Source organism: Phoxinus phoxinus (genome assembly GCF_949152265.1).
Source record: "Phoxinus phoxinus genome assembly, chromosome: 8".
Taxonomy (NCBI): domain Eukaryota; kingdom Metazoa; phylum Chordata; class Actinopteri; order Cypriniformes; family Leuciscidae; genus Phoxinus; species Phoxinus phoxinus.
In genome coordinates this window covers 16,096,629-16,168,717 of record NC_136883.1, presented here as the reverse complement: position 1 = coordinate 16,168,717, position 72,089 = coordinate 16,096,629, and the positions used below count along the sequence as shown (strand labels likewise).

The window sequence follows — 72,089 nt, the reverse complement described above, 5'->3', positions numbered from 1 at the left end:
TTCACACGTAAGTTTAAAATATTCTAACTGACCCCCAGCGTGAGTTTTTCAAGGCGACCGTTATTTAGAACCTGTCACTTTATCGTTTCCATGGTGACGCGTCATTGCTTGTCACGTGACACAGCGCAAACACAACACAGCACTGAATGAATGATGATCTGCTTTTATGTAATTTTCTCTTTTTGATTCAAAATATTCAAAAATATGTTATATATAGCATGAAACACAGATATTCCGATTGTCAAATATGTGCATGTGGATGTGTTTGGTTGTTTAAACACTTTTATAACGATCGCGTTAGTTGAGCTGTATGCGCGATGGGCGGCGCCATGTTAGTTTGTGCTGGATTTACAACACGTCAATTCCTCCACTTCTCACGAAATACATGAAAGTAAGTGGCAGGTTAACTGGGAGAAGAATAGGGTAAAATGTAAAGCTACTTACACATTGTGTATCTGATATGAATAAAACATGTCGTCTTATTATAATGGAAATGATTATTATTGGCGCTTCCATAGACATCTGTGTGTATTTTACAAACTCAAATTCATTGGTTTGCTAGTACTTATGTGATTTGAAATGCCTGAAACCTAAAATAAACATTATGTGGTTGAAAACACTGAATAGTTGTGATATATGACAAGCGCGAGCACGTCCATCTCTGGCTCAGCGCCAGCCAACGCGCGAAAGCACATTTGAATTTAGCAGTTGATCACGTGATGCGCTGACCGTTCTAATCACACCGGTGTGATCGTACGCTCCAGGGACCAGCCAAGACTGATCACACCGGTGTGATCGTACGTGCGAAAGGGTTAATAGATTTATGGCGTTTTACCAACCCATCTGGCAGGGATTATTCTTTTTTCTCGGCAGTTCACAATTCTTATAGTAGAATTGATTATTTTCTAATTGACGCTCGACTAGTGCCATTCACAACTGATGTGAAATATCACACCATATCAATTTCAGATCACAGCCCATTAACATTAAATTTATTTGTGGAAGGTATGGACCCACCCAGTAGATCTTGGAGATTAAACCCTTAAAGGGGTGGTTCGGGATTTTGGACATCGGACTTCATTTTCAAGTTAGCCTAGTTGTTATTCATCAGTGGAGACAGTTTTCAATAATGTTCATCCAGTCCTTCCAGTTGCTTAGTTCGCCGATGCTAGGCTAGCGCGAGTCAACGGTATAAGCTAGCCTGCCATTAAAAACTGTTTTACCCACTCCACAGTACACCAAAAGCAAATAAATTATAACGCCAGACTGTCGATGTAAATGTCTGTTGAGAGAATAATGTTAGAAATCAAACTACCGGTTCTCTTACATCTCAATGATCGCATTACATTTACAGGAACTAGTTTCTCAGCAGCGGCGGAATTTTACTTTGCTCCGGTTAGTAGTACTGCGCCGAAAAGTAAACACAGAACAGAAGCGCGCACTACAGTCGGGACGTCTAGCTAGCTAGTAGCCATGAACAACGATATTGAAAAACATTTGATTGTAAACTAAGGAATTGGCAACATGGTGATTCGTTGTGCATTTCGAAATTGTAAAAATAAACCAAATAGATGGTCATGCAAAAAGTTTCCACAAATTTCCATTGAGAGATCCAGAAAGGAACCAACTGTGGCTTCTGTCTGCTGACAACAGGACACAGGCAGAGACTTTTACAGTTGCGAATTTGTAGTGATTATTTTAGACCAGACGACTTTGAAAAAACCCATAATCGAAACGTTTATAAGTCACTGACAAGGAATGCAGTTCCAGCCGTCTTTCATATGCACAACAGCAGATGAACAGGTAATAACTTTTGTTAGGCTACTATAGCTATCTATGAAGCTAGTCCTTTTCATAACTGATAGAATGACGATGACAGCGTTAGTGGAGATAACGTTACAGTTCAATTTCTGCCCCTTTAGCATCCATCTCGATTAGTTCTTCGTCTGTGTATTCCGGCTCATACATGTACGGTTCGTTGAATAAAACACATTCCTCGTCTCCAAAGTCTGAAACATTGGCATGGCTTCAAACGTGGCCATAGTCCTATGTTGATTTCTTAAGTGAAATATACTCTGCTTCTGTAGTGATGAGTGTCAGCGGCAGGTAAACACACTTGCGTCATGTGGAGACTCTCTCGGTTACCTAGGTAACTTAATATCACTCCGCCGCTGCTGTAGACTGTGCTAATAAATACAGGGAACAAAGTATAACTCTTGCAATGCAATGAAAGGGTAGTTTGATTTCTAACATTATTCTCTCAATAGACATTTACATCGACAGTCTGGCGTTATAATTTATTTGCTTTTGGTGTACTGTGGAGTGGGTAAAACAGTTTTTAATGGCAGGCTAGCTTATACCGTTGACTCGCGCTAGCCTAGCATCGGCGAACTAAGCAACTGGAAGGACTGGATGAACATTTTTGAAAACTGTCTCCACTGATGAATAACAACTAGGCTAACTTGAAAATGAGGTCCGATGTCCAAAATCCTGAACCACCCCTTTAATTATTGACAGACAAGGAGTTTTGTGAATTCATTGAAGCTCAAATAAAACTATATTTTGAAACTAATGATACCCCAGATGTCACTTCATGCACTTTATGGGAGGCTTTCAAAGCCTATCTGAGAGGATGTGTAATCTCATATGAAGCTGGCAAAAAGAAAAAAGAAGGAACTCAATGTAAACATCTTGAAGAACAGATACAACAATTGGATAGACAGAATGCTTTAAACCCCACTCCCGACTTACATAGAAAATAACTCATCTGAAATATCAACTCAATCAACTTCTCTCTAGGAAAATTACATCAGCTTTTTTATTCATTAAGCAAAAATACTTTGAATTTGGAGAGAAACCTCACAAATTATTAGCTCATCAACTCAAAAAAATAGAAGCCGATCGAGCTATTCACAAGATTAGAGATGACAGGGGACATATACTACTGAAGCCAAAGGAGATAAATAACCGTTTTTTACAGTTTTACTCTGACTTGTACACTTCAAAATGTAATGGTGATCCCAATAATATGAATACATTTCTAGACGAATGTAACTTATCAAGAATCTCTCCTGAAGACTCAGAAAGGCTTAATATAGATATTCACTTAACAGAAATACAAAAGGCAATAGCCGCGCTTAAAAGTGGAAAATCACCTGGCCCCGATGGCATCCCGGTTGAACTTTATAAAAAATTCAGTAATATTCTTAAACCATTTCTCCATAGAATGTATAACCAAGCCCAAATAGATGGCACCCTACCATCAACATTAACTCAGGCTACAATCACTGTTATTCATAAAAAAGGTAAAGATGATCTAAATGTAGGCTCATATCGTCCAATTTCTCTATTAAACATAGATTATAAAATATATGCAAAAATTCTGGCCAATAGATTAACTCCCCTAATGAATACAATAGTTCACAATGATCAAACTGGCTTTATATCAAATAGATCCTCAACTTCTAATTTACGACGATTGTTTGATATTCTATACACCGACAGGAAGATTCACAACGATCTAGCCATATTGACTCTTGACGCTGAAAAAGCGTTTGATCAGATAGAATGGGAATATCTGTTCGAAGTACTTAAACGACTTAATTTAGGTGAGAGGTTCATAAAATGGATAAGACTCTTATATACAAATCCTAAAGCACAAATCCATACAAATCGCAACTTATCTTCCTCATTTAATCTGTTCAGAGGAACACGGCAAGGGTGTCCCCCTGTCAGCACAAATTTTTGCTCTTGCTATTGAACCACTTGCACAAAGTATCCGTTTAGACCCTCAAATATATGGTTATCAGACTAAGTCTACAACAAATAAAATTTCGCTATATGCAGATGATATTTTGCTATACGTGACCAAACCTCTCCTCTCTATACCATCCATTCTTGAAAAATTTGAAATGTTTGGAAAATTTTCAGGATATCGGATAAATTGGACCAAGAGTTTACTAATGCCAGTTCATGACATCCCTCAAATAACGTTGGCAAAATTCCCCTTTAAGGTTACCACTGATAAATTCACATACTTGGGCATAGAAGTTACAAAGCAACTTTCCTCTCTCATGCAATCTAACTTTCCACCTTTATTGGAACAACTTAAAAACAAAATTCAGTTTTGGAAAACCTTGCCAATATCACTACTTGGAAGGATAAACGCCATCAAGATGATATTTCTACCACAAATACTATACTTGTTTCAAAATATTCCTGTTTTCTTAACAAAATCCTTTTTCAAGAAAATGTATTCAATTATTCAGCCCTTTTTGTGGGATTACAAGACTCCTAGAATTAACAAAAAACATTTAACCAAATCTAAAACGAACGGAGGTCTATCCCTTCCAAATTTTATGATGTATTATTGGGCGTGTGCTTTTAAAAGTATAAACTCCTTTAACATCACTTCTAACACGCTTCCCACTTGGTTAGCTATTGAAATGGATGACTGTGATCCGTATTTACCTGCAACCCTAGTACTTTCAGCAACGCCACTTGACAAATCAAAGGACATTCAAAACCCAATCATACATAATTTATTTCGTATATGGAAGCAAATCAAATCGCACTTTACCCACAAAACACTACCCCTTTCTTTACCAATTGCAAAAAATCCATCCTTTACCCCTTCTATTTTAGATCTGACGTTTTCTGATTGGAGGAAATTGGGATTATGTTGTATTCGTGACCTGTATACTGAAGGTAAATTTGCTTCCTTTGCACAGCTACAGACAAAGTTCAAACTACATAGCAATAATTTCTTTAGATACCTACAGGTCAGAGACTACATCCGAAAATGTATGCCAGGTTTCGAGACGCAACCACAATCTATGCTTGATGAATGCTTTACTATACCCCCATATAAAGATAAATTTATCTCTAATATATATAACAAACTACAAACAATATCTTCCCCCTCGTCCAACAAATATAAAGACAATTGGGAGAAGGACATAGGTATCCATATTCCTGATGACATCTGGGAAGAATCTCTGGAATACATACACTCCTGCTCCAATAATACGAGACATTGTCTTATACAGTTCAAAATTATACATAGGCTTCATTTTTCAAAAGTAAAGATCCACAGCATTTTCCAGAGTGCTTCATCAAACTGTGATAAATGTCAGTCCCTCAATGCAACACTTTTTCATGCTTTTTTTTCTTGCCCTAAAGTTGCCACTTATTGGTCCGATGTATTTGATGTACTGTCAAGAATTTTTAAGACTACATTGTCACCGGAACCATTGTTGATTATCCTTGGCACATCAGAGTTATTTAGAAAATTTACTTCAGACCAGCAGCGGTTCATTTCCTACTCTCTTATTACTGCAAAAAAGTTACTTCTAATGTCATGGAAAGGACCAGCGATACCCACTGACAAAATGTGGCTTCGGGACATGTCCAATACTTTACATTTGGAAAAAATTAGATATTTGTTAAAGGATAATCTCTCAAGTTTTTATAATATTTGGCAACCCTTCATAGACTTCCTACAATCAATATCCATATAAACACTTATTTTCTTTAATTTTGTATAAACGCTTATTTCACTTCTTGCTACAAAATTGTATTCTACTTCCGCTCTGTTCGTTCTTGTTTTTTGTCTGTTTTTTTATGTCTTGTTTTGGTTTATATGTACTTTTATACAAAAATATTTGAGCCTCTCTTATATTGTTGATTGAAATCTGTATAATATATATATATATGCTCAATAAAAAACTTTAAAATGAAAATAAAAAAATAATAATTTTAGTTTGTTTATTTAAAAAAATAGTTGCAACAGATGAATCTAATGTTGAAATAAAATTATTTTATGACAATATATTGTATGATCATTCAGATTGCCTGTGATGGATGTGACAGGTGGCACAACCAGTCGTGTGTTGGCAACCCACCAGCAGAGGCAGATTATTATTGCCCAGCTTGCACTACATAGACCAAGGTGAATTATAGTCCCAGATGTTTCCATTTCATGTTTAGGCTCTCTATCCTGCACATGCTCTCTGGCACAACTGTAAACTATCGCAATCAGTCTTCATGCTCTGCACTTGCGCTCATGTAAATTAGACCTGTTGCTCCTTTGCTATGATCTCTCTTCTATTTAAGGGGATAGTTCTCCCAAAAATGAAAATTCTGTCAGTAATTACTCACCCTCATGTTGTTCCAACCCCAGCCTGAGTGTGTTTATGTAGTATATCTGTACAGCACTTTTGTGTTGTACTTCATTTATCAACTTGGTTGTACAGATCCAGCTCTCAGATTTAATCAAAAATATCTTAATTTGTGTTCCGAAGATGGACGAAAGTCTTACGGGGTTTGAACAACATGAGGGTGAGTTACTGACAGAATTTTCATTTTTGGGTGAACTATCCCTTTAAGTCGCTGTTTTTCACCTCTTTGTCAGTTTATTGTTTAACCGTGCATGCTCGTTACAGACGCTCTACTTTGTGATTTTACCCATCTTGTCCAGTCTAGCCTAGTCCTTTCCTGTCTTGTGTGAGCTCTGCCCAGTGGTCCTGCTGCCTGCAAGACTGCTTCTCTGTGCTGCTGTGCATATCTCCCTAAGTGTCTCTCCATACACTCTGCCAGGTTGCTGCCATTCAAAATGGCCATTTTTGAGTTTCCTGGTCCTCCACATACACCAGCAAACTCCACACGCAAAGATGACACTTAAATACAGATTCAGTGTAGTGTTATACATCCCCTTTTATACTTTAATAAAGATGACACTAAAATACATCACCAGGATCACTGCAAAGATGACACTAAAATACATCACCAGGATCACTGCAGTGTCTTATGAATTCTCAAAATGTAATATACAGGGGGGGGGGAACCACTTTTCCTGGTCCTCCAGGTAAAACGGTTCCCCCTGTGTTCTCAGTGGAAGAGACAGATCTACGGCAGACAGTGTTTACACGCAAAGATGACACTAAGGCTGCGTTTACACTTGGCATTAACATGCGACCTGTTTCTGGATGTTGTCCACATACACATTGATAAGACGAGTGTAAACGCGCTTCTGATCGGAATGCTATCCGATCAGTGTGTCCAGTTTCGGAGGTAGTCGAGGACGCATTGTGATCGGATCTCAGTGTAATGTAAACGCAATCCAGTCATCGTGTCTGCATTCACAGGTGGACGTCATTTAAATCCCCGCCCAGTCTCCCCACGTGGCTGTCAGAAAATAATGGCCAGACGCAGTTTAGACAATAAATTAAATTTATTTGAACCTTACAATAAACGTCAATATTTAAAACAGTTTATTTAGACTTACATGATAGCTACTGTGTGTGTGTCATTTTTCATTTTAATTGTGCAACATCTGAACGAGACGATCGCCTGTACAATCACAGCTGTGAGGCATGATATCTTAATGAAGAGCGTGCGCTGCTTTGCCAGAGGAATAATAGGAATAAACTTTTTATTTTATTTTTACGTTTTAAATGTTGAATGTTTTTATTGTTTCAGCATGTTTATTAATCTCCCATTTCTGTTAATATAGTCATTGCATGCTATAACCTTAAACCCCGATGATCGATGATGTGACTTATATGGTTATTTTTGTATTATCAACTCTGGAAATATTCCTTCATTCAAAAAACGTAATTTGATCTAAGACTGGAGATTGCACAAGAAAGTAAAGTGAGTGAGTGAAAGCAATTGGGACATTGCTTTATTTGTATAATCTTTACTCTTATTGGTGTCGTGCTACAGACCTAATTTAAATATTATGCAGGAAACAGAAATCCGATCGGTTATCCAGATACAGAGGCTACTTAATATGAACAAATGTAAACGCACGGTGTCCTGATTGGCTAATGATCCGATCTGTTTGATCGGATCACGGTGATCGCATGTTAATGCCAAGTGTAAACGCAGCCTAAAATACATCACCAGGATCACTGCAGTGTGTTATGAATCCTCAAAATGTAATATACAGGGGGGGGGGGGAGAACCACTTTTTCTGGTGATACATGTAAATGACACATATAAAATTACAATATAGTGTTTTTATGTCTGCAGCAGCGAAACTAACAAAAACGACACACACACACACACACACACACATACTGGTTTTTGTGAATTACCAGGACACTGCAGCCCAAACAGGTGTGTTGGTGTATTAGGGGGACACCCCTTTCCACTTGCTGTACAGAGATGTGGTGAAGATCAAAAAATCTATTTTGACCCATACAACACAGATTTCACTTTAGAGTTTGTTTACACAAAACACAATCTATAATGTAACAACCTGAAAATATACACAATTATGAGGACAATTTATAATTTGATACACAAGCCCTACCTATGACACAAAACGTTATTATAAGGACTAAAGTGATTTCTGAGGACACTAGATATACAACACACAAAAGTGTCATTTGAGTGTATTAAAGGGACATACCTGATATATGAGGACTAATGGCTTAACACATACACAATAGTAAAGACTGTGTATTAAAGGGACATACCTGATATATGAGGACTAATGGCTTAACACATACACAATAGTAAAGACTGTGTATTAAAGGGACATATCTGATATATGAGGACTAATGGTTTAACACATACACAATAGTAAAGACTGTGTATTAAAGGGACATACCTGATATATGAGGACTAATGGCTTAACACATACACAATAGTAAAGACTGTGTATTAAAGGGACATATCTGATATATGAGGACTAATGGCTTAACACATACACAATAGTAAAGACTGTGTATTAAAGGGACATACCTGATATATAAGGACTAATGGTTTAACACATACACAATAGTAAAGACTGTGTATTAAAGGGACATACCTGATATATAAGGACTAATGGTTTAACACATACACAATAGTAAAGACTGTGTATTAAAGGGACATACCTGATATATGAGGACTAATGGCTTAACACATACACAATAGTACTGTGTATTAAAGGGACATACCTGATATATAAGGACTAATGGCTTAACACATACACAATAGTAAAGACTGTGTATTAAAGGGACATACCTGATATATGAGGACTAATGGCTTAACACATACACAATAGTAAAGACTGTGTATTAAAGGGACATATCTGATATATGAGGACTAATGGTTTAACACATACACAATAGTACTGTGTATTAAAGGGACATACCTGATATTTGAGGACCAATGATCAGACTCAGAACATGGTGCACGCATTGTGCAAGTATGTAAAATATTTTTGTATAGTGCTGTAAATATGCTACCTTACCTTTTATAGTGTGTATTCAAGGATGTACTATTTGGGAGTGACATAAGGGATTGTCTGTCTGTCTGTCTGTCTGTCTGTCTGTCTGTCTGTCTGTCTGTCTATCTATCTATACACATAATGTAAATCTAGCCGGTTGTTTGCAGAAAAACCCAGAGTGGGTGATCATATTTAAGCGAAGAAACAACATTCAAACAAGCGGTGCAGACATAACAGTATGCACATTCTGTGAACAAAGAGCAAAGTTTATTTTGTTCTTGTTTACAGCAAAATTACTGTAGTTGCCCTTAATATTTTACATCACAAGATCATTTTGTGTATCAAGAAACATCCTGTGTGTACTGTGTGTAATGAAAAAACAAACGCTCTTACTGTAAGTGTAAAGAGAACAACTTAAATATTTTAACTGTTCCTAAGCATAACAGCTAAACTAAACATTGCTGAAAGCATACTGAATCCATGAACAAACTTTAACAGCAGAAGAATATTCTGCTTACATATAAACAAAAAGTAAAAAACAAAAACACCTAATGAGACTGTTTCTTTTTTAGGGTTAAGCCGCGATTCCTGACAAAATCCCTAATGTTTTGGAGCGTGCGAGTAGCCAAAGCTGGATGCTCAGCATTCTTGCACTGCTGGCATTCAATTTTAGTGGCGAGTTTACCCCTTGCTATGTGGTCGCGGAAATGCCTCTGTACTGCTGCAATTTCAGTTGGAGACCAGGCTTGTTTCTGCTTCCTTTTAGCATCATCCAGATTTTTTTCAGCAGAATTTTCATGATTCCCTACAAAAGAGGAAAACAGGTTCCTGAACCCTGGGTTGAACACTATGATGGCCAGAGCTCCTCTCCCTCTTCTCCCAACCAGCCACACTCTTACCAACCCTTGTCTTTAGTCAAGTCTTGTTGTATAGGTCACTAATCCGTAAGAGTAAAATTGGTTTTAACTGTTGGCCCAATGTTACATTCCTCATACATCAAATATCAAATTGTAAATAAAAGAATAAAATTAAAGACCTGACTACATGGTTGCTTATTTCCTAATATAGATTTAGGCCTGTCACTAGGGATGCAACGATAAACTGATTTCACTATTAACCGTGCTTTAATTCGTCACGGTTAATTAATCGTTAAGGCTTCTCAACACAGCGTTTCTTCTGCACGGAATAAAACTGCTGCAACTAAAAGTTTTTCCAACTGTGCGCTAGCTTAAAGTTCAGAGGTCAAGACTGAGCACTGAGAATGTGAACATGCTTACATTTCTGCACTATAATATGAACAGAAAGGACTGAAGATAAGTGTGCAATTTGAGGGCCATGTTGTATGTGGGTCCTGCAGCTTTTGACTCCTTGTTTTGTTCCAAAAGGATATGTATAGCTTGCTAATATTCAATAACAGAGATGTGTTTCTTTTTATTTATTTTCACTGTACTGCATTATTCATTTTCAAAAGGAGGCTATATTGTTAAGTCAAAAGCCAGTTAGAGCTTTTTTATTTTCAATGTTTCTACTCTGGTCCAAAAAAAATGAAAATACCAAAAATATTTGTAATATAGTTGATCACAACTTAAAGTGCATTTAACTACATTTGTCCTCTTTAATAGGGAAATACTTAGCTAATATTTAGCTAAGATTTTATATAGACAAATACTATTATTTTTTATTCTTATTTTTATTTATTTATTTATTCATTATTCTGTTATATATTTTCAGTGTAAAATTATTACAGGAAATGGACTATTATTTGTTTTAACTAATAGTGTTTTGAAATGAATTAATGAATAATAATTACTGTGATAACTGTGAAACCGTGATTATTCCTCAGACTATAATCGTACAGCCAAAATCTATAATCGCTGCATCCCACCCTGTCACGATAATCAATATATCGACTTATCGCACAATAAATGTACATGATCTCAATTTTTGCCAATGCAATACATCACCATTTATATTTACATAAAAAACACAATAACATAAAACATAACATAAAACATAAAAAAAGGAAAAATCTGTAGATGGAAAAATCTCCATAAAAGTTCTTCGTCCATTTGTCTTTTTTCTCTATGTAAGAAAATGATTTTTTTGATGATCTAAATCATTTATGAATTAAATGTTTGTTTATTAATAGAAAGTGTGTGGCCTTCCTGCATTATTATGCTGTTATATTATTATTTTACATTCACTGGCATAAAATGGTCTTAAAATGACAATAATATCACTTATCACAATTATTTTAAGGGGCAATATATCGACCAACAAAAAGTTATCATGACAGGCCAATATAGATAAGTAGTTCTCATTATACTAGTAGTATTCTCATCATACCTTGAGATGAGCCTCCAAAGGAAGTCTCAATATCTGTGAATAGACAAATAAAACACTATAACAAACAGTAGTATTGCTTGGTCTGCATGAATTGAATCAAACCTTAATGGATATGCTGGCTGAGTGAGGTAGATGCTCATACCATCTGAGGTGCCTGTAGGGTTCACAACAGGCCGCCTAGCTTTCTTCATTCCTGTGGTATGAATAGAATGGCTCAGAATAAAGGTTCTGATGGAACATACTCAAACATTTCATAAATTATTCTACACATTTAAGTGGAAACTGTAAATCTCTAGCAAAAAATCCTCCTTTACTATAAAACCAGCTAAAATGATTGATCTAGAGAATTCCCTAGTACAGTGTTCTTTCTTTATATGATTGTGTGCTTTTACCAGGTTGTTCATGCTCCTCCCTCCTGCTGTGATATTTGTCCTTCATGCAATGATCTTAAAAAAAAAAAAAAAAAAAACATATTCAAAACATGGTAACACTTTATGGCAAGTGTGAATCTCATGAATTATCAGGAACTAACACAAGCTCAAAGTCTTTCATTCATGACTTCATGGATGAAAACACCTTAAGGCTATGTTCACACTTAGCGTCTTTTTTCGAACTACCAGCGTCTGTTCTACATTATAACCCTATGGAGTAAACCGTTTTTTCAAAAAAGTCCTGAGCGCTTTTTTAGACGCCACCGCCGGCGTCTTTTTCTGCAGCTCAGAGCGTCTTTTTAAGTTGAAAAAAAGTTCAACTTTTATGAAAAGAACGCCCTACGTCAAGCGCCTTTTTGACAGCTGACCAATGACAAGCGAGTAGTGAGACCTGTCGTTTCCATAACAACAAGAAAAAATGGAGACGGTGCCGGTAGATAAACGTATCGTCCTTGTTTCGGAGCACAAGGAGCTCCATACAGTTTCCTTTCCCGTATAATGTCGTGCACCCACAAACGTCTTTGTGAACCGACATTCTCCTCCCCGGTAACTTCAAAAGCCAACGCAAGAGCCAACTTTCTCTTTCTCAACATTTTTTGCATCACACAGCACTAGGCTACTGTTGCAGCTGTTGTTATAGCAACAAAAGACGCGCTCGGCTGCTATTTGTAACCGAACGCTGCCAGCGTTTTCTTTTTTGCTAAAAAAACGGCATTGTCAACTTTTTCTTGTCAAAAAAGACACTAAGTGTGAACATAGCCTAAGACATTAAGACAAGTACATCATCATGATTTATGTTTATTATGCATGATCATGATGTTTTCATTGTTCACAAAAAACAAGGTATTTACTATACATTGTAGATAAACCTATAGTCATGGCACATGATTCAAAATACAAAAAAAACATTTTGTGCATGTAAGACTACTTGAATTATTAAAAGGAATATAGAAAAATAATAAATATTACCTCATGCATGCATACAGGCTAGAAGAGTATATCAATTAATGTCAGAACTCATGTTTTTCATTAAAGATGAGGTATCAAGCATGTTCATGTCTTCTTCATAGTAGCCTGTAGGAATATGGACAGAGCGCAACACTGGCCAATCACAGCACAGTGTGCAAAATTTGTTGACATCTCAAACCATTCATCACCACAGGCACTCACAAATCAGGCAACCAACTGGATCTGGTTTACACACGCAACTGCATCACAGACAACATCTTGGTGAGACCTCTCCATGTTTCAGATCATTTCCTCATCACTTTCAGTCTACAACTCTCTGCCCCTGCACCACCAACCCCACCACCAGTCACTTTCAGGCGAAACCTGCGCTCACTTTCTCTCGCCCATCTTTCATCTGCCGTGTCATTTTCTCTTCCCTCACCCCCACAATTCTCATCTCTGGATGTTAATACCGCAACGGATACCTTCTGCTCCACTCTAACCTCTTCTCTAGACAATATCTGCCCTCTTTCCTCCAGGCCAGCACGCGCTACTCCCTCTAACCCCTGGTTGTCTGAGGTTCTTCGTGAACACCGGACCGAACTCAGGGCAGCAGAGAGGAAATGGCGCAAATCAAAAGACACATCTGACCTGAGTATGTATCAATCTCTCCTCTCTTCCTTTTCCGTTGATGTTCATGCTGCAAAATCTTCCTACTTCCACAACAAGATCAACAGCTCCTCCAACACACGATCACTCTTCAAGACATTCAACTCTCTCCTCTGTCCTCCTCCACCACCACCACCCACCTCCTCTTTAACTGCTGACGATTTTGCGAACTTCTTCACCAACAAGACAACAACTATCAGCAGTCAGTTCTCAGCTCCTCACACACAGGAGCACAGACCGACCCCTTCCACAGCCAATCACCCTCTCTCCTCCTTCTCTCCGCTAACCGAGGAAAAAGTATCTACACTTCTCCTCTCCAGTCATCCTACCACCTGCCCTCTTGACCCCATCCCCTCACACCTTCTACAAGCCATATCTCACACACTTCTACCAGCTCTCACACACATCATCAACTCATCCCTCCATACTGGCACTTTTCCTACTGCATTCAAGCAGGCTCTGGTAACTCAACTGCTGAAAAAATCAACACTTAACACATCACTTGTAGAGAACTACAGACCTACCTCTCTACTTTTCCTTTCAAATTACTAAATGTAAATGTAAATCCAAATACAGTAGTCTTACATCCAAATACAGACTGTATATGTCACTCATTGTTTACACAGTGCAGAGATTGTGAATACAACGGCTAAACAAAATTCGGTTGCAACAATCAGGATAAGCACAAGTAATTACCATTCTGATTAGCTGTAGTGACCACAATCACTCTGCACTGTATAAACAAATAAGTGACCTATACACAAGATAGAATACGACTATGCCAGAGCATGTATTTGGTTTAGTCTGTGCATGTTTGGGACCCATTGACTGCCATTATATCCCAGATGACACACGCAAGTCTGCAAGATGTCTGTTAAAGATCTCTTGATCTGGAAACATCCGCTGTCTAAAAACTTTCTTTCAGATGTCAGTTTTACATACATTCTAAATTATAAACATCTTAAAGACATCTAACAGACGTCTATGTGACATCTAAAAAGAGACATCCAATAGACGTATTGCAGATGAGCAAATAACCTAAATAATACATCTTGCAGATGTAAATGCAGACGTCAAATAGACATCTTCTAGATGTACGTGCGCTATCAGGGATATGACTGAAAGACTGCAGCGGTTTGAGTTAAAAATCTTTGAGTTCTACTGAAGAAACAAAGTCATCTACATCACTGACTCCTAGGGATTAGCAGTTGAACCTCACATTTTCATTTCTGGGTGAACTATCGCTTTAATAACACACTGTTTATCAGTATTTCCAGAAGACCAAGTTACCACTTTACTTGAGGGTTCACACACGATGAGGTCATAAGAAATTAATGCTTAGTTAATGATGACTACTGTATTTGGATGTCAACAGAATTCACATACTCTGTGCTGTGATTGGCCAGTGTTGGGGGTCTGTCCATTTACATGCAGGCTGCTATGAAGAAGACATACTGTATACGTGCTTGATAACTCATCATAATTAATGAAAAACATTAGTTCTCACATTAATTATTGTAACTGATATACTGTTCTAACCTGTATGCATGCATGAGGCAATGCAGATTTTTGTATATATTATTATAATAATTCAAGTAATCTTATTTGAGAAAAAAAATGTTTTAGTACATGTACCAAAAGCATAGCTTTATCCATAATGGATATTAAAAATCTTGTTTTCTGTGAAAAAGAAAACATCAAGATCATGCATAATAACCTATTAATCATGATGATGTATTCATCTTAGTGAATGTCTTAAGGTGTTTTTCATCTATGAGGTCATGAATAAAAGATTTTGAACTCATGCTAGTTCCTGATAATTGAGATATTAATGGATGAAGTAATTCATAATTCTTCATTAATTTATGCATTAATTCATGGTAATTCATGTACCCCTACTGTAAAGTGCTCCCCAAAAACTTGCATCATTTACACAATGTTATAATTTAAGCAATCAAAAGCAACCTAAACTGCATTTTAAACATTTCTAACAGTCATTTTGGTTTCAAAAGTATATATACACATGTGGGTTTGAAGTTAAAAAAGTTTTAGTATTGTCATACCTTTAGATGGGCCTCCTAAGGCAGGATCAGTATCTGTGAATAGAAAAATAAAATACTATAACAAACAGCAGCGGCGCTTGGTCTATATGAATTATGCTTCTGTGACATCTCTGAACTACTGTATAATGTTTTGGTGCATCATATGGTGCACTTCTTACACTGACTTTACTGATTTGATGTTTGTATGTTTATGTGCTTTTACCTGTTTCTGTTTGTGTCTGTGGATGCGCCTCCTCAGCATCACTGTCTTCACTATTTTCCGAATCAGAAAAGTCTAACTTGTCTAAAAAAAAAATTGAGTATCAAGTAAGCTTAACATTGCTAATGTTAGAGTAAAAATAGAAGACATAGTGATAACTCTAATATCTGGTGAACATTACATTAAGATCTACGTTAGGGATTATCTTTAGGATATGAATATACTTAGTTAACCCTCTGGAGTCTAAGGTGTTTTTGGGGCCCTTGGGATGTTTTGAAATGCCCTGATATTTGTATTTTTTTCAGTTGCTTATAAACATATTAATGGCAAAGGTGTAATTACACTCTATTTAGCACGAACATGGCTATCATAATATGTGAGCAACATATATGTACATGTTTGCATTTTTGAGAGAATATTATTTATGCGTGGTTATTCAAAAAACTCAAACTTAAATTGTCTGATATAAGACCACAAACAACCAACTTCACATATTCCCACAATACTTTTGACTAATGGATCTTGTCGGCTAGAGTATTTACTTCAAAATGATCTGAAAATCATCCGGGCTAATCGTTCACATTAAACAATAGATTGATTTAAATTTTGTAAGACACTTTTTGTTTGGAAAGGCAATATGCAGGTGGGCGTGAATGATCCAACAAGGTCATGAATAATGTCCTCATTCACACCTGGAGACAAAGAAGACCTGCTAATGCTGCAGTGCATACTAATGAGCCTTAGGTGTCACTGTGGCTACAAGAAAAAATGCAAAGACAACACACACATATATACATACATATATACATACATACATATATATACCGGTGTATATATATATATATATATATATATATATATATATATATATATATATATATATATATTACTACAGAATTGGTTCAGAGTTGGAAACATCTTGAAAAAAAGTGTATTTTTCCACAAACTGTATGCTTGCAAATTGTATAATATCCAAGGTAAACATTTCTAGTAATTGTGCAGTTAATTCTCATTCGTATTTTCAGAAAGTTTTGGATTATGTAGGCTATCCTCTCCCCAAATTTGTCACTAATAAAACACAAAAATAATTTATAGAGAAGGCTTATATTGACCTTTTAAGATTTTGTTTGCACCTTGTAAATTAGGTTTTGATGTGGCAGTAAAAGCTTTATAAATAATCTATCCAAAACAAAATTTTGTCTTTCATATTTCGTCTGTAACATATGGTCTTTTATAATATATATTAGGGCATAAATGTTAATTTGCAGTTTAATATGTTGCTTATACAAATACATTTTATTTCAACGTATTCAGTCGATTTTTACTCATCTCAGTAGGCAATATAGATAGTTTGCTAAAAGCGAAACTCGCGCGAGCTGTAGTAAACAACATGCATATGTGCCGTGCATTCATTCAAACACAGAAACGCGATTCAAATTTAAACAGTCTTTTGCGGTTTACAGACACCATTTCATATCGCGATTAGAACAAAGCACTTACTGATGATCTGCAGCTGGATCCGTTGTTCGGCTACTCCAGCACGTTTGAGGTAAAATTTCCAGAATTATCACGATATTATTATTCCTCACAGGAGTGTGTTGTCCAGCTGTTGTGGGCGTTGACTGGTTTTGCATGTGTTGCTTCAGATTATCTGCGTTTGAATAGCGCGCGCTCTCGATGGGCGTGTCACATTAGCGGAGTAATGAGGTGCCAGAAGGATAATGAGCACAGCTGATCTCTCGCTCTTTTTATATAGATTACATAAACAGATAATATTTGTTTTAGTTTTGAATTAGATAATTTAAAACTACACACTTAAATGATTATAGAGATATATAGCTCATGTCTGAGTGAATAGTATTCGCTGAGATTTGTTTAAATTTAGAAACGTGCTTCAGAAAAAAAGTTCACGGAGACGGAGAGGCATAAAGCACTCCCTGTTTACTTTCTTTATTTTACAAAAGCACAATGTTTTATTTCGATTGTAAGTGGACACATAAAAAAGTAGACATTTAACAGCTTATTTTCTCATATTTCTTAAGGCTGTATGACCAAAACTGACTGAGTATTTTAGGTCTATTTTGCTGCTATGTAAAAAAAAACGAGCAAAACGCGCCCGCGCGTTTGCCGACCCCAGGGGGTTAACTTCAAAATGTCATTTGTAACAACTTTAGTAGCATTACCTTCAATTTCAATTTCTTCTAGGGTTTTGCCGTGGAGATTTGAAAGAGAATCTTTCTCCATAGCGAGGAGTAACTTTGAAATCTTGGCCAGCTGGGTTGTAGCCTCCGGAAGTCGATAAAATTCTCTGTGGACACGAATATCGTGGCCCAAGAAGTCCGCAACTTGGTCCAACTCGTGGTTTTTCAGGTTAAGCACCTGCGACAAAGTTGCCACATGTTTGCGCAGTTGGGTCGACCGGAGGAGTTCCGGGTTTTGTGCACCACACTCGTGTGCATAGATCCTCAGACAGTCTTGTCCTCTATAACAACTCAAACAGCTTGGTCGAGCAAACAGGAATTGGTTTTCCTCAGGGACTCCACATTCCCTTCTTTTGCTTATGAGGAGGGTTAAGGCATCAACCATCTCTGGTGACAGCAAAACTGCCACTTTTCGCCCTCTTTTACCCCTAAGTTCCACCCGACTGAAATGTGTACAAAGTTTTTGTTCAAACTTTGTTAGCCCAACAGCAACATCTTTGTGTAGGGGAGCTGTATCCCTCTCAAGAAAACCTTTGAGTTGCATTTTTGCAACCTCTCCTCCACGTCGCCGGTTGAACACAATTATTTTTGCAAGAGTTGCTTTGCATAGGTCGCCATAGACTTGTGCTGATGGCATCTGTTTCAAGTTCTCAGAACGTAAATCAACAACCTTTTCAAGATGCTGGTGAAGAAGTTGTACATCCTCTGTGAAAGGGAGGGTAGACGGCTTGTTAAAGCGCCCCTCATTCAAGGTGGTCAAAGCTGTGTGGGAAACGAGTTCAGACCATTTAGCATCATACAGCTTTTTGAATGCTTGGGTTGACTTTATCCCCTCACCATCTTCTGCCATTAGAGCTCGGCAATGTACAATGTCACATATCTTATTCAGTGAGTGGCCCAACTTAAGGGCAAGGCTTGCAGTCTGGAATGAGTGTTTTACATCATCAAACCCAGATACCTTTTTGACAGCCCGGATAACCACATTGAAATTTTCAGGTCTCACAGCATCTTCAAGAGTCTGTACAGAAAATTCCTTTCTCAGAATCAGCAGAAGTCTTCCAACTTCCCGGAGCTTCTGTCGAATATAGTCAAATTTAGTGGGATCTTGCCCATGTTTATTGTAAAATGACTGGGCCAGCTGAAGAATACAAAAGTCACTCCGCACAGCAGCAGAGATGTCATCGTCTTTCATCACAGTTAGCAGTTTCCAAACACCTTGTGATATTTGTTGGCAGAGGGCTGCATTAGACATTGTTGCCAAAGACAAGACCCTAGTTCTTCCTGGCTCTGCCTGATCTTCCACTGGTTTGGAAAGACAATTTCTAACGTGTCTCCAGAGATCCCTTCGGAGAAACATTGCATGGCAATACATACAGTGCACGTAATCTTTTGAATCATATCTTTTCTTTGGCTTACGTCGTAGTTTTAACAATCCAGTCCCATTCGCTAAAACATCTGCATTGTGTTCATAGTTTCCTTTGTTCCGCAGTTTGTTCAGAAGTTTTTGACGCTCTTTGGAATGTTTTGGTAGAGCCAAAGCCCGAGCAACATCGACGTTTGAATTCTCATGTACTTTTAAGTGGCGTGTAAATTTTGACTGCGGTTTTCCACAAATGTAGCAGTAATTCTTCTTGCTTACTGAAGAGGATATATTTGAAGATTGTAAAGATGGATCTTCCCCTGTGCCTGTAATATCCTCAACAGTGCTTTCAGTATTGCCATCGCTGTGAACTTTCGATATTTGTACTTGTATGGCTTTCCTACTAGGCATTTCAAGCTGTGCTGTGCAGACTGGAACTTTTGGGAGTGAACCTATGACACTTTCTTGGCATGGTCTGCCATTTTGAATTTCTGCAGTAGATTTGATGCAGAACACTTCAGTATTTTTAATGTTTAAGAGTTTTTCTGGAGACGCTATGCTTACGTCTGAACCTTCTGAGACAGAATTAGGTACATAGTCCTCATCCGACATGTTCTCACTGGAAAATTCTACTTCGGAATCCTGAAATAGTAAACATATCTTTTGTACATACTCAGAAAGTTTAGTTCCAAGGAAGAAAATTGCTGAAAAATAAAACATATCTGACTATTCAATAAATCATACTTACGGATGTTGAGGGGTCAGGTTTGGGCTTCACATTTTTCTCGTAGCAAGTTTTATGCCAGAAGCGGGAACAAACTAGATTGAGCATATAATAAACAAGGTTGGTTTCATTTGAATAAAAGGTGATTCAAGAAAAGATGCTTTAAAAAGTGATAGATAAAGCAGTGATAGATGATCAGTGTGTTTGAAAGTGTGGCTATAAGATGGAAGAGAACAGAGAAAGGAGAAGACTAATATAAATATGAATCGATTACACAATTACACAGGCAGACAGACTGAGCAAGACAGAAAGAAAGAATGAAAAGTTAACTTTTTCAAGCTAATTTAAAGATGCATTTAGAACGTCAAGATTACACAGTTTTAGGGTTTCAATGGTAAAGCATTTTTAAAAGTATTAAAATTGTCTGAACAAAATACTTACCCTTACATCTCACACCAGCCCACTTAAAAGCGGAATAAGGACCAGTACAGCAATCACATTTATTCAAGCTTGATACTACTGTAGATATTATGACATGTTTACAGTTCTGTTGAAAAAAAAAAGTTATAATTGATTAGAGGAAATTATACTGTATTACTATAGTTAGGTGTTAAAGGCACAATAAAATGCATTAATACAATATTTAAATTGGTCTCTGATATCTATACAGAAGGTATGTGGCTTAGGTAAGGGCAAAAATGATTTAGAAACAGTTTTATCTTTCCATATTATTCAACAATGCCAAGGTAAATTTCAAGGTTTTTCATTATATGGCACCTTTAAGACATAGGGCTAAGGTTTGAACAAGTTATTTTAATTTCACAAATAACAAAATGTATATCACAAATGTACTGCACTGTAGTATGACAAAAGCAGTAAGTATGGGGACATGGTGCAGTTTGACAAAACACACACTGAACTTCTACCCATCCCCCACAACATGACAAAAGCAGTAAGTATGGGGACATACGACACACAAACCATGGTGCAGTTTGACAAAACACACACTGAACTTCTACCCATCCCCCACAACATGACAAAAGCAGTAAGTATGGGGACATACGATACACAAACCATGGTGCAGTTTGACAAAACACACCCTGAACTTCTACCCATCCCCCACAACATGACAAAAGCAGTAAGTATGGGGACATACGACACACAAACCATGGTGCAGTTTGACAAAACACACCCTGAACTTCTACCCATCCCCCACAACATGACAAAAGCAGTAAGTATGGGGACATACGACACACAAACCATGGTGCAGTTTGACAAAACACACACTGAACTTCTACCCATCCCCCACAACATGACAAAAGCAGTAAGTATGGGGACATACGATACACAAACCATGGTGCAGTTTGACAAAACACACACTGAACTTCTACCCATCCCCCACAACATGACAAAAGCAGTAAGTATGGGGACATACGACGATACACAAACCATGGTGCAGTTTGACAAAACACACCCTGAACTTCTACCCATCCCCCACAACATGACAAAAGCAGTAAGTATGGGGACATACGATACACAAACCATGGTGCAGTTTGACAAAACACACACTGAACTTCTACCCATCCCCCACAACATGACAAAAGCAGTAAGTATGGGGACATGGTGCAGTTTGACAAAACACACACTGAACTTCTACCCATCCCCCACAACATGACAAAAGCAGTAAGTATGGGGACTTACGATACACAAACCATGGTGCAGTTTGACAAAACACACCCTGAACTTCTACCCATCCCCCACAACATGACAAAAGCAGTAAGTATGGGGACATACGACAAAAGCAGTAAGTATGGGGGACATACGATACACAAACCATGGTGCAGTTTGACAAAACACACACTGAACTTCTACCCATCCCCCACAACATGACAAAAGCAGTAAGTATGGGGACATACGACAAAAGCAGTAAGTATGGGGGACATACGATACACAAACCATGGTGCAGTTTGACAAAACACACACTGAAATTCTACCCATCCCCCACAACATGACAAAAGCAGTAAGTATGGGGACATACGACAAAAGCAGTAAGTATGGGGACATACGACAAAAGCAGTAAGTATGGGGGACATACGATACACAAACCATGGTGCAGTTTGACAAAACACACACTGAACTTCTACCCATCCCCCACAACATGACAAAATGGGGACATACGACAAAAGCAGTAAGTATGGGGGACATACGATACACAAACCATGGTGCAGTTTGACAAAACACACACTGAACTTCTACCCATCCCCCACAACATGACAAAATGGGGACATACGACAAAAGCAGTAAGTATGGGGGACATACGATACACAAACCATGGTGCAGTTTGACAAAACACACACTGAACTTATACCCATCCCCCACAACATGACAAAAGCAGTAAGTATAAGGGACTTACGACAAAAGCAGTAAGTATGGGGGACATACGACACACAAACCATTGTGCAGTTTGACAAAACACACCCTGAACTTCTACCCATCCCCCACAAAATGACAAAAGCAGTAAGTATGGGGACATACAACATATGATACACATGCTAGCTCAGAATGAACCATCATCCATATACCATTGTAAATTAAACAATTCCTATGACTGATGATACATGGGGCAACTTTATGAGCAACGTTGCGGGGCAACTTGGGTTAATGTTGGCATCAGTGGGCAACCAGAAGAGACACAGGGCCCATGACTGATTTAAAGTCTGAAAATTTTTTTTTTTACCCATTCTCAGTTGGGAAAGTGCCCAAGCAACATTGTTCAAAAAAAGTTGCCTGGCAAGATTGCTCAAAATGTTGTCCTGTGTATCATCAGCCTATCACTATCTTTTTTAATTCTTTAAGTTTGTAATTAAAGATCACTGTTGTTGCCAACTAAAGAACATTTAAGAAATAAATGCTTATTAAATGCTCATTTTTAATGGAAAGTACATTACCTGTTGAGTGTTGTCATGACATGTCAGCTGAGAATCAGACGTTGTTGAGATCTGAAAAGGTTTGAGTACTGAACATTCAATTTGGATAACACGGCAGTACATGGTGATGCTTTGAGTATCCAAAACAACTAATGTGAAAATGACATAATACAAGTGAATTCTTCGATCAAACAATCAGGGCATGTGAGAATTCATTGCAGCACACAGTCCTAATCGTCTGTAATGCTAAGGTAATGATTCTACATCATCTTACCAAAGTTAATGGAGATTTAACTACCTGTTGAGCATTAGAAACACACACTTACCTCCTTTGACCCGTCTCCTGCTGCACAGCTGACCAAAGCATGCACCTGTTGTTCAATCTCAGAACAAACCTGTGAAATATGAAAGATTTGTGTAATCAGATTGACAAAAGGTCAAATATACTATGCTATAAAACACTTTTTATGAAAATGTTAAAGAAATCAATAGTTTATAAGGATTTTGCATCATCTTAACAAAGTTAATGGAGATTTAACTACCTGTTGAGCATTAGAAACACACACTTACCTCCTTTGACCCGTCTCCTGCTGCACAGCTGACCAAAGCATGCACCTGTTGTTCAATCTCAGAACAAACCTGTGAAATATGAAAGATTTGTGTAATCAGATTGACAAAAGGTCAAATATACTATGCTATAAAACACTTTTTATGAAAATGTTAAAGAAATCAATAGTTTATAAGGATTTTGCATCATCTTAACAAAGTTAATGGAGATTTAACTACCTGTTGAGCATTAGAAACACACACTTACCTCCTTTGACCCGTCTCCTGCTGCACAGCTGACCAAAGCATGCACCTGTTGTTCAATCTCAGAACAAACCTGTGAAATATGAAAGATTTGTGTAATCAGATTGACAAAAGGTCAAATATACTATGCTATAAAACACTTTTTATGAAAATGTTAAAGAAATCAATAGTTTATAAGGATTTTGCATCATCTTAACAAAGTTAATGGAGATTTAACTACCTGTTGAGCATTAGAAACACACACTTACCTCCTTTGACCCGTCTCCTGCTGCACAGCTGACCAAAGCATGCACCTGTTGTTCAATCTCAGAACAAACCTGTGAAATATGAAAGATTTGTGTAATCAGATTGACAAAAGGTCAAATATACTATGTTATAAAACACTTTTTATGGAAATTTTAAAGAAATCAATAGTTTATAAGGATTTTGCATCATCTTAACAAAGTTAATGGAGATTTAACTACCTGTTGAGCATTAGAAACACACACTTACCTCCTTTGACCCATCTCCTGCTGCACAGCTGACCAAAGCATGCACCTGTTGTTCAATCTCAGAACAAACCTGTGAAATATGAAAGATTTGTGTAATCAGATTGACAAAAGGTCAAATATACTATGTTATAAAACACTTTTTATGGAAATTTTAAAGAAATCAATAGTTTATAAGGATTTTGCATCATCTTACCAAAGTTAATGGAGATTTAACTACCTGTTGAGCATTAGAAACACACACTTACCTCCTTTGACCCATCTCCTGCTGCACAGCTGACCAAAGCATGCACCTGTTGTTCAATCTCAGAACAAACCTGTGAAATATGAAAGATTTGTGTAATCAGATTGACAAAAGGTCAAATATACTATGTTATAAAACACTTTTTATGGAAATTTTAAAGAAATCAATAGTTTATAAGGATTTTGCATCATCTTACCAAAGTTAATGGAGATTTAACTACCTGTTGAGCATTAGAAACACACACTTACCTCCTTTGACCCGTCTCCTGCTGCACAGCTGACCAAAGCATGCACCTGTTGTTTGGTCTCAGAACAAACCTGTGAAATATGAAAGATCTGTGTAATCAGATTGACAAAAGGTCAACTATACTATGTTATAAAACACTTTTTATGGAAATTTTAAAGAAATCAATTCGTACAACCTCAGAACAAACCTGTGTGGGTTCAAAATCAAATACTAACACTTCTCCACATGTAACTGTAAACTGTGTCTTTAAATTAAAGTAAAAGGATTATTTCAATCTGTTAATACCTTTCTTCTCCATGGCCAGTCAGAATCTCCATAGTTATACGTTATCTCTTCCCCAGGACTTATGTCCTTTACTGCAAATAAGCACAGATGGGGCTTTCCGTCCACTCTGATTGTTTTCATTTTGCTGTTGGGGGTCACATGATCATCATTGACGATTCTCCCTAAAGAAGCATCTTCTCTGGCAGCATCAACCCTGAAACAGCAAGAACATAGTGCTATCTCCACGGTGTAATATTGACTGAATCATACAATAGGAAAGTTTCACAGAATAATAATAATAATAATAAAAAGTTAATTCTAGTTTACCACTGCTGCATCAGGAAATGCAAAGTTTATACATACCACAACTGTTTTCCATCACAACGAAATTCAAATAAAAAAACTTCAAGTGCAGCATGGTATACTCTGTGCCTTCTTTCATATTCTTTTTTAGATATGATTTCCCCTCGATATTCAATGAGGAAATCTCCCTTTTGAAAGTGGCGACAGCTGAACACTCCTCGACCTAACCAAGAGCAGATCAGTCAGGGTAGAAGTTAAAACAATACTTAAAACATAGACAATTGTGTTACTCACCTTTAAATGAATTTATGTATTTTATTTCAAATCCATCCTTATCTTTGAGCATGGAAGAAAAATATGCAGCTTCATCCTTTGGTTTTAGTTTGGCCCTCCGGGACCTTGTTCCTGCCATTTCCTGCAAAAGCCAGATGATGTATTTGGTCACTTGATGAAATTATAATAATTATATGTTTTTTTTAGACATCACTGACCTAATCAACAATGAGTTTATACTTTTATTTGCTGTAGAGGGCTTAAATATAAACAATAGGGATCATTATGTACTACTTGCAGGTCAGTAAACAGCACCAGTGAAACAGGAAAGCATCTTAGACCTTACAAATGTGTTTAGTATTTTTAACAATCTGAAACATGCTGCTTTTCTCCTTCTCAACTACACTGTGACTGTCACTAAAGAGAAACATTATGATTATGGCTATCAGACTTTGTTATCAGACAAAATTTGCATTTCATGAAAAGGTTCTCTAAACGAGCTATTAACCTAATCATCTGAATCAACTAATTAACTCTAAACACCTGCAAAATATTCCTGAGGCATTTAAAAACTCCCAGCCTGGTTCATTACTCAAAACCGCAATCATGGGTAAGACTGCCGACCTGACTGCTCTCCAGAAGGCCATCATTGACACCCTCAAGCAAGAGGGTAAGACACAGAAAGAAATTTCTGAACGAATAGGCTGTTCCCAGAGTGCTGTATCAAGGCACCTCAGTGGGAAGTCTGTGGGAAGGAAAAAGTGTGGCAAAAAACGCTGCACAACGAGAAGAGGTGACCGGACCCTGAGGAAGATTGTGGAGAAGGACCGATTCCAGACCTTGGGGGACCTGCGGAAGCAGTGAACTGAGTCTGGAGTAGAAACATCCAGAGCCACCGTGCACAGGCGTGTGCAGGAACTGGGCTACAGGTGCCGCATTCCCCAGGTCAAGCCACTTTTGAACCAGAAACAGCGGCAGAAGCGCCTGACCTGGGCTACAGAGAAGCAGTACTGGACTGTTGCTCAAATTTTGCATGTCATTCGGAAATCAAGGTGCCAGAGTCTGGAGGAAGACTGGGGAGAAGCAAATGCCAAAATGCCTGAAGTCCAGTGTCAAGTACCCACAGTCAGTGATCATCAGCTAGCTATCAGGAGATTTTGGAGCACTTCATGCTTCCATCTGCTGAAAAGCTTTATGGAGATGAAGATTTCATTTTTCGGCACGACCTGGCACCTGCTCACAGTGCCAAAACCACTGGTAAATGGTTTACTGACCATGGTATTACTGTGCTCAATTGGCCTGCCAACTCTCCTGACCTGAACCCCATAGAGAATCTGTGGGATATTGTGAAGAGAAAGTTGAGAGACGCAAGACCCAACACTCTGGATGAGCTTAAGGCCGCTATCGAAGCATCCTGGGCCTCCATAACACCTCAGCAGTGCCACAGGCTGATTGCCTCTGTGCCATGCCGCATTGAAGCTGTCATTTCTGCAAAAGGTTTCCCGACCAAGTATTGAGTGCATAACTGAACATAATTATTTGAAGGTTGACTTTTTTTTTATTAAAAACACTTTTCTTTTATTGGTCGGATGAAATATGCTAATTTTTTGAGATAGGAATTTTGGGTTTTCATGAGCTGTATGCCAAAATCATCAGTATTAAAACAATAAAAGACCTGAAATATTTCAGTTGGTGTGCAATAAATCTAAAATATATGAAAGTGTAATTTTTATCATTACATTATGGAAAATAATGAACTTTATCACAATATGCTAATTTTTTTGAGAATGACCTGTATACAGTATATGAAACCTCTACAGACACCTACAGCAAGGTTAAAACTAACAGCAGGTCTGATAAAACAACACCGATTACCCTTACTGTACTATTACAGGAATAACCTTCACAAAGAACTGTAAACAATAGAGCTCCGGACGCCACGTGACCTATTCTGTTTACCCCGCCATTTTGGCAGTAAAGAGGCCGTACGAGACGAGCGTGAACGAATGACGGCAGCATGAGTTTTAAGGCAACAGAGTTCACTGCGCACTTTAATTAAAAAGATATAGACCTGTACATTAGCCTGGGTTTCCCCATACTGCCTTTGCGTAGCGCGATTTTATTCTCGCTGAAAGGCAGTCTGGAAACCATGGACCTGATTTTCGCCTCGTTTAGGGAACCAATTACAGAACGGGGAGGGAGCAGCAAGACGATGACGACACAACTAAGCAGTTTGTTTATGGATTCAACATGGCAGCAGACGCGAAGCTACCTTTTGATGCAGCCTTAGATATTGTTCTAAGTAGTTTAGAACGCAAGTTTATTTCGAAAAAAGAGCAGCTTTTGGCGTCAGCTTTTGGCGTCTCTACATACGTCATCTGGTATAATGGAAACGATTGGCTATGAGCTACGTACAGGTGCATTTGATAGACATTCTAAGCACCCAATAAACGGCGCCGGGCATTCGTAAACCACGCCTCAAATACGAGAAAATGCGCATGTGGTTCCCAGACCCAAGTCTCAACGAGAATTGGGTCTGGCGTTAGCCAGGCTACCTGTACATAGCAAAACTTAATAGATTAAACATAACAGATCCCTATAATGCCCCCGGGGTGCTTTTCATGTGTATTAATAAAGGAACTTATAGCTTTCCTGAACTGCAGTATCCTGATATAACGTTATATAACTAACGTTACTTCATTAACTTTTCCTCGGCCTATTCCGTAGACTCTTTAAAGGCCTACAAAAGCCTGTTTTTTTTTTATGTTTATGGACAGTGTGTGAAAATGTGAGTTTATGTCCAATCATAAACCGGTGGGATAATGTATCTGATATATATATATATATATATATATATATATATATATATATATATATATATATAAACATAAACTGATATTAGTTTACACATTATCCCACCGGTCACAATTGTGACTGAACATAAAAAAAAATTTTTCACACACTTTCCATAAGCATTTAAAATGCTTTTAAATGCTTTCCTCCACCTGTTCTGGAATCCAGGCGCACAGCAGCTGTCCACCATGTTGAAATAGTAATTGTTTTGAATTAGTATTCGACCCGACCGCTATCGATAACGCAAAAGCCGCTCTGGTGCTCTCCTGGTTGACTGCCAAAATGGCGGAGTTTAGATTGCATGACGTCAGCCCCCGGAGCTCTATTAAAAGGATCTGATCAGACACACAAATAGTTTACAACTAAACAGCTGTGTGCCCTGAAAAACCTCAAGTTCACCATTCCCATATGAAAAATACTGTAGTAGACTTCTGTACTATAGTAAACTAGAGTAATAATCCTAGATACAATAGGTTTTTTTAAACTTACCATAGTAAAAATTAAAGAATACTATGGTTTATCAATTCACTAATATTACAGGATACTGAAGTGCATTAACAAAGTGTAGTAATCACTATTATACTAACATACTGCAGTAAACTCCAATTTACTACATCAAACACTACAATATTTGTCCATTAGGCCTTTCATAGATTAACCCCATTATCACAACACTGAACTGCCCAGATAGCAAAATAAATATGATCTCAATCTGGCATCATGAGTTATTTAACCATTAGCCATTAACTTTTAAACCCAAAACATACATAATACAAGCGGTTTAGTTATTGCTTGTTTATTTGTCAGACTAACGTTAGTAAGTCAATAGTTAATTCCTTATATATCCTTATATTCCTTATATTTTGTGAGGAAACGCTAGATAAAAGCTTACAAACGTGACCAAAGCTAGTCTGTTTTATAACGTTAACTAATATAATATACTGTTTTATTGTTTATTGAGTTTTATCATCAATCTTACCTTAAGTGTCTTCAGGGTGACTTGCTGATTATCTCAGCCGGAAGAGACGCGGTCGGAGGTGGGGGAGGGGAGGAAAATGATTCCAATGATATTGCTTCTCTGTGTTTTTATTTTTATAGTTGTGGTGTGGACTTTGTTATTCCTTTATATTTAGATCTATTTTACAAACATATCTTTATCGTTATTGTCCTTTGTGTGAATGGCTAAAACACAGTGGTTAGACAAAACCCGAATTTACAAGGACTTCTCACCTTTCAGCCAATCAAAACCCGCGATTCCATTCACAAGTGTGAATATTAATGAGGAGGTGCAGTACCAAGACCCACCTGCAGGAGCGCAGTTCCGATACACACTCTTAACACAAAGTCCGATGATTGTGAACTATAAGGACTTTTGGAGAAAATTTGAATTTGAGCTCCTCCCACATGTAGAAGCACTTCTACGTTGTCTGAATTATGAGGACACTGACACTGTCCTCATAATCCAAAATGTCCTCGTAGTGTGGCGTGTATTCATATAAAATGTCCTCGTAAATCACAAAAACCCACACACACACACACACACACACACACACACACACACACACTTTAAAACCTGTATGTAATTGCAAATTATCTAACCAACATAAAATGTACATTACTGTGGCGGAGAGTAAATAAAAACACTGCGATGCACAATATATCCGTTGAACGACGCTTGCGCGGATCAGCATGAGCTTGATTTTCGTCTTGATGTTGCGCACACGCGCTGAAGGGGAAACAGGGGAACTGAATTCTCCGGAACACCGGCACTATTGAGACGACCGGGTGCTCCTGTGTCGCGGGTCAGGGAAAGTCCTGCAGTCACGCAGCGGCGATCTTATGGAAGGTAGGCTAATGAATTTTCTGTTCAGTTGTCTGTTTTATATACAGTCTATGGTTCAGTGTCATAGCATACTAACGTTAGCTGTTGCCTCGTTTTGATTAGATTGCTTTCAGTTTATTTTACATAGACAGCAGTGCTAAATGTTTGGGATTAAACTAACGTTACAATTTGATATCAAAACGTTAACTGAACTGTTGCCTACCTCATAATGTTGTTTAGGCTTGAAGTTTGACACATTGTACCAATCTCATGTGTACTCACCGAGCTCTTTGATGCAAGTCACATTCAAATTTAAGCTAAATGTCATTGAAGCTTCAAGTTTATTTTAGGGCTGTCAAAAAATTAATCGTGATTAATCGCATCCAAAATAAAAGTTTGTGTTTGCATAATATATGTGTGTGTACTGTGTAATTATATATATATATATATATATATATATATATATATATATATATATATATATATAACACACACAATCATGTATATGTTTAAGAAAAATGATATATGTATTTCTTTTTTTACATGTTCAAATGTTCAAATAAACTACAAAAAAAAAGTTATGAACGGTCTTAAAGAAAAAAATTGGATGACTAACTTATAAGACCAGTCTTTGCAGTTTATGCAACTCTCCACTGCTGATGCCATGTGCCTTTGCCATGTGCCTTGCGCTGCTTCTTTTATCACTTGTTGTATAGTTGTTTTTTATATGTTTATATTCTATCTAGATTTTTAGGCTCTATTGTTAATGTTATCTGTATGAGAGTAACTCAATTTAAATTATCTGTATGTATGTACTGTACATGTGGAAAAACTGACAATAAAGCACACTTGACTTGACTTGGTCTCTTTGTTCATTCATGAACACTTACCTGAACTACCTACCTGCTGATTCCACCGGTAGAATCCTCTCTCGAACTGGCCAACCATCAAGTCAAGTCAAGTCATCTTCATTTATATAGCGCTTTTAACAATGTAGATTGTTTAAAAGCTGCTTTACAGTGATAAACAGATAATTTAAGGTAACAGAGATTGTTTTGGGTGTATAGTGGTTCTTGAATAAAGATATTTTCCAGCTACAGTTACTCAAAGTTACTCAACATCACATATTAACCTGTGATCGCTAGCTTCAAACTAATTCATTGCTAGCACAAAACGCTAGTATTTCGCTAGCCTGTTAGCGTGCTATCCGTGCGCTCTTTATTTATTTAATTTGCTCGTGCCAGTCAACAAACACGGTAAGTCATGTCTTCTTCTCCTCTTATTGTCACTTGCACTTCATGTAACATGTATATCATAGCTTTCTCTGTCAGCAGGTTTTACATGTGATAAATGCAGGGAGATTATCAGGCTGATGGAGAAGATTTCAGAACTAGAGACACGCATCCAAACTTTAATTGAGGATAGTAAGAGTGCAAGGGCTTTAGATACTGCTTTGGATGCGACTAGTTTAGCGAACACTGTACATTGTTCGGTTCCAGCTGAAGTAGAGCCCGTGCAGCAGGGCAATTGGTTGACGTTACGACGCTATAGTCACGGGACAAAACACCGCTCTTCCGTTCCGATTACCACAACAAATAAATTATCCCCACTCAGTGAAACACCCACTGAGAATCCTGTTTAATGTGCCCTAGTTATTGGCGATTCTATTACACGGATCGTGAAAATAGAGACAACAGCCACCGGTGTCACACAAAGCAAAACATCAAAGCAAATTTAAAAGTGCTGGCTAATGCTAAACGTAAATTCTCTAAGATTATTATTCACGTCGGCAGTAATGATGTTCGACTCCGCCAGTCGGAGATCACTAAAATTAACGTTAAAGAGGTGTCGCTCGCAAGTATGATGTGAGGCACTGTAATTTGCTCTGGCCCCCTTCCTGTTCGCAGGAGTGATTAGATAGTTAGCAGATTGTGTTCACTCAATGGCTGGATGTCTAATTGGTGTCCGTGAAATAATATAAAATTCATAGACAATTGGAAAAGTTTTAGGGGGAGACCTGACCTGTTGAAAAGAGATGGTACTCATCCCTCCTGGGATGGTGCTGCTCTTCTCTCTAGTAATATGGCATATAGTCTTAACCCTCTGGGGTCTAAGGTGTTTTTGGGGTCCTTGAGATGTTTTGACATGCCCTGATATTTGTATTTTTTTCAGTAGCTTATAAACATATTAATGGCAAAGGTGTAATTCATACCTGCAAATTAGTCGCTTTTCGGAGAAAATCGCCGTTTTGAATGGGAAAATGTCATCCACGTGAATCGTGTAGATCCAAAGAGTTTTTATTAAAAAAAATGGGGGGGGGGGGGGTGTCTTCACGCGAGTCATTTGGCCAATCACAGTCAAGATAACGGCAGCGCCCGCGCCCCTGGCTGCAGGTTTACCGCGAATGAATGGGGGTGATACATCACCCGAGTCATTTGGCCAATCACAGTCAAGATAACAGCAGCGCCCGCACCCCTGGCTGCAGCTTTCCCGCGGATGAATTCATGCTTTGGACACTGATTACTTTTGAGTTAAGTCCTGTTATCTGTCAACAATATAATTGTTTTCTCTAACGTTGTTGTTAGTTAACATGTTTAACATTAACGTTATATTGGTAAGTAAGTAAGCTTGTCGGCTAGTCAGCTAACGTGAGATCAGCAAATTGTGTTGTTACTGTTAGCCTACAATGTTAGTTCAATGTGTAGAATTGGCAAGGCTATCTCCTCCACTGCATTAGTGTTAATTTCGTTGACGAATAATTTTCATCATTTTCATCAACGACATTTTTCACAGACGAAAACGAGACGATGAAGTAAATTATAAAAACTAGTTTAGAATGACGAAAATCTATTGACATTTTCGTCAACAAATAAACTAGACGAAAATGTTAGATAGTGATGATTTGGGAAGCGATCCATTCAGAACTGATGTCCTGCGTTGGTGGTAGATGCACACAAACTGTAACGAGCTGATGTAATTTACCCAGTGGGACACAAGTTGGCATGCGCTGCATGTCTCATCATCATGTCTCATCTTTTTATGCGCACGCACGCACACACCCGATCCGAAGCGTGCAGCCATAGACACACAGCGCGCGAGTACTGAATTGAGCTCCGTTTCATGTCTGAATGGACAAATACACACAACATTATGTCTAATTGTCGGTTTTGGAGAGTATTCAGGTAAATTATGTCGGTTATATCTTAAACAGTTGTGAGTGTAGGCCTGTCGGGTGTGCAATTCTGGATCCGCATGTCATTGGAAATGATCCGATGTCTTAAAGTGACAGTGGGTAATACGTTTAACCTAATGCGGTCTGTGTCCTTACTATTGATCAAGCAACAAAAGAAAAAGAAAAGCATTCACTGCTCGTTAATAGCTTTAAGGATTAATTATATTTAATTCATTTAAATATGTCTGCTTGAAAGAATAAAAAAGTATGTATGCAAGTAGTTATAAAGAATGCATATATCATTAATTGAAAAGAAGACTGTGTTCTACTTTAGGAAAAGTGGTTTTATTTATTTTAAGAATTTTTAAGTCACAGTAGTTAAATCTGTATCTGCTGTACATATGTTCAAACTTTAAAATCAATATATTAACAGCCTACAGGTTAATAGATGTTTTATCCGGGAGTATATGGGTTTGGAAATTTTAGAGACATTCTAAAGTAAAACGGGCCCTTGAAAGGCTTGCCCAGGCCAAAAGACAAAAATAATAATATTATTAACACTAGATCAGCTTTATTAAGGTTGTTTTATGTTCAGTGGTGTTAATAAATGTATAGTTGGTTTACCTCAAGAAAATGTTGTATTTTTTAAATTATTTTCTTCTCGGGGTTTGCAGGTATGGTAATTACACTCTATTTAGCACGAACATGGCTATCATAATATGTGAGCAACATGTATGTACACTGCAAAAAATGCTTTTCTTACTTAGTATTTTTGTTTTGTTTCCAGTCCAAATATCTAAAAATTATTAAATCAAGAAGCATTTACTAGAGAAGTAAAATGACATAAGAAATTCTATTTTGTTTTAAGATAAAAAGAAAGTAATTTAAGTAATTTTTGCTTAAAACAAGCAAAATTATCTGCCAATGGGGTAAGCAAAAAAATCTTAATTCGAATGGAAAACAAGAAAAAAAATCTTAATTCGAATGGAAACCAAGATTTTTTTGCTTACCCCATTGGCAGATAATTTTGCTCGTTTTAAGCAAAAATTACTTAAATTACTTTCTTTTTATCTTAAAACAAAATAGAATTTCTTATGTCATTTTACTTCTCTAGTAAACGCTTCTTGGTTTAAGAATTTTTAGATATTTGGACTGGAAACAAAACAAAAATACTAACTAAGAAAGTATTTTTTGCAGTGTACATGTTTGCATTTTTGAGAGAATATTATTTATGCGCGGTTATTCAAAAAACTCAAACTTACATTTTCTGATATAAGACCACAAACGACCAACTTCACATATTCCCACAATACTTTTGACTAATGGGTGTTGTCGGCTAAATTGTTTACTTTAAAATGATCTGAAAATCATCCGGGCTAATCGTTCACATTAAACAATAGATTGATTTAAATTTTGTAAGACACTTTTTGTTTGGTAAGGCAATATGCAGGTGGGCATGAATGATCCAACAAGTATGGGGTTATTATTGTTGCAATATTCCAAATAAATAGATTAATATTCACAAATAAATGTAAAGAGATTCACAAAAATGTATCGAATGCACAAATGAATAGATTAAGATCCACAAATAAATGTAAAGAGTTTCACAAAAAATTATAAAATTCACAAATAAATAAAATGAGATTTGCAAATAAATAAAACATTTACAAATGTTTTCTTATTTTACAAACACAACTCTGCCTGGCATTTATTTGTGAATCGGTTCCTGTGCATTTGTAAATCGCTGCACACATTTGTGAATCGGTTCCTGTGCATTTGTGAATCCCCTCACGCATTTGTGGATTTTGAAACACTTTTAGCGCAGACGTGCAGAGAAATCCACAAATAGGTGGACTCCACCCACCGCCTACTCAAGCCAATCAGATAACGGCCACATCGAGCTGGCCAATCGTAGCATGTTATCGCTTCAACCAATCACGTTAGGCTTTACACTCGGGGCGGGAAGTGGGAACTGACTGATTCTTGCATCAATAGCTGCGTTTACATGGCTCAATCCGAATGAAATCAATCCGATTAAAGAATCCGAACAAGGTGTTTACATGGACGACAAATAAAGTAATCGGATTGATGTGCGCGTTTACATGTCACAAGCTTTACATCTGATTTGATCGTTTTAGACATGCGCAGTTACGCACAATCAGTGCACTTGACGATTCCCGCCGCCGTTCCACGATGCGCATAACAGCCACCCTCTTACCATTGCTTTTTTTGTTTGTTTTAAAAATCAGATTTAACATTTACTTACTTCAGCTGCTAATTAGGAGACGACGAGCGCGTGATGTTGTGTGCCGTGCTGCTTGTATTTATCAAGCAATTAAAATGCCTCTGCCAGAGCCCAGAACAAGGCGTTTGTGGATGAAAGTCCGAAGCAAGGACTGGTGGGACAACGTTGTCTTGCACCACTTCACGGACGTGGAGTGGAAGGAAAATTTTAGGATGACACGACAGTCATTTATGACCCTATGTTCAATGGTTGAGGGGTACATGGCACCCGAGGAAATTACAGTGAGAGCACCAATACCATTGACAATGCGAGTCGCAATCGTGCTGTATAAACTCGGTAGCTGTGCGGAATACCGTGTCATCTCCAATCAATTTGGCGTCCATAAAAGCACAGTGAAGAAATTTATCTACATGTTCTGCAAAGGCATGGTGACAGGTCCGATAAAACAGCTGATCCAGGTGCCAAATGAGGAAGCATTGGAGATCGCCACGAGGTTTCAGGAGATGCACAACATTCCTCAAATAATGGGAATTATAGACGGAACACATATTCCCATCCTTCCACCTTCAGATGGATACAAAGATTTTGTTAACCGTAAAGGCTGGCCTTCTTACGTTTTGCAAGCTGTTGTTGATCACAAATTATGGTAAGCCAAATTATTATTTAGCATGAATTATTTGAAATGTATTTTCTCAAAATAATTAAAAATGTAAAAAAAATTAAGAATAATAACATATAATGCTTGTTTTAATAACTGCATTTTTGTTAACAATTGTATAAACTATTTGCATACTTTAAGTGGATTTAATACATATATATACACACACTTCTGTATAGTTTTTGGAGCATCAGCTGTAAAATGCCAGGCAGTGCTCATGATGCCAATGTTCTACGCCAGTCTGACCTCTTCCAAAGATCCCACCTGCTACCAAAGGTGAGGCTGGTGACAGCTTTACTTTTTAAAGGGAATATTAATTTAATAATACTATGTAATTCATTTTTTATTTTTAGGGTGTGAAGAACATCGAGGGACAAGACACTAGGCTTTTAATAGTTGGGGACCCTGCATATCCCCTCCTTGACTGGCTCTTGAAAGGATACATAAATTCTGCACATTTGACCCCTGAGCAAGAATCTTTTAATGCCTACCTGAGCTCACTACGGGTGGGAGTTGAGAACACGTTCGGGATTTTGAAGTCAAGGTGGAGGGTGCTGCTAAAAAGAAGCGATTTTCACTTCACCTTCACACCAACTGTGATTGCTACCTGCTGTGCACTGCATAACTTTTGCCAGACCGAGAAGGACAATGCCAACAGCAGGTGGTTGGAAGAGGCTTGTGACCTCAATGCTATCTATCCTCAACCTAACCACTCAGTGAATATGGAGTGCAATGCTACTGGTAGCAATGCAAGAATAGCTCTGACCAATTACATGTCCACCCATTTTCCCCTTCGTACAGGACATTTCCACTAAATGCAGCCTTTAAAAAACACCTCTGAGATGAAAATATAACTTTTAATGAGAAACAGTCTCATACAACAAATACAAGGTAGCTCTTAAAAGTGCCAGTGCAATACTTATTGCAATAGTTTCAACAAAAATGTTCATGTTAACAAGTGCAATAACAAAGTGAAGTTGCAAAAACAATTTTGTTAAACTTAAACACTTCACTGAAGTGACACTTAAACAAAAAAAACTGTTGAATATTTCAACTGGCTTACATTACTTTCTTTACAAACAGCTTCTGTCTCTACACAACTAAGACCGTTTTTGTTTTATTTAGTGCTGTTAAATCGATTAATTGCACCTAACATATGTATGTATATATATATACAGGTGTGTGTGTGTATATATATGTATGTATATATATATATATATATATATACGTGTGTGTATGTGTGTGTGTATATATATATATATATATATATATATATATATATACGTGTGTGTGTGCGCGTGTGTGTATATATATCTATAAATAAAACAAACTTATGTTAGATGCAATTAATTGATTTGACAGCATTAGTTTTAATTTTCTAATCTATAGGTCATGCAGGCTGTGATCAGAGCTACTGGTTTCATTGCCGTTTGGAACATTAGCAGAATAATGCACTGGCCTATTGTAAAAGTGGCCTGGGTAGTGCTGCGGAGGCTGCATATAAGGATTGAGTGGTGGAGCCTGTGCCTGGAAATGAGGAGCTGCTTCATAGGGTTGCGGAATAATACTCCTGAGACCATCAAATACTTGACCCAACAGACGTTCAGTTGAGCGAGTGCTTTCTTCCAGAAACCTTGAGAGTAACATCTCGTCACGTTGTTGATTTCTTTCTTGGTGTTGTTCAATTCTATCCAAGAAGGCTTTTTGTTCAGCTGACCAAACGTGCATTAGTTTGGCATAACCAGATGAGGTCTTTCGTCCTAAATGAACAGAAAGCTATGCATTATTTCAATTCAACCTAATGTGAAAGTTACATTACTTAAAGACCAAAGTTTCCAGATTCCAAAAATGAGAGTAAGCAGAGATAAAGAAACAAGATGTAGATGTTGTTTTTACTGTACAATCACAACAAAATAAATGTTCCACAAACCCCAAATTCAAGACTGTGAGTGAGTGTTCTTCTTTAAACACAAGATATGTAAAACTGTAGTTTACATGCACGTTTAGTGGGGCATGTTATTTATTTATTTTTGTTTTTTTGGGGGGGGGGAAATTACTAACAAAACGTGTGTCATTCTATTAAACACTAAAACAAGAAAGCAAGGATATTCCCATGTTTCAAAATGTGTTATTAAAATGTTCCTGTTGTTCGATTACTAAATGCCATGGGTCTAGCAATGCCAAATGTTATGGGTTTGATTGCTGGGCAACACAGGAATTAATAATGAATAATGCATTAATAAAAGCATTTGCAGAATGCATAAATCCAAATACATTTAAACTAAGTTTAATGCACTGCAGTCAAGTTATTTTTTCTCATAATGAATGATTTGGCATGAAACTTACTCTTATTTGCAGCGCTTGGTAGAGCATGGCCATCAGCTGTCTCCTCTTCTGGGTGTACAGAGCTGCTCATTCCCTCTTCCTCAAAGTTGCTCCCAATATCTACATATCAAAATCATTATGAATAATAGCTAACTATATGACCAATAAGTGTACATGTAATGTTAGTGTGTACATCTCTGCATGCGTTACGCTGCGGTGAAATTATCACAACTTACCAGACGCGTCTTCCGGGACGGTAGAAGCACTCGCATCAAGGGAATCTTCTTCTGGAAAGCCGACATCCACACCATGTGCTGTGACGTTCACCAGTGGTCTTCCTCCCATTATTTCATCCATAATGGTATAGAATGGAAAATTAGCCGGGGATTCGCCACTTTTGTTGTTTTGGTTTTTCGCCTTGTAGTACGCACTTTTAAGCCCTTTCCAGCGGTTTTTTATTTGCTCAACTGACCTGTTAATTCCAGCAGCTTTAAGTTTTTCAAAAACCTGCTTGAACAAGTCATTATTGCGTGACTTGCGACCGTCTAATCTTTCAACCACCTTTTCTTCTTTTAAAATATCCAGCAACAACGTGGTCTCCGCAACAGACCAATTTTGCTTACCGCACGCCATCTTCCCTTCAAAAACAACAGTGCGTCATACGTCATTACGTCATTTCTACGTCATTGCACATGCGCATTCCTTTCAGATTTGGTTTTCAGTCCGATTAAGTGTTTACATGTTCTCTTGATCGGATTACAAAAGGAATAAACCACCCCTTTCAATCCGATCGAAATTTCAATCGGATCGAGCTCAATCGGATCAATTAAGGTGTTTACATGAAGGTTTTTCAATCCGATTGAGCCTTCAATCCGATTATAAGGGTCCATGTAAACGCAGCTACTGAAAGGAGCACTGGAGCGCAGTAGTAGCGCTGAACTGTGTGTGGTAAAAACACTCTGTTTTCAAAAGATTGTTGGAGTTTAAGGCCTCTTTATATTTCCATCAGGATACACTCAGGGAATTATGATAATCAGAGATCCCGAGCATCATGAACAGTCTCTACACCGGCAAGAGGCGCGACACAAATAGGCACTCTGTCTGTTCACTGCTGCCGCTGCAGTTTAAATCATGTAAAACTAGCATGTTTGAAATGTTAACACATATTCCCTATGAATGTCTGCTTAGCTTTTTATGCATAATCGTGCTCTTAACGGCTCTGATCGTAGCCTGCTTATTGACTAGTGCTGGTTACTTAAATCATATTTCGTGATAGTGTACTGGACGCGGGGCAAAGCACAATGTTTTATTTCGATTGTAAGTGGACACATAAAAAAGTAGACATTTAACAGCTTATTTTTTCATATTTCTTAAGTCTGTATGACCAAAAATGACGGAGTATTTTAGGTCTATTTTGCTGCTATGTAAAAAAAAAAACGAGCAAAACGCGCCCGCGCGTTTGCCGACCTCAGAGGGTTAAAGCTCAAACATGAATTGTGGCCCAGGTCAGGAAGCAGACAGACTGGCTTAACCGATCATCTGCTAGCTGTCTACCCATATGGAAAAGATATGGATAAATTTTTACTAAATGTTTATATCTTTTATATGAAATTTGTAAGTAATATATATAACAATCAAACAAGACACAAAATCCTTAGTAAAATTGTGTAATATGAGATTTAAGATAATTTGGGAACTTATAATTACTATATATGACAGTAAATCCACATACAATATTCTTAGTAGATACACGTAACATCAAAGTTATATGAGTTGGGCAATCATTAGTGAAACCAAAATCTTGGTATATTGTATAAAAACCTTACAAGACAATAGACATATGTAAGATGTCACATATATGTGACATTAAAGTACATGGAAAAGCACATGATGAGATTACCAAAAATAATTTATGTCATTTCTAAGATTTTATGACACTAGCATTGTATCAGGTTTTTAGATCACACTTTTTTCAATCTCAATTAGTGAATTTTTCCAAAAATGATTACATGGGTTATATTTGTTGTTATTTAAGATTTGATGAGTAATTCTATCCAATAAAATAGTCAAAAATTATTTTTTATTTACAGTTTAATTTTCAAGTTCTTGTGTATGCAGCAAATATTCAAAATTGCCATGTAAAAATAAAAAAGACCCAGTCACTCATTTCTTGCTGTAGAAAGATTTAATTTTGCACTTAATTAGTATATGACATTATACAAGTTGCATGTTTATATTTTAAATTTAAATGGCAATACATATTTTTAAATGATCTAGGTTTATTAAGATGCTACTTTAATAATTGTTTTGAAACCATACCTTGCACTTGTGTCCTTTTGGATGTTACAATGAAATACATAAATGTTGATGACATGCATTGCAAAATGTATTAAAGAAGAATACATTTACATTTTTTAATAAACTTTTCACACTGCTGTGTGCATTTTCATTATAATTTTGACAGATTCTCACATTAGATTACAGTAACAGTAGAAGCAATTAGTTACTTTCCAGCTTAGCAACCCTGAATGAATAAGTGACCATCTTCACATTTAGTTCATTTACAGTAATATGTCTTAAGTAGCCGACAAACAATTGAGCTGGACTGTGGACACTGAATATACATAGGCTACATGGTCTAACTACCTGAGCAGTGTTTATGGCTTTGTGAAAGCCTGTGGGAAAGAGGACAGTTGACATGTAGCTCAGTGGAGTTTTGATAAGAGAACCTCTGGCTAACTTCTGCACTGTGCAATTACCATAGTTTCCTATGGCATATAAACACTGATCACCCATGTCAATAAAGTGGGAGACTCTAAAAATACTCCCATCCCTCAAAAGCACAATAGAGTTGTTTCTTTGTTTTGTTTTGCTGTAGGTATGACCATGAACAACCTCTCCATTTACAGCAATTCTCTTGTAGTAATTTACCATAGAGTTTGGGGAAACCTCTCTCACTGTGTGGAGGGCAGCTTGATCACTAACAGACATTAATCTTACATTTGGTGGACCAAGGGCAGTTACCTCAGTGAACTTCGCAAACTTCTTGACATGATGCTTTTCGGTTCTCATTTAATTACAGAAATCTGTAACTTCTGCAGGTGCATTTGTTAAAAATTGCTTTGCTAAACGGGGAAAAGCTCGGGAAAACAGAACTCGTTTGCATATTTGTTGTGGTACAGCTTGGCTACTTTTTACTTGTTTCAGGAGGTATCCATTGAAATCTTCAAACATAAAGGCTGAGTGCGCCCACAAAGGACCACAATGCACAACACTTTTGCTCAAATGCAGAAGTGAATGAACATTGAATGTCATGTGCTCTTCCCCATACAGCGACTGCACACCTCCAACAAAGTACACCAATGCCTCATGGGCATGATTTATCTGTTCTGTATTTATTTCAGATCCCAACAGAATTCTTATGCCCTCTATCAGTAATGCCCAATGACAGTGATACTTCTGTGGAAGTATGCCTTTTAGAACTGGCAAGCTATAGTACAGAAGCCAGTGTTGCCACTCATGGGCTTTCCAGAATTTGCGTTCAGTCAGAGATCTTGGAACTCGAGCAACAATACCTGGAGGTTTTATAGACAAGAGGTGTCTGTCCAAGATAGCTGTTTGTGTGCCAATGTACCATGGCTCGGAATAGTTTTTTGAATCGATCCATAAAGTTGCCATTTGTCTGCACACGCCAAGCAACACACAATGCATATAGTCAGGGACCATCCCATTAATTACATCAAACTTTGGTAAATCTACAATGGCAGATGGGCCCTTTATGCCCAATATTGTTGTCCCTTCTCTTTCAGCAATTTGTCCTATCTCTACTGTGGTTTTATGATTTCTGTCACTTGGTTTTTCATCTGCACATGTGTAAACCCTTGACTTTCCTTTTCCTTTCCTCATCTGCACCCCAGGGTGAAGGCAGAGTCCGCAACCATATTCACCATTAAACTACTTAAAATTTTGTAGTAATGGCCTTGCTACTGCATCACACACACAGCACAATGGGTGCACGTTCACGTGTCTCCATGACTGATCACTAGGATGTTGCCACTCAAAGCCAACTTGTGAAAGATTGGCACATTCCTCTACAAATGGTTGGAAGTAGCAGGTCATGTCTGGCTTTTTTGCTCCAAACCATAAAGCACATAAAAGCACATGCTTATCTCTACTCTCAGGGGGTATCTCATTAACACATTACAGTATAGGCCAAATACTAAATTTAGAGGACTGAAAGACTGGTACACCATCACAATTAAATGTAAGGGAGAGGAAATCCTCTTCACTGTTTGATTTCAAGGTCTGATATAAGGTGCCATCACATATATCACTTATTACATGCCTACTACTATCATCAGGACGAAAACAGAGATCGTGCATACCTTGATTCTCAAGAACATCCTTCAGTTGATCCTTTAATGGAATACTGATAAAGAAATGTCCTTCCTGTAAACTGTCTTTTACGGTTATGGACGAGGAACATGACACACATGTAAGTGTTTCTTCTTGTGATTGTGAAGTGCCAAGGTTCTTAGTACATACTCTGCAGTAATGATGGCGTTTTAATTTATCTATAATACCAGCTAATGGTTTCTCCAAAAAATACTTGCTTGCTGGTACTGCATTTGTCCCAGCAGAATGTAACTTTAGAAGTTTCAGCAGGTCTTCCATCAATACACCAGTAGTGTTGTGTCTCAATGCAAAGGAGAAAATAGAGATGCAACTTTGCCCTTCCGTTAGTCCATGAGAGTGGATATCATCACGTATTTCTTGAGGGGCATTTTCCTAAAATTACAGAAAAAGAAGCACCATATTAAAACTTATAAGGTTCTGCTTTACCATAAAGGTAACCTCGTTTTGCTCTACTATACTTAGCACAAAATATTTAATGGAAGCCACAACACATGCAAGAAACAAACAAAAAGAGGAAAGACAGACAGTGTCTGTACGCATCTAAAGCCCTCTTTAGATGCCTCTGTTTTAAATAATTTTAGACCCATTTCCAAGCTGCCATTTTTATAAAAAAAAATTGAAAAAATCGTTTCAACTCAGTTAATCTCCTTTTTGAACAATAATGACATTTTTGAAAAAATTAAATCAGGTTTCAGTTCCCTGCATAGTATTGAGACTGCTCTGATCAAGGTCACCAATGATTTGCTGCGTGCAGCCGACTCAGGAATGTTCTCTATTTTAATTATTCTTGACCTCAGCTCAGCTTTTGACACTGTGGACCATGATTTTTTAATTAGCCGTCTGAAAAACTATGTTGGTATCAGTGATGTGGCCCTGGATTGGTTCGTCTCCTATTTGTCAAATAGGTCATTTTCCGTGATCCTTGGAGAAGCCTCCTCTTCTCATGCTCCTCTATTTTGTGGGGTCCCCCAGGGGTCGATTTTGGGGCCACTGTTATTCAACATATACATGCTTCCCCAAAAAATCATTCAGACTTATAATATTGATTTCCATTTTTATGCAGATTACACCCAGTTGTATGTCCCGTTAAGGCCTGGTTATTCCAATGTCTCTGGCATTCTCTCTTGCCTCACTGAAATAAAGGCCTGGATGTCTAACAACTTCCTGCAGTTAAACGACACAAAATCTGAAATAATTGTATTTACCTCCATCGGAACTAGCAGTGGCTACATAATAAAAACCTCACCACTAGCCTGGGTGTCTTCAGACAACATTCAGAAAGAAGCTCGCACCCTTGGTGTCATTTTTGATTCAGAGCTGTCTTTTGATGCCCAGTTGACAGAAGTAGTGCAGTCCTGTTTTGTCCAGCTGAGACAGCTAACTAAGATTAGAACATGTCTCTCCTCTGCTGACTTATGGGCCTTTCAGACAGACTGCGACAACCGCACTGCTGCGCTGTGAAACCCATTATTTTCAATGGCTTGCGCCGCGCAACAGCAGTTTGTTGTTGCGTCTAGCAAAGCGCAAGCACAGCACAACGCACTGCTCGGCGACCTCGCGCACACGCCGCGGTCAAAGTTCAAAATAGTTGAACTTTTGCGCTGAACTCTGCGGTTTTGCGCTGAGCCCCGCAGCCAGCGCAGTGCAAATTGCTTCCTATCTGAAAGGGCCATTAGAGAAGGTCATCCATGCTTTTATTTCCTCAAGACTCGATTACTGCAATGCTCTGTACTCTGGTATCAGTAAGGGAAGTATTCATAGATTACAGCTCATTCAAAATGCTGCAGCCATATTTTTAACCTGTTAGCCTTCAGCGCCACTTTTGAAAAATCCCCAGAAATTGCATTCTCAACCGAAAACAGATTCAGTTCATTGACGCTTTGTCCTAAAAGCACAAGCATGATCTCATTTGAAAGCTGACACCTGGCACTTTATTGGAAATGTAGAATGAATTATTGTCATAATGAAAAAAAAATTATGAATAGCTTCAAAGTTGTGTAAGTTATTAGAAATGTATTTTTATGAAACATCTTCATGAAAATTAAATTGAAGTTGGCCCGTCAGCACTCTAGAAATGCACTCCAGCTAAAGACACATGTCTGACCATGTTATATTTAAAATTTGAAGGTGATAAGTCTAAAACTCTGTACTTTGTTAAATGTTTTTCAAGATCATCTCAAATGACTTTATGTTGAATTGACTCTAAAATGCAAACTTGTGTTTATTGTCATCTATTAGCATCTATTCAGTCTATTGTCTCTATTGTTTTGTGGTGCAAACGAGCCCCATTCAGTGTCACTCTCTCCTGCTCACATTTACACCTTTCCAGCCGGCTTATGGCCATACATATTATTTTCCTTTGTCTCCATTATAATCGCTAACGACTGGCTAATCACGGTGTTTCACCCCCTAATTTCTTTCATAATCTTCACTTCACATTTGAAACTGTATCAAATGCCTTTCTTAAATAAAGAAATATTTCAGTAAGCATTCCGATTTAGAAAAAAATCATAAAAAATAACAGCTAGATGGCAGGTGCAACTAGAGAGCTAGCTAGCATGTTAGCTTAGCACACCATCAATACACGACAATTTATGAGATTAAAACCATGTGTGTGCTCCAAACTTACTTTATAGTGCAAGTCGAGTGTTTTAAATAATCTTCTATGATCTTATTTGGCTTCAGAAAAGAAAATCAGACAGAATATATATTACTTTATGGTATTCTGCACAATGCTAAAGTCTATAACGATTAGCATTACATTATAAATATAATCTATTATAAAAATACCTGACATGACTCGAAGAACACAGGTAAATCAAATATCATTGCAATCATGTTTATTGTCTTCAAAACATCTTTATCTGCATGTTACAGCGATCTCTGATAGCGTTGTTTATGTGAGTGACGTCCTGGAAGGTCACAGGTTATGGTTCTTCTTCGTGAGTGCACTGTGCACCATATTTGGAAAAATTCTGTGCAAATGGCGCCCTCAGCCTGCTGTATGAATTGAAAACACAGTACATCAGAGTATCCAGCGCTCTTTATGTTTAGATCGACGCATTTGGATATAAATTCAATAAATATTATTCCTGTCTATAGAAATATGATGTAAACCTATGAGAATCTATCAATATTTCTCCAAATCTGCACATTTTTGAGCCAAAAGCCCTGAGGGACGTTGTTTTGTCACGCGTTCTCATGACAACACGGGAGTTTTTTTTTAATGGACGCGGCTGATGCTCATAATTCATATTAAAGGTATCGACTCATTTTTTCAATACATAAATCCTGACACAAATTAAGACATAACTGTCACTATACGTTTCTCAGAATACAATAGTGGTCAAATACTGAAACGTGAGACTTATATCTTTTTAATGATGTATAGTTTGTCAAGGTAATAACATTAAATCTGATAGTAACTTTGAACTATATAAAAAAAAAAACGCTTCAGTGCGTCCTCGCTCTGGTGAAGGCTAACAGGTTAACTGGCACTAAGAGGAGTGACCACATCACACCAATCCTCGCCGCCCTTCACTGGTTACCTGTGAGTATTAGAATTAATTTTAAGAATTTACTACTAGTTTTTAAAGCCCTGAACGGACAGGCTCCTGCATACTCTCTAAATTGATAACTCCCTACAAGCCGGACCGATGCCTGAGATCCTCTGGCAGGGCACTACTAGTGGTTCCAAAGCCTAGTCTTGTCACTAAAGGTGACCGAGCCTTTGCTGTATGGCATTTTTATAAACATTATATTATTGTTGTTATTGTATTTTCTGATTTTATTGTTGATTTTTCATTTACATTTTTAAGTATGGATCATGTTTGTTTCACTGTACAGCACTTTGTAACTTGTTTTTGAAAAGTGATATACAAATAAAGTTATGATTATTATTATTACTATTATTATTATTACTTCCATGAGCTGCAGAGATAATCTGTGCATTTTGTCATAGTATTGTTTGTCTCATGATTATTTAATGTCATATCAAATTATGTAATTAACTTCATAAATGTGTTTACTGTAGTTTTGTCTCACCTGTTCCAATGTGAAAGGTTCTGCTCTCTGCTCTTCTCTTTGGGCATCTTCCTCACTTTCCTAGGAAGGATACAAATCAACAACTTGTTAGATAGATAGATTGACAGAGTGATAGAGAGAGAGAGATACATATAAATAGAGAGAGCATACTGTAGTTTTGTCTCACCTGTGCCAATGTGAAAGGTTCTCCACTCTGCTCTTCTCCTTGGGCATCTTCATCACTTTCCTAGGAAGGACACAAATCAACAACTTGTTAGATAGATAGATAGATAGATAAATAGATAGATAGATAGATAGATAGATAGATAGAGTGAGAAAGAGAGAGCAAGAGAGAGAACACTTTAGTTTTGTCTCACCTGTGCCAATGTGAAATGTTCTCCACTCTGCTCTTCTCCTTGGGCATCTTCATCACTTTCCTAGGAAGGACACAAATCAACAACTTGTTAGATAGATAGATTGACAGAGTGATAGAGAGAGAGAGATACATATAAATAAAGAGAGAGAATACTGTAGTTGTGTCTCACCTGTGCCAATGTGAAAGGTTCTGCACTCTGCTCTTCTCTTTGGGAATCTTCATCACTTTCCTAGGAAGGATACAAATCAACAACTTGTTAGATAGATAGATAGATTGACAGAGAGAGAGAGAGAGAGAGAGAGAGACATATAAATAGAGAGAGAGAGAATACTGTAGTTTTGTCTCACCTGTGCCAATGTGAAATGTTCTCCACTCTGCTCTTCTCCTTGGGCATCTTCCTCACTTTCCTATGAAGGACACAAATCAACAACTTGTTGGATAGATAGATTGACAGAGTGATAGAGAGAGAAAAATACATATAAATAAAGAGAGAGAATACTGTAGTTGTGTCTCACCTGTGCCAATGTGAAAGGTTCTGCACTCTGCTCTTCTCTTTGGGAATCTTCATCACTTTCCTAGGAAGGATACAAATGAACAAATTATTAGATAGACAGGAGTACACGCGCGAGAGATCACTTCCGGGGCTTTCCGGTGCTTGCGCAGACAGAAGCGCCCGCGCCCTCAGAGTACTTGGATCTCACACAAACCGCTCGTTTCGTGTCTTAGGCCATCAATGTGTACTTACATTTATGAGTCATTAAATCATGTTTAATTTTGACTTCTCTGTGCATGCTTTTTGAGGTGGACCCCATAGACCTGCATGATATGACCGACAGACAAGAACGGTTTGACCCAAAAATATCAAAATTGAAAATACTGTGGAAACAAAGACACCTACATCTTGGATGCCCTTGAGGTAAGCTAAAACGTATCAAAAATTTATTTCAAAGTGAACTATCCCTTTAATAACACAGAAATGCGATACAATCACATGGGAATTTCACACATCAAAGTTGTTCACAACAGATATGAGCTGCAAATATATTTAAAATGCAAAGGTAAAATAGTTAGTAATAAGTATCATCGTATAAGCTACATAACTTTTACAATGTAACTATCACTAATAAGATCAAGAGGACATGAACCGGATAACACTTACATGTAGTTGCGCAGTATGTTTTTCGATGTCAGTCAAAGTTCTGTTGATTTTCCTAAAGAAACAGTGGACAGTAACGTTAGGGTAACTAACATTAACTGGGAACGAATCACTGCAACCTTAATGGAGAACTCCGGTCTATTTTTACATTAAGCTAATTTTTTTAAATTTGAAGTGCTGTCAATATAGAGAACAACGACAAAAATCGTGTTGCCTACACCGTGTTATCCTCTTTTTAAAATTTGCACCCTGTTGACTTCAATAGGGCACGTTTAAACCTTCGTTTAGCCTGCTTTAACATCCTTGATGTGTCATTACAAGTGCACAACCATGTGAGTGAGTTTATTTAGAGTGAACACAGTGAATCTGACTGCAGTAGATGTGAAAGATATTAATCAAATTGATGTTAATTCTGCCAGCGAAAATACCTGAAAAACTTCCTGTTTTCGGTCGAAGTCCACAGTAGTCGATTGTCGAGTTCAGGCGCGTTCTCTTGCATTGTGATCGCGCGGGTGAACTCGACAACTGACTACTGTGGATTTCGACTGAAAACAGGAAGTTTTTCAGGTATTTTCGCTGGCAGAATTAACATCAATTTTATTAATACAGGTTTAAACGTGCCCATTGAAGTCAACAGGGTGCACATTTTAAAAAGAGGATAACACGGTGTAGGCAACACCGATTTTTGTCGTTGTTCTCTGTAACGTTACTGACAGCACTCCAAATTTACAAAAAAATGAGCTCAATGTTAAAATTGACCGGAGTTCTCCTTTAACCAGAAGTTACGAGCTGGATTAGGAAACAGGTGTAATTTAGTACAAACCTTTTCTTCCATCTTGTCAAAGTACGTATAGGAACATTTTCTCTCAACCAAACCTTTTCTTTCGTGTTAGTAGTAACGTTGTGCTTTCTTTTCGACATAGTTACCAGTATTAATGTCTATTCGGGTTGCTGGTGAAGTTAGCTAATGTCCTTGTCAACACGATGTGACCATGTTACCGCTAGAAAGTTACCGGAAACTTCAGCTAGCTAACGTTCCCGTTCCTCGAAAATACTTCAGAGCAGTGCGAGGTTGTGGGTAATGCGCATGCGCAGGGCCGCTAGATAGATAGATAGCGATAGAGAGAGATAGAGAGCGAGTACACTGCAGAACACCGTAGAGGGAAAAAGGTAACGTTAGAAGTTTGAAAAAGAAGGCATCTTTTGAATCACGACCGACGAACGGCCAACAGACGACATAGTTTGGTGAATCTAGAGTTAACATTACGATGTAAGCTTCAATGTTTGAGATTAAATTTGAAATACATTTATTTAAGTAACAACCGATTTTTTTAATGGCGAACGTTAACTGGTTTAACATTACATGTTACACTTAGCTAAATTAAGTTAGCTCACAGTCACTTTCAGCTTATAACGTTATTACGTTACCCAAAGTGGTGCATTTTAGCAAGATTAGTTAAGTTAACGTTAATTATCCTTATTTTTAATAATATTTATATGATAATAACACAAGTGTAACGTTGGATGAGTCTTAGATTATAACAGATCCAGTAACGCATTGGCAGAAGGCAAAACATGGCAAAGTTAACATTTTTTTCAATTTCTGCATAAAGATTTTGTCTCCACCATTTTATTTTCATGTCAATATTACAGAACCTTTGTTTTTGATTCTAAGTTTTTTAAACCAGTAAATAGAATGATTATTTATATGTTTACTACATTTGGTTGCACAGCCTTTGGCCAAAATATTCATGTTCAAGAACATCTTGTAGTCAGTAAGTTAACGTTAATGTGCTTTCAGTATTTCTCTAACGTTACTGTCTGTTAATAGGAAACATCGGACCCTTTCTGGTTGGTTGTAGGCTAGAGGCACCTGTCAGGTAGGACTGGGCTAACGTTATATGAAAGAAATTAATATCACAAGAATCATAAAGACATATCACATTATCTGCTCACCTCTATTAAATCACTTAACCAATCAATAACCTAATCTGCAATTTTCAGATTATATTCCTTTGGATATTTCAAATCAAATTTAGAAAGAAATGTGTTTAATATGTGCTTGATATTATCAATTTAGACAACAGAATTGTGTATCACAATATATTCAAAATGGGTCTTAAATTTCATTTTGAGTGGCAATAAAGTCTTAAATATAACTTGCCTAACCCTGCAGATACCTAATAGTAGAAGTGTTTTTTTGTCAGAATACTGATGTTAAATGTTAGCTTAATAACAGTTTCTGTCTGCCAGTCATTTATTGATTGCTAAGCCAAACAATGATTTTTATTTATTTGATAATTTTCGAACACATGGAGAGGAAGTTTGCAGTGGTGCGGTGGAGTGAAGGGGAGGATTTTGGGAAGCTCAGTGACATAAAAACTGATGTCATAAGGGGGTATGATGATTCCAAGATGGACCAGGATGGGAATCCCTTTGCCACCTACTCAGCCGTAATTGAATGGCGCCATGGGAAGAAACAACGAGGAGGCTGGCCTCACTACAGAGGCACTGTCATTTTTGTTAGTGGTAAGTTAAGAGTTACTAACTTACTCTAATTCACACAAACACAAGTACTATGTGGTTTTGACACTGTAAGTGCCACAATCAGTATGTCATCTGACAACTATGTCAAAAATGAACAAAAAAATTTAACTATGTTAAAAATGAGATGAGATAATAACACTTTGACAGTTGAAACCAGGTTGAATAAAGCTTTTTGAATAGTTGTTTATGTCAGGTGTCATGTATACCTTATGCATAACCCCCTGAATATTTGCGTAGAGTATACATAGGATATGCAAGTATACAAGTATATGAGCAATGCATGCAGTGCTTGCACTTATTTTGGAGCACACATCACTAGCTTCAAGTATATTTTCAGTCTTAGTGTTACAAGAGGGTGATTTGGTGTAATCAGCTGTTTGAGTATAACTCTGGTCTATTTGCTTTTGTTTTCTAGCTACTCGTTTTGAGACAATCTGTAAACTGAACTCACTGCTGAAGGAAGAAGAACCTACAGAGCTGACAAAGAGGGCCTCAGTGGCCCCCCAAAAATATGGGGATGATTCAGATTGCTCAACTGATATTGAAACTCAGTCTCAGCAAGCAAAGGTGACGTTAATTTACTTTTAGCTCCTATGCAATGACCATATTTCCCAGTGGTACAATGTACATAGAATGTGTAGGAGTTGGCACTATTGTGTAATAGGCATTACTATCTAGCTAAATATGTAATGATTCTTGATTCTGATTCTCTTGTACATAATAGCTGCTCAACACCAGCAATAGCTGTCTTTTTATTTTGGTTTTGTTTTTTTCTTATCTCTTGACACCCAGAAGTCAAAGGCTCCCAGGAGGACAGACCCTGCAGAAGAGTTTCTTAAGCTATACGGTCAATCACAGCCTTCTTCAGATAATCACAACAGTCCAACTCAGACTGTCGTTGAATTAAAGCAGGAGATCAAGGACCTGAAAGAAGAGAACGCGAAGTTGAAGGAGATTGTTCTTCAAGGTATCATTGATTCATATCAAATATTGAACCATCAGACAAGTAATAAACCTTTCTCTAAATGACTGTAGGCTGAATTGGCTGTATTGTCCTAAAGGAGTGATAATAATAAATTATTTGTTTTTGATGTACTGTGTCTAGATGTGCCAGGACTCCTACTGAGCTTGAGGAATATAATAGATTCGGCTGCACCTCCTAAGAGATCCAGGGTGGAGCCTACCAAAGCATTACCGGCCCTTCCAGGGTCTCCGCAGTCCAGGTCCAGTTCTCCATGTGCCACTTCGCTGTCCCTCCCCAGATCAACGCTGTCCAGTTCCACATCTGTGTCTCCATCCCTGACTGCCTCCCAGTCTTCTAAGGTAATTTGTTTTTAAAGAATAAATAAATACAGCATATAAAATAGATCTACTGCTTGCCAGACTTGCTTTTAATTCAATTCAATTCAAATTTGCTTTATTGGCATGAATGTAACAACAATATTGCCAAAGCGTCCCACAAACCACATAAAAACAATCAACCCCATACATTTAATTAAACAAGTAATTACAGTGTTGAAGACTGAAAATTGACTGTTTAATGTTATTTTTTAGTATTATTTTTCTTTATTAATTTTCTTTATAATTTCATAATGTATTTTGTGAAGTCAGACTATGTTTGTACATGTGTGCTGAGCAGAGAGCTAGTAGAGTTATGGTAAAGTTATATTTTGCTTAGAGGTATGCAATGTTCACTTAGCGGAGATGTTCCAATGATGATGATACTTCAAATTCGTACAGTTCGTATGTTCTTTGCAAGGAGAATGAATGTTTCAACTGATGCAAATGTACCATTTGTATAACACTAATGTATACACCACTAATGTATACACTGAAGAAATAGTTTCTTAATGTGGATAGTAGATTGACCATGTGCATTAGGTAGACATTCCATCTTTAAACATAAGCAATATGTTTTTCTACCTTACAAGGAAGTTGTACGTCTCTCTGTGATGTATATAAGCTGAATCGTACTGTACCAACTCAGAGAAGCATTAAGGCATGATGAGGGGGTGAGAGGAAGGAGGAAACAGAGATTATGGGGTAAGGAAGGAGAAACCCAGAAACCATTTACATCTAGCATGATGAGGTGAGAAGATAGATAATGGGGAATAGAGAAATCTAGAATGAAGACCTTCTCTCATGTAGCCTTATTCTTATATGCCTGTGTTTCTCTCTGTCTGACACATGACACATGTTCAAATAATAAATCTCTTGGCAAAATATCAGGTGTAGCTTCCGTGATTCAACAAATATGGGGGAAGCACGATTTTTAGAATCTACAGTTGGCGTCACTAACGAACAGGATCGCATCTTCAGGCATTTGTCTCAGTCATTCCAGGTAAGACTTTTTCTATTCTAAAAAAGTTTAAGTCTGCCTGATGATTTGAGACATTGACTGAGACTGCTTAAAAGAACTGTGTTATTTAAAGTACCAGATGTGTAGCCAAAGAATATATGTGTCAGACATAAATTAAAACAATTAAAATTAAGAAAAAATGGAATTAAATTAAGTAATTCAATTTAATTTGACTTATTAAAGTTTATCTGAAAAGTAAACCTCTAGAACTATTTGATATGCTGGGATGGAGATGGATCTTTTTTTAGAAAAAAGGCCATTTAGTCATTTGGGAGAATTAGCTATAAGACGGTTAAGCTAGAAAAGTTGCTTGATTACGACTGTTCACGTGGTTGGGCTGTGGCGGGACTGTTTAAAACGATGGCAGATCCCTAAAACATATCCAACACACTTGAAGATTCGATCTCAGAAGGAGACGAGGAAAGTGTGACAAGCGATACTTGATTGACAGAAGCGGTTAAGTGTGGCGATACTGTAAAAACGATGGCAGATTCTAAAACATTGTAACACGCTGAAGTAATACAAGTATTAAAGGAGCCCTTTGTAACTAGCTAGGATCGCGGGCATTCTTATTTTGACCGTAAAGCTGTTCAAATATTTGAGGTTACTGATCTGAGTTAAACTTAAAGAAAAAGAAAATTCAAAGAAATTAATCTGAGATAAAAATAAAAAATAAAGAAGGAAAAAGAAACTGATTTGAGTTAAACTGAAAAGGAAGGAAAAAGATAACTGAGTGAGAAGGGAGTAGCAGCCCCTTCCTTTGGAATCTATACCCTCCTTTATACACAGACACACAGAGATATAAATAGAAAGCCTGTTGCTTCTCTAGTATACACCGAGAGTGGTAAAATGACCGAAAGTAATTGTATAGCAAAACATTATCTTCGGGGTATTTGAGAGAAGAACAGAAACAAGCTAAGCTTTTGAACAGAAATTTCTGGTGTTAATGTGGGTTTAAAAGTAAATAATTGTTTAACGTTACATTTTTTTAGTTTTTGTCTGAAAAGAACAAGAGATAAAAAATAAGATCATAAGATTAAAGTTAAGGATTTACTTTGAGGAAAGATCTATGATAATAGTTGTATAGTTAATTGACAAGTACAAGCTGATGAAAAATTATAGATAATGACTCCAAAAGAATGTGAGTTGGAAAATATATAAGGAAAATTAAAAATATAATGAAGATGTTTATTTGAAACACATGTAATTTCTGACAAAGTCAGAGTAAAAAGTGAGAAGAATGAAATTATAAAAGTTATGAAAATGCAGAATTACTCTGAGGCATTCTGGACTTTCTCTCAGAGTCTTTCTCTCATTCAAAGTCAGTTACATTCTGATATTTGAGCCTGTGGCATAAGTAACAAGCTATTCAAAGTACAGCACAGTGTCTCAGTTGGAGATTATAGACACAGAGATTTTAAAATAAATGATACATTTAATTGGGAGTTAAATGTTTTAAGAAATGATAATCTACCTTGAATGATAGAGGTGAGAATTTTTATTTGTTTATCCCATGACCAGTAACTTCTTTGTCTTCACCATGTACAGGACGGATGATACCGGTTATTGATGTAACAGAACATTACACTTAATGGACGGTTGTAATAACTAGATTCACTGAGTATAAACTCAGCATTGATATGTTGATGTTTGAAGATGTCTAATGGATTTTGGTGATTAAATACTGTCATTAATTTGTCTCCATATGTTTACACTATTAGGCATTCCAAATGGCTCTGATGGCTCTTGAATGAACTTTCCTGAGCTCCAGAACATACCTGTTAAAATTTCCTAATGGGAAAGAGCAGTTACAGTGAGCATGAGGTGATTTCTCAAAGACGGGCAAGATTCTCTAATGGCCAACGGAGGACTTCCTAGGCAGGGTGTCACCGCCACTGGGCACCTACCCTGAAGGGGGGTGTTTATGTGAGATGGGTATGGTTGAGCAGATGTTTGTTAGGCCAACAGCATCATTGAGGGTTACAGCAGTCTGCCCAAAAATGTGAGCTCTCCAATGCCTGATCACCAGAAACCGCATTCCTTGGATGTGACAAGTGTCTTAATAACTTGATATAACTATGCCAGGGGGAACACCCTGAGGAAAGGAGATGATTATTTACAAAAGAGCTGATGGGAAAGAGTTTTCAAGAACTAGCTGAGACCATGAGGGTGATTGTCATTAATTCTGTGGAGATTAAAACAAACATTGTTAATTTATTTTATAAATATAATGTTAGTTGCCTAATGGACAATATTGTCTAAAGTATTAGATCCTGAATCATATGTGAATTATTATGTCTACCATAGTTTTCACTTTTGCAGATCATTATACATGGCATTTGGACAATTATAAGACATGGTGTTGTTAAGGATGAAGATTGTTTTTGCTAACTTAAGAGAAGTCTGGATAACAGGGGATAAATAAATTCATTATTTAAATTAAAGATAACTTTAGAAATGCTCCTTTGATGAACAAATTGATAAAACCGAGAATGGGACATAAGGAGTAAAATAGGAGATTTTACACATGCTACACTACTTACAAAACACAACCTCACAAACAATGAACACTCGCTTACTGATTTACAACCCCAAGGGATAGGATCCTTAAACATCATTGTTTATTTTGGTTGTTGTTTTAGCCGGGAACTTGAGGAGTACTTAACGAGTCAAGGCACCGGCAGAAGATTTATTAGTTTTTTATTTTCTTAGATGATTGGGGTCAATTTTAGATGCTTACACATAGACGTTAAAGACACATAGTATACGGGGACATAACATGGGTTGGGGTTATTTGTTTGTTTTGTTTTTCCTTTGTGTTTTTCGTTATGTGTTTTCCTTTTGTTTCCATTGTATCTTTATTTTGTTTATTTTGTTTTTCTATCGTATCTTTCTTTGGTCTGCTTTTCCTTTTCCTCACTATCGCTTCATTAGGTGGCCACTGGTGGAGTGAAGGTGTGGAACTGACTGTCGTAGTTCCAGTGGAGGGAATGAAGACTGAAAATTGACTGTTTAATGTTATTTTTTAGTATTATTTTTCTTTATTAATTTTCTTTATAATTTCATAATGTATTTTGTGAAGTCAGACTATGTTTGTACATGTGTGCTGAGCAGAGAGCTAGTAGAGTTATGGTAAAGTTATATTTTGCTTAGAGGTATGCAATGTTCACTTAGCGGAGATGTTCCAATGATGATGATACTTCAAATTCGTACAGTTCGTATGTTCTTTGCAAGGAGAATGAATGTTTCAACTGATGCAAATGTACCATTTGTATAACACTAATGTATACACCACTAATGTATACACTGAAGAAATAGTTTCTTAATGTAGATAGTAGATTGACCATGTGCATTAGGTAGACATTCCATCTTTAAACATAAGCAATATGTTTTTCTACCTTACAAGGAAGTTGTACGTCTCTCTGTGATGTATATAAGCTGAATCGTACTGTCACGGTGTCTGGTTATGTTTCCCCGGGTGTCCACTAGATGTCCTTCTTTCCCCCGGTGTCATGCACTAGAACTCCATTTCCCACAATTCTGTCTGTGTAATCGCACCCAGGTGTCTGCTGTTGTAATCACCAGCTGTCTCTCGTTTTCCCCTTGTCATTCATGTATTTAATGCCCTGTTTGTCTCTTGTTCTGTGTGTATCAATGTTTTTACGTCACACCGCGTTTGTGTCCCGAGTTTATCCTGTTCCTAGTCTGTTTGTTGTTTTGTCTAGTGATGGGCAGATCGAGGCTTCGTGAAGCAATGAAACAGTTGAACCAAATGGTTCATATTGTTTCGAGGCTTCGAATCAATCCGACACCCGTCTCCACGGTGACACCTAGTGGTCACTTGCAGGTGTTGATCCTGAAACAACCTTGACGAGCCATTAAAAAAAATGTGTTGTTTTTTTATTATTGTATTTTTCTAATATGTGAAGCTTGTAACCTAGGCTCCTCACTGTGCATAATGTTATTTTGGTCCTGCAAAATTAATATTAATAAAATAAATCAAGCCACAATGTCTCACTTTTTTAGATATTTTTATTCAAAAATATTAATTTCTCTGCTGTGGAAGGACTTAGCCTACTTCTTTTTTTACAGATAATTTCTCCAGCCTTTGAAAAAATCCTCACAAGAGACACTTGTTGCTGGTATGCAAAGACATTTTTTAGCCATGACATACAAATGAGGAAAGATTACTGCTCTCTCTTTCCAGTAAGTTAGTGGATCATGAGTTCTGGGCAAATACGCATCGTTGATGTATTTTTTCACTTCCACTGTGGCATCAGCTCCTCAAATGGCGCATCATGGATGATGTATTGTTGCAGTAGGCAAGCTGCCGATCACAATACACACATCTCACTTTATTTGGGGTTTCTAAATGGAAATGCTCCCACACCACAGATGTACGGCATCTCTTCTGGGGAGCCTCCATTTTATCTATCTATCCAAATCTATCTAGATATGTATCTCTAATCTATCTATGTAATTAGATATATCTATCTACAATCTATCTATGTATTTAGATATATAATATGTATCTACAATCTATCTATGTATTTAGATATATAATATGTATCTACAATCTATCTATGTATTTAGATATATAATATGTATCTATAATCTATCTATGTATTTATATAGGCTATGTAGCCTATCTTTAATCTATCTATATATGTATCTATCTATCTATTAATCTAGCTGTCTATATTTATATCTATGTATCTATTAATGTGTCACTATATGTATACTCTGTGCCTCTAGCCTATCAGTCAATGTGTTGTGTAATTTTAAATGTAAGCCTAAATATAACTAAACAAATCGCACTATAAATGTCACTATATCACCAAAAATCCGCTATCTCAAAATCAAACTACTCTCACAAAAACCCACGAGGTCAATATGCGTTAATTTCACTTTTATACAGATGTGCGCTTGTGTGGTCTGTTCCCGACCCTGTCAATCAAACGCTGATTCGGCGGATCACACCTGATGAAACACTTAGTGAAACACTTCTAGGCTTCGTTTGGCCATAGTCACGTGACATGGGTGTTTTGAATCACGCTTCGGATCAGTGTTTCGAATCATCTGCGCTTCGGGATCTCGCAAAGCTTCGGAATGACTGTTTCGCGTCAGCCATCCCTAGTTTTGTCTTCTGCTCTTTTGGATTCTGACCCTTGCCTGCCCTGACCACGTTTTTGGATATTCCTTATATAATAAAGCCTCGTCTTTTGCATCTTGGATCCAGTCTGCTTTTTCCACCAGCGGTCGTGACAGATTGATACACCAGAAATGGATCCAGCAGGACGAGGTGTCACGTCCTCTCTCCCCATTTCTCTAAAGGAGAGGAGGGAGAGACTGCAGAAGCTGTTGGCCTTGAAGCAGAATGGCCAAGAGATAAGTGGGTTTGCTCAGACTTTTTTAGAAAGTTCACGTAATTTAAAATACGACGATGCAACCCTGAAAGACTGTTTGAACCGTTGTTTGGACGACCCATTGCCCCGGTGGGAGATGAGGGGGCTGGAGATATAGAATTTTCAGAGATTCACTATGTATCTCCACTTTCGGGTGCAATGGGATACACCAGCCTCACCTGCACCATTGCTGCCCAGCTCAGAGAAAGCTTCATCGCTGCCCAGCTCAGAGAAAGCTTCATCGCTGCCCAGCTCAGAGAAAGCTTCATCGCTGCCCAGCTCAGAGAAAGCTTCATCGCTGCCCAGCTCAGAGAAAGCTTCATCGCTGCCCAGCTCAGAGAAAGCCCAGCTCAGAGAAAGCTTCATCGCTGCCCAGCTCAGAGAAAGCTTCATCGCTGCCCAGCCCAGAGAAATCTCCATCGCTGCCCAGCCCAGACACCGCTCAAACCCCAGAGCCCAGCTCAGAGTCTGCACCTCACCGCCGTAGGCGACGGAGGAGGAGGAAGACCCCCGATTCCCCCAATGTCCCGGAATCCGCTGCTGCTGCGGAGGAGGAAGCTGTCCCTGAGGCTGCTGCTGCTGCGGAGGAGGAAGCTGTCCCTGAGGCCGCTGCTGCTGCGGAGGAGGAGGCTGTCCCTGAGGCCGCTGCTGCTGCGGAGGAGGAAGCTGTCCCTGAGGCTGCTGCTGCGGAGGAGGAGGAAGCTGTCCCTGAGGCTGCTGCTGCTGCGGAGGAGGAAGCTGTCCCTGAGGCTGCTGCGGCGGAGGAAGCTGTCCCTGAGGCTGCTGCTGCAGCGGAGGGGGGGGCTGTCCCTGAGGCCGCGGCTGCTGCAGAGGAGGAAGCTGTCCCGGAGGCCGCTGCTGCTGCCACTGCGGGGGAGGTTGTTCTAGAGACCGTCGACGTCTTGGTCTTCACCCTGGTCGTCTCCGCCGTGGCGCCCGAGTGGTCGTCTTCACCCTGGTCGTCTCCGCCGTGGCCGCCCGAGTGGTCGTCTTCACCCTGGTCGTCTCCGCCGTGGCCGCCCGAGTGGTCGTCTTCACCCTGGTCGTCTCCGCCGTGGCCGCCCGAGTGGTCGTCTTCACCCTGGTCGTCTCCGCCGTGGCCGCCCGAGTGGTCGTCTTCACCCTGGTCGTCTCCGCCGTGGCCGCCCGAGTGGTCGTCGCCCGAGGGGTCTTCAACGCCGTGGCCACCCGATGGACTGTCTGCTTCGCCCTGGCCGCCCGATGGACTGTCTGTTTCGCCCTGGCCGCCGCTTAAGCCATTCTCCCTTGTTCCTCTTCCCCTCCATGGACCTGGCCCCCCATCCCACCCCCTGATCCTCCACCTTTCCTCCTCCCGCCTGGACTCTTGTTTTGTGTGTTTCTTGTGGTCTTGGAGCGTCTGGTAGCCGCTCCGTAGAGGGGAGGTCATGTCACGGTGTCTGGTTATGTTTCCCCGGGTGTCCACTAGATGTCCTTCTTTCCCCCGGTGTCATGCACTAGAACTCCATTTCCCACAATTCTGTCTGTGTAATCGCACCCAGGTGTCTGCTGTTGTAATCACCAGCTGTCTCTCGTTTTTCCCTTGTCATTCATGTATTTAATGCCCTGTTTGTCTCTTGTTCTGTGTGTATCAATGTTTTACGTCACACCGCGTTTGTGTCCCGAGTTTATCCTGTTCCTAGTCTGTTTGTTGTTTTGTCTTCTGCTCTTTTGGATTCTGACCCTTGCCTGCCCTGACCACGTTTTTGGATATTCCTTATATAATAAAGCCTCGTCTTTTGCATCTTGGATCCAGTCTGCTTTTTCCACCAGCGGTCGTGACACGTACTGTACCAACTCAGAGAAGCATTAAGGCATGATGAGGGGGTGAGAGGAAGGAGGAAACAGAGATTATGGGGTAAGGAAGGAGAAACCCAGAAACCATTTACATCTAGCATGATGAGGTGAGAAGATAGATAATGGGGAATAGAGAAATCTAGAATGAAGACCTTCTCTCATGTAGCCTTATTCTTATATGCCTGTGTCTCTCTCTGTCTGACACATGACACATGTTCAAATAATAAATCTCTTGGCAAAATATCAGGTGTAGCTTCCGTGATTCAACAAATATGGGGGAAGCACGATTTTTAGAATCTACAAGTGTAAAGTAATGAGTATGGCAGATCTAATGTGCTTATATGTCTAAAGTCTGTTGGGCTGAAGAAGTCAGACATATTGGTATTTTAAACTTTAATGCTCACCTTGTGTCCAGGTTGAGATCCATCCTGGGACCGGAGTCATGGTTGAGAAACTGGCGTGGGCCTATGCCATCAATGCCAATTCGGCAACAGTCTTTGTGAGGCATCTGCTCACCGCAGTCTTTCCAGTGGAAATACTGCTGGTGAGCAATCTTCGGGGCAACAAACGAGGCGGAGGAGAGGCTCGTCAACCGTTAGACAAAAATAAATTGGATGCCATTTACAGTATGTTTTCTTCTTTTTTAATGGGTGTTTGACCAATAGTCTCTGCTTTTGTGTGTTTGATTCCAGCCTACTGTAATAATTTTTACATTGTTTTTTTGTTCATGTTTAGGTGCAACTCTTGAGAAGTGGCCAGGGACCCAGCTTTCCAGCATTGGAAGTACGATCAATGCCAAGATTACAGAACTCCGGTCAAAAAGTAAAAATGCTCCACATTAAACTGTTTTGTTTGCTCTGAGTTTCACACAGGTGTGTCACATAGTCCTTGGCCCTGGGGCAAAACAGGTTCTGACTACTGTCTACTATCCGTCCTTCGGATGAGACGTTAAACCGAGGTCCTGACTCTCCGTGGTCATTAAAAATCCCAGGATGTCTTTTGAAAGAGTAGGGGTGTAACCCCGGCATCCTGGCCAAATTTGCCCAGTGGCCTCTGTCCATCATGGCCTCCTAATCATCCTCCTATATATACTAATTGGCTTCATCACTGTCTCCTCTCCACCAGTAAGCTGGTGTGTGGTGGGCGTTCTGGCGCAATATGGCTGCCGTCGCATCATCCAGGTGGATACTGCACATTGGTGGTGGTTGAGGAGATTCCCCCCTTCCATATGTGAAGCGCTTTGAGTGTCCAGAAAGGCGCTATATAAATGTAATGAATTATTATTATTATTATTATTACTAAAAGTTTACTGCTTATAGTGCCTGTTTATTCTGAGGTATCCAGTGTGCAGAAGAACAAAACTGCCATATATGTAAGCCATTAAGGCATTTTAAGTTTACATTCTAAAATGTTTTTGTTTGTGTACTTTGCAATTTCAAAATCGAGTATACTCAAAATATCTAAGTAAACAGTAGTAGGCAGTATTAGCATTATGTTCAGAGCGATTGATTGCACTTAAGCCCCATGCCTCGTTCCTTGAATGTGATACACCTGTTTGTATTGACAATGTTTAGTTGTTGGTGACACTGTTCCCATGTTAGAATAGGAATAGGATAAGCATGTGCTCCTCAGGTTTGTATGCAGGCGCTTGTAGTGTGTGAAAATATCAAATTGTGAAAGATATGCCTATGTCACAAGTTCATTTAAATCTAATATTTGAAAACATTGTTCTTAGGATTAGGGTTTACTGCTGTCAGCACTGTAATCACAGAAGAGTTTAACTGTTAATAAAGACTATTGAAAAGATATCCTAGCAGCTTTGTTTTTAATATTACAGATGTATTCGGACTGCATTTGTCATTGTGTGAAAGAAAGTAGTTGATCTGGGTGTTGACCAAACCCTTGGCAGTTTTAACTCTGCTTCATCAAATGTTTTTGACTGTAGAAACTCATATGAAATGATATAATTTCATACATAAAATGTATGTTTTTAATGCTGCTATGTTCAATGGCTGACGTAAGAATTTTATTTAAAAAACATAAAGACAGCATAGTTTACATGAAAATATTAATAGACATTACATACAAAAAACCTATATAGAATGGTATATATTCATATATAAAAAGTATATGCTTTTGCTTGGCTGACGTATAACAAACTTATAAAAAACATATAAAGAAAGCATAGTTTACGTTTAAATTAGATATACTTTACGCACAAGAAAGATGTATGTAATTGTAAATATTAATATATAAATTTTATATGTCTTTATAACTAAGACATGTTTTACATAGTAATTAAAAATGCAAAAATGATATGGAACATATACGAAAAACATACTTTGCCATGTACTATCCTTATAAACAGCATATATATTGTTTGTTTGATTCATACTTAATTCATATAATTACGTTGTACGAGAAAAATGCGAAAGTGTCCACTTTCATGAGTAAATCATAATATGAGACATATAAGTCTCATAAGACATATAATGCAAATAAAACATAAACATTTACTAATGTAGGCAATAGGAAATTTTTTCTGTTTCTTTTCCATATGGGTAACGTCACCCAGGTCAGATAAATCCCATTACATAGAGACTCTTTCACCTAGATATCATCATATAGAGACTGTGTCTGTTCCTCGAATTAGGAAATATGAAAAATTTCCAAACCCATCTAAGGGTAAAAATTTAAATGATTGACGATCTAGATCTAATATTATCACATGGAATAGATGTTGATGCAATTGAAATACTGCAGCAGAGCGATGACATCTTAGATCATTATCTAGTCTCATATAAATTACATTTAGCCAAGGCTGCAAAGCTCTTGTTACGACTCCGTGTTACAAATATGTTAGACCTATAACTTCTGCCACTAACAATTGCTTTATCAATAATCTTCCTAATCCATTTCATCATCTCAGCATCCCAGAAAGGTAAGAAGAACTTGATATTGCAACAGAAACTTTTAACTCTCTCTTTTCCAGCACTTTAGACACAGTTGCTCCGTTGCGCTTAAAGAAGATTAAAGATAGTCCAACGCCGTGGTACAGCGAGCACACCCGGGCCCTTAAAGGAGAACTCCGGTCAATTTTAACATTGAGCTCAATTTTTAGTAAATTTGGAGTGCTGTCAATACAGAGAACAACGACAAAAATCGGTGTTGCCTACACTGTGTTATCCTATTTTTAAAATTTGCACCCTATTGACTTGAATGGGGCAAGTTTTAAACCTGCTTTTATCCTCTTAACATCTTTGATGTGTCATTACAAGTGGCCAGCCATGTTGAGTGATTCCTTCAAAGTGAACACGAGTGAATCTGACTGCAGTAGATGTGAAAGATATGAATAAAAATGATGTTATTTCAACAAGCGCACAGACCTGTATTTACTTCCTGTTTTCGGTGGAAGTCCAAAGTAGTCGATTGTCGAGTTCATGTGCGTGATCATAGTAACTAAACCTATGCGCGTGAACTCGACAATCGACTACTTTGGACTTCCACCGAAAACAGGAACTAAATACAGGTCTGTGCGCTGGCTGATATAACATCATTTTTATTCATATCTTTCACATCTACTGCAGTCAGATTCACTCATGTTCACTCTGAAGGAATCACTCAACATGGCTGGGCACTTGTAATGACACATCAAGGATGATAAGACTAAGAACTGGTTAAGTTTAAAACTTGCCCCTTTCAAGTCAATAGGGTGTACATTTTAAAAAGAGGATAACACAGTGTAGGTAACACCGATTTTTGTCGTTGTTCTCTGTATTGACAGCACTCCAAATTTACTCAAAATTGAGCTCAATGTTAAAGGAACACTCCGACTTTTTGGGACTTTAGCCTATTCAACTTATCTCCCAGAGTTAGATTAGTCCATACATACCTTTTTCATCTCCGTGCGTGCTATAAGTCTGTTTGACGCACCCACCGCTAGCCTAGCTTAGCACAAAGACTGGATGTAAATGGTTGCAGCTAGCATACTAATCCAAATAAGTGACAAAATAACGCAAACATTTTCCTATTTACATGTTGTGATTTGTATAGTCACAGAGTGTACAAAAAACAAAGTCACATGAGACACATTTTAATATTTTAACCGTATAAATACTGGGAACTATATTCCCTGAAGTTATCTATATTCCCTGAAGGCGAAGCACTGCTACTTGGGCGGAGTGATAACCGCAGCACCTGAGACGCGCCTTGGTGAGGAGCAGAGAGTTCGTTCAGAGCGCGTCTCAGGTGCTGCGGTTATCACTCCGCCCAAGTAGCAGTGCTTCGCCTTCAGATAATATAGTTCCCAGTATTTATACAGTTAAAATATGTCTGTGTCTCATGTGACTTTGTTTTTTGTACACTCTGTGACTATACAAATCACAACATGTAAATAGGAAAATGTTTGCGTTATTTTGTCACTTATTTGGATTAGTATGCTAGCTGCAACCATTTACATCCAGTCTTTGTGCTAAGCTAGGCTAGCGGTGGGTGCGTCAAACAGACTTACAGCACGCACGGAGATGAAAAAGGTATGTATGGACTTATCTAACTCTGGGGGATAAGTTGAATAGGCTAAAGTCCCAAAAAGTCGGAGTGTTCCTTTAAAATTGACCGGAGTTCTCCTTTAAGAGAGCAGCCAGAAAAATGGAGAGCAACTGGAAGAAAACAAAACTAGAGGTATTTTGCATTTCATGGAAAGAGAGCTCGATTGCTTACAGAGAGGCTTTAAAAGCTGCTAGATCTGCTTATTTTTCAACACTATTAGAAGAAAATAAACATAATCCTAGGTTTGAAATAGTGGCTAAACTAATGGAAAAGAAAGCTTTAAACCCAGAAGTTTCCAAGCAACACAGCAGTAATGACTTTATGAACTTCTTCAAGTCAAGTCAAGTCATCTTTATTTATATATTGCTTTTAACAATGTAGATTGTTTCAAAGCACCTTTACAAAGATATGTATAATTTAAGGTAACAGAGATTGTTTTGGCTTTTATAGCGGTTCTTGAATAATGTTATTTTCCAAATAAAGTTAGTTTTGATTGATTCACTTCCGTCGAAATGATAATTTATTACATTTTATAGAGAATAAGTTTATAGAGACCAGACATGCCACACATGATTTTGGTTAACCATAGTTTGCAAAGTTTGAAACATTAACCCATTACAGTTTACAAGAAAACAGGCCAAACCACATAAAAGGAAAATCATGAAATGGGAAAATTAGATATATGTTTATAAATTTCTAGAGAGGTTATATATATATATATATATATAATATAGGATTAACATGGTTTATTTCTCCCTTCTCAGTAAGAATGGAATGAGTCACAGCTCTCTGGAAATTCTTTTTGGGGTCGTAAAACTTGTTATCAGTCTTAATGTGTCCTGTAACAGGACACCAGGTTCTGCCGGTGGGTAAGCTTCATTTGTGGTGTTAGTTTTGGGGGGAGTTTCATAGACCTTTGTTGGGAGAGTGAGTTTGCTGGATTATTCATTAAATATAATGAATTGTTAGTGCGTGTCTGATTGGTCCAGACGCTACAATAGCAAAAGGATCTACCGCCAGCAGTCGATTTTGATATTCTAGGTATTATTAACTGGCCGGAATTTTGAGATCACAATAGACGTGAAGGACTATAATGCATTAAGAGCTCGCTCAATTACTGCGGAGCTAAACCATTTAGTGCTTTGTAAGTAATCAGCAATATTTTTTTAATTTATGCGATGTTTAATAGGAAGCCAATGCAGTGTTGACAGAACCGGGCTAATATGGTCATACTTCCCGGTTCTGGTAAGAACTCGAGCTACTGCGTTTTGAACTAGCTGTAGTTTGTTTAAGCGTGCAGGGCAACCACCCAGTAGAGCATTTTAATAATCTAGCTTTGAGGTCATGAACGCATGAACTAATTGTTCCGCATTTGTCAATGAGAGCATATGGCGTAATTTATATATATTTTTAAGATGGAAAAATGCGGTTTTACAGATACTAGACACATGACTTTCAAATGAAAGATTGGTATCAAAGAGCACACCCAGGTTCCTAACTGACGACGAAGACTTAACAGAGGAGCCATCAAGTGTTAGACAGTATTCTCGGTTATTACGTGTGGAAGTTTTTTGTCCAATAATTAGAATCTCTGTTTATTCAGAATTTAGTAGTAGGAAATTTCTAGTTATCCAATTTTTATTTCAGCTATGCATTCCGTTAATATTGTGAATTGGTAGGTTTCATTAGGTTTTGAAGAAATAACCAGCTGAGTATCGTCGGCATAACAGTGAAAGCTAATTCCATGTTTCCTAATGATATCTCCTATTGGTAGCATGTACAGAGTAAACAGCAGCGGTCCTAGTACTGAGCCTTGTGGTACGCCATACTGAACTTGTGATCGATAAGACATCTCTTCATTTACTGCTACAAACTGATAACGGTCAGATAAGTATGATTTAAACCATGCTAGTGCAATTCCACTAATGCCAACATAGTTTTCTAGTCTATTTAAAGGATGTTGTGGTCAATGGTGTTAAATGCAGCACTACTGTAAGATCGGGTAGCACTAATAGAGAGATACAACCACGATTGGATGATAAGAGCAATTTTTTTGTGACTCTAACGAGAGCTGTCTCGGTACTATGGTATGGTCTAAATCCAGGCTGGAAATCCTTGCAGATATCATTTCTTTCTAGAAAGGAATACAGTTGTGAGTATACTGCTTTTTCTAATATCTTTGACAGAAAATGCAGATTCGAGATCGGCGTGTAATTGACTAATTTTGTATGATCAAGTTGCGTTTTTTTTACAAGCGGTTTTATCATAGACAGCTTAAAGGTTTTTGTTACGTATCATAGAGACAAAGACGAATTAATGATATTAAGAAGAGGATATATGACATCTCGAAGCATCTCTTTCAGTAGCTTAGTTGGTATAGAGTCTAGCATACAAGTTGTCGAATTTACATGAATTAACGAGTTTGCAAAATTCTTCCTCTCCTATAGCAACAAATGAATAAAACATTTCCTCAGGGAGACTACAATGCTCTCCCTGATGCGATACTGTAGTAGACGGTTGCATAGTTATAAATTTGTCCCTGATATTATCGATCTTATAAGTGAAGAAGTTCATAAAGTCATTGCTGCTGTGTTGCTTGGAAACTTCTGTGTTTGAAGCTTTCTTTTTCGTTAGTTTAGCCACTGTTTCAAATAAATACCTAGGATTGTGTTTATTTTCTTCTAATAGGGTTTAAAAATAAGCAGATCTAGCAGCTTTAAAAGGGCACCTATTATGCAAAATTCACTTTTATATGGTGTTTGAACATAAATGTGTGTTGGCAGTGTGTGTACACAACCACCCTATAATGATAAAAATCCAACCTGTGTGTTTTTTTTTTAATCCCCATAAATCATAAGCACTCTCTCAGAATTAGCTGTTCTCAGAATCAATGCAATGTGACGTAGAATTGCACAAGCCCCACCCACGACTGTTGATTGATACTGCAGTTTGAGCACAGACTGAGTGAGCTGGACACAGTCCGCCATTGTTTCGACGCTGGAGCAGCTGTAGAATGTCTCCGAAAGCGATTGAGGTGTTTGGTTTTTTGGATGTTAGAATAAACATAGCAGTCTTCATTTACTCTCGTTGTTACTCGAGGATTAATTAGTACAACTACTCTTGGGATCCAGCTTACAGTCTCCGGAGCGACAGGACTAACGTTACTAATCACGCAGAAATTAAAGTGAGAGCGAGCACTTTATGACAGCTCGAGCTCATCGAGTCGTTTAACAGATATACAGTTTACCAGTTTATAAAGCACCCACTGAAAAGGTGTGTGTATATTTGTTTACTGTGAGTTGTAACGAGTGTTTTGTGTACTTTGCTGAGAGAGCGAGAGAGAGAGAGAGAGAGAGAGAGAGAGAGAGAGAGAGAGAGACTTAATGCACACTACAGCAGGCTTGTATTAATAGTGGAGCAGATGATATATAAGTTATAAACGTAATTAAAATAAACATACCTGTTCTATCTCTATTCAGCATTTATTCTCTAGCTCTGTGGGCATTATTGTCCAACTGGAACACCGTTACTGTGAGTTTCTGTTTTGATATATCATCTTTCTGGCACTGAGGGCACAGGTTAGGCTCCGCCCACTGTGATTGGAACCGCATCTCATTAACTTTTCAAGGAGACACACTAAAACGGTGCGTTTTTCTCAGCCCCCCAAAAATTACAATTTAAACATGCTGTAAAAAATTATCTGTGGGGTATTTTGAGCTAAAACTTCACATACACACTCTAAGGGACATCAGAGACTTATTTTACATCTTGTGAAAAGTGGCATAATAGGTGCCCTTTAAAGTCTCTCTGTAAGCAATCGAGCTCTTCTTCCATGAAATCCGATATACCTCTAGTTTTGTTTTCTTCCATTTTTCTGGCTGCTCTCTTAAGGGCCTGAGTGTGCTCGTTGTACCACGGCGTTGGACTATTTTCTTTAATCTTCTTTAAGCGCAACGGAGCAACTGTGTCTAAAGGGCTTGAAAAGAGAAAGTTAAAAGTTTCTGTTTCAATTTAAGTTCTTCTAAGCTATCCGGGATGCTGAGATGATGAAACAGTTTAGAAAGATTATTGATAAAGCAATCTTAAGTGGCAGAAGTGATAGGTCTAACATATTTATAACAGTCGGCTTTGCAGCCTTGGCTAAATGTAATTTACATGAGACTAGATCATGATCTGAGATGTCATCGCTCTGCTGCAGTGTTTCAACGGCATCAACATCTATTCCATGTGATAATATTAGATCTAGAGTATGATTACGACAATGAGTAGGTCCTGACACATGTTGTCTAACTCCAATTGAGTTTACAAAGTCTTTAAATGCCAATCCCAATGCATCTTTTTCATTATCTATGTGTATATTAAGATCACCAACAATTAGTACTTTATCTGCAGCCAATACTAATTCTGATAGAAAGTCCGCAAATTCTTTGATACAATCTTTATGGTGCCCTGGTGGCCTGTATACAGTAGCCAGCAGAATTCTCAAACGTGATTTATCGTTTACACCATATATTTTTTACATTAAGCACCAACAATTCAAAAGAAGTATATTTAAAACTAGATTTCTTAGTGGTTTTGAGAATATTACTATAAATTACAGCAACACCTCCTCCTTTGCGTTTCAGACGTTGTTCATATTTATAACATTTATATGAGTGAGAGGACGCTGGCGCGTTTTGGCTGCCGCTTCTCACTCCGGACGAAAAAGTTTGTTTGCAACTAAACGGTTTTATCTACTGACTACCGGTGGTATCTGTTCCTGCCCCAAAATCTCTCCTCTCTTCTATTCAGAACTTTACTCTCCTTATCGATGGACATAATGTCACCCCCTCCCTTTCTGTCCGAAACCTTGGTATCATAATGGACTCCACCCTCTCATACCAAACACACATCAACCATATCACTAAACTATCCTTTTTCCACCTCCGCAACATTGCCCGCTTTCACCCCTCCCTTACCTTGTCAACAGCTGAAATCACTCATTCATAACTTCAAGACTTGGCTACTGCAATAGCCTTCTCTATGGACTCCAATCAACTACAAAAACTGCAATACATCCAGAACTCAGCTGCCCGCCTCCTAACGGTCTAGAGCCAAGGTTGTCAAACTGGGGTACGCGTACCCCCAGGGGTACGTGGACTGATTTCAGGGGGTACGCGAAAAAAGATCTAAGTCATATGCCTTTTCAAACGTTTGTAACAATTTGCCTTACACTAAACAAAGCAAAATAAAAGTACATCACGCAAAACATAAGGTAACGGGAGGATCTGATACCTATTGGGGTTATTACAGACAGCGGCCAGCTTATTTTGGTTAAGAAACCCCTTAAATCAGCAAAATAAGCAATCAATCTGCACATGTATAAACTTAAAATAATTGTACATTAACGAAAAATCCACAAGACCCAGGTTCAACAACGTGTATTGAAAGATATGTTTATACCACATCGGGCAACACACAGATATTCAGCGCTGGAGGCGCGGCTGCACTCCGATAACGTTACATCAAACAAACATTGCATAACACAATTCCCACACAAATTTAACCATCAGAATCCCAATGTCCCAGCAGATCAAATACTCATTCAGTCAACATAAATTGTCTGGACTGAAATAGATGTCCTCCGCGAAGAGAGGCGAAGGCGAGATGCCGCAGTCAATACATTTCCTCAGTGAACTTACGCAACCTCGCACTATGATTACACCATAGGCATCTGATATAACAGTTGATTCTTTTTCTTTACATGTGAAGGAAAAACAATACCCACAAAGCATGTTTACCATCACCTCAAAAAGCTGTACATGAAGGCAGAATAGGTGACCATTACACGTTTTCTCTGTCCCACGGTGGTAACTTAACTTCTTCATTTGCACTGCACATTAAAAACTTATTTTCTCCGCATTAACAAAATATTCGAGAGTGGAGACAGTCACAGAGAGGGTAAAAGTAGAGCTTTTATGATGATCTTTGCAATGATCTTTGCAGCCTGCTGCAGTGCTGATTACAGCTCTGCGTCATAATAAACGTTGCTATGACGACAGTATATTATTTGTCGCGCGCAAATGAAGAAAAACAATCCTGTCAGAAATCATCCCAGTTACGTCTATTTGACAAAAAAATAATTTCAATCAATGGATAAATGGCTGAAACGGGTTCAGGCCATACCCAGAACGACAACAGAAACATCAAAGGAGTCACCTGCTGTCGGGACAAGCTTTTCAGGTCAAGACACTATCATAGCAAAACCTAACTCTGACGAGAGGCCTGATGCTAGCCAAACCATTAACATGGACAGTGATGGAGACAGGGAGACACGGACTCTTCCCTCAAGACAACAAGACGATGGTAGGGAGGCACACACAAAGATAAGAAGATATAACGAAGATTATATAACTCTGGGCTTCACATACACAGGCAATGCGAATTTCCCTCAACCACAGTGTGTTATATGTGCGCAGGTTCTGTCTAATAACTCGTTGAAGCCTTCACTCTTACAAAGACATTTAGAAACAAAACATGGCAATTTGAAAAATAAGCCACGGGAGTTTTTTGAGCGACAATTGAGACTGCTTTCTAACACCAAGTAATGTCTGATCGCGCCAGATGCTGTAAATAAGGCAGGAGTAGAAGCGTCTTACATGGTCAGTTACAGA

The 72,089-nt window shown here is 38.0% G+C and overlaps 4 protein-coding genes across 10 annotated transcripts; 1 reads left to right on the top strand and 3 right to left on the bottom strand.

Annotated features, from left to right (window-relative positions):
• Window positions 1-9,465: 9,465 nt before the first annotated feature.
• On the bottom strand, window positions 9,466-23,486 carry LOC307003088 (uncharacterized protein). Its single transcript, XM_079621202.1, has 11 exons — window positions 23,415-23,486; window positions 23,110-23,160; window positions 20,603-20,708; window positions 20,186-20,256; window positions 18,060-20,079; window positions 15,880-15,960; window positions 15,678-15,710; window positions 11,959-12,012; window positions 11,709-11,759; window positions 11,567-11,599; window positions 9,466-10,025 (listed from the first exon to the last, which is right to left on the bottom strand). The coding sequence occupies exons 5-11, from the start codon at window positions 20,047-20,049 to the stop codon at window positions 9,769-9,771; spliced, it is 2,499 nt and encodes an 832-aa protein (XP_079477328.1). The 5' UTR covers window positions 20,050-20,079; window positions 20,186-20,256; window positions 20,603-20,708; window positions 23,110-23,160; window positions 23,415-23,486; the 3' UTR covers window positions 9,466-9,768.
• Window positions 23,487-24,616: 1,130 nt separating this feature from the next.
• LOC307002379 (N-lysine methyltransferase KMT5A-A-like) lies at window positions 24,617-30,046 on the bottom strand (the record flags this gene model as incomplete). Its single annotated transcript, XM_079619960.1, has 6 exons — window positions 29,549-30,046; window positions 25,738-25,858; window positions 25,504-25,666; window positions 25,162-25,354; window positions 24,879-24,947; window positions 24,617-24,703 (listed from the first exon to the last, which is right to left on the bottom strand). Exons 2-6 carry the CDS (start codon window positions 25,853-25,855, stop codon window positions 24,617-24,619), a joined length of 630 nt encoding a protein of 209 aa, XP_079476086.1. The 5' UTR covers window positions 25,856-25,858; window positions 29,549-30,046.
• A 12,461-nt stretch (window positions 30,047-42,507) lies between these two features.
• LOC307002435 (uncharacterized protein) lies at window positions 42,508-61,509 on the bottom strand. Of its 7 annotated transcripts, XM_079620037.1 has the most exons (9): window positions 61,293-61,509; window positions 48,766-48,817; window positions 48,122-48,181; window positions 47,954-48,013; window positions 47,776-47,835; window positions 47,608-47,667; window positions 47,418-47,477; window positions 47,252-47,311; window positions 42,508-43,579 (listed from the first exon to the last, which is right to left on the bottom strand). In XM_079620037.1, the coding sequence occupies exons 1-9, from the start codon at window positions 61,394-61,396 to the stop codon at window positions 42,992-42,994; spliced, it is 1,104 nt and encodes a 367-aa protein (XP_079476163.1). In that variant the 5' UTR covers window positions 61,397-61,509; the 3' UTR covers window positions 42,508-42,991. The 7 variants fall into 7 exon arrangements, with proteins under 7 accessions (XP_079476163.1, XP_079476165.1, XP_079476164.1 ...); XM_079620039.1 differs by lacking the exon at window positions 47,418-47,477; XM_079620038.1 differs by lacking the exon at window positions 47,776-47,835.
• Window positions 50,818-54,615, top strand: LOC307002437 (uncharacterized protein). Its single transcript, XM_079620045.1, has 5 exons — window positions 50,818-51,291; window positions 51,725-51,876; window positions 52,102-52,276; window positions 52,415-52,632; window positions 53,241-54,615. Exons 1-5 carry the CDS (start codon window positions 51,042-51,044, stop codon window positions 53,274-53,276), a joined length of 831 nt encoding a protein of 276 aa, XP_079476171.1. The 5' UTR covers window positions 50,818-51,041; the 3' UTR covers window positions 53,277-54,615.
• Window positions 61,510-72,089: the final 10,580 nt, after the last annotated feature.

Excerpts from the sequence above, each read along its gene's own strand:
- LOC307002435 (XM_079620037.1), bottom strand. The coding sequence starts at position 61,396 with ATGCCTCACAAAGACTGTTGCCGAATTGGCATTGATGGCATAGGCCCA. Across the intron at positions 47,836-47,953 it reads AACATTTCACATTGGCACAG|GAAAGTGATGAAGATTCCCA; the intron begins GTGAGACAAAAC and ends TATCCTTCCTAG. Across the intron at positions 43,580-47,251 it reads AACCTTTCACATTGGAACAG|GAAAATGCCCCTCAAGAAAT; the intron begins GTGAGACAAAAC and ends CTGTAATTTTAG.
- LOC307002437 (XM_079620045.1), top strand. The coding sequence starts at position 51,042 with ATGATTTTTATTTATTTGATAATTTTCGAACACATGGAGAGGAAGTTT. Across the intron at positions 51,292-51,724 it reads CACTGTCATTTTTGTTAGTG|CTACTCGTTTTGAGACAATC; the intron begins GTAAGTTAAGAG and ends TTTGTTTTCTAG. Across the intron at positions 52,277-52,414 it reads GAAGGAGATTGTTCTTCAAG|ATGTGCCAGGACTCCTACTG; the intron begins GTATCATTGATT and ends TACTGTGTCTAG.
- LOC307003088 (XM_079621202.1), bottom strand. The coding sequence starts at position 20,049 with ATGTCGGATGAGGACTATGTACCTAATTCTGTCTCAGAAGGTTCAGAC. Across the intron at positions 12,013-15,677 it reads CTTAGGAGGCCCATCTAAAG|ATCATTGCATGAAGGACAAA; the intron begins GTATGACAATAC and ends TTTTTTTTTAAG. Across the intron at positions 10,026-11,566 it reads CTTTGGAGGCTCATCTCAAG|GGAATCATGAAAATTCTGCT; the intron begins GTATGATGAGAA and ends CCTCTTTTGTAG.